The sequence below is a fragment of the Oratosquilla oratoria genome, unplaced genomic scaffold (genome assembly GCF_046742065.1).
Source record: "Oratosquilla oratoria isolate Oo_2021 unplaced genomic scaffold, ASM4674206v1 SCAFFOLD115, whole genome shotgun sequence".
In the NCBI taxonomy this organism is placed as follows: Eukaryota; Metazoa; Arthropoda; class Malacostraca; order Stomatopoda; family Squillidae; genus Oratosquilla; species Oratosquilla oratoria.
The window spans coordinates 94,762-166,850 of NW_027467472.1; the positions used below are offsets into that span (position 1 = coordinate 94,762).

The following is a 72,089-nucleotide window of genomic DNA, read 5'->3' on the forward strand; positions in this document are numbered from 1 at the left end:
CAACTTTTTTAACGACTTTGTTCATTACATGTAAAATTGGAGAACTTGCCTTTCCCATGCCAGGCCAACTCACTTTGCATATAATGGCTGTTTGATGGTGGTGTGGTGATGGGTTTATCTGGCAGTTTCAGGTACATCCACCTTAAACTATGACATCCAATTCCAGCCACTTAGTTCTGTTCCCCACTCTGATATCTCTAGGTAGAGAAAGGAACTAAATGCTTAATTTTCCCCATTTTATTAGAAAGCCCCCTCATCCAAATCTGTATACCAAGATCATGCAAATTCACTTTTCACAGCTTTCTAGGCCTCTGAATGATTTTCTACTCTGGGACTTCATTCTGTATTTTTTATCAGACTTATAGATATCCCTTAGAACAAACATGGATGGCAGAAATGAATCACTATGGTATCAATAGCATATGGAAGCATCCACTATTTAGTGATGTCATTGTGGGGTTACTAACTGTACAAGTTTTATTCAGTCAATATTTTGGGGACTTCTGTGCAATCCACACAGACTTAGTCATACAGCACTGTTTTAAGATTGAAGACTAACCTACGTTCAACAGAATGCTGATCATTTAATTCCTACAAGACTTCCTTCTCTCCCTTTGCCTCTAACTCCACCTCTTGTGATAATCACTGCAGAAAAATGTGTAGCACTGATACTCTACTGCATTTGCAAATAAATCTGATAAAGTATATTAGCAATCCTGTATTTAAGTAAATACACCTTCAGATAGCTTGACACAAAGCTAAATATAAAGGATTTTTTTTGTACAAATAAGGGAATAACTTGTATATTTCACTCACTGGAAACCCAGTGTAGGACAACAATCCTCAGGCATCCTTCAGGACAACATGTTGGACTATTGCAAGAAAGACTTGTCAGCTTGTAGTTGTTGGAGTGATGCAGTTGCCAGTTGTCAGCTTTCCTCATATGAATAGGTGTAGTAAATTATGTCATGATAGATCTTGATCCCAAGCATTACACTCCTTGAAGTAGTATGTAGATGGAGTCAAGTGTTCTGACAGGCTTTGAAGATAAATGGCAGGGAGGTTATTCTCAACAATTCCATCTTGAAGGACCACCATTTGCAGGTATCTGTCATTGGCCCCAGTGAGAGGGGAACAAGATACCACAGCGTCTTGTAGTAACCATGTACTTGAGACCAGTATTTTAGCCACATACTATTAATGTAGCCTATCCATCCCACTTGAAGATAACAGAAATGAAATGCCAGCTATTATGGCAGAACATTTAATAAGAAGAAACCCCTATGAATCCACTCCCCATTGTACAAATCAAATAAATGATTTTAAATAACAACTTTCAAAAATAAACATTTATGTTTATATAAAATCCATCATAAGATGACAATACACTGGACATTTACATAATATAATTAAAATTCCATATATTTACATACACTGTTGGCATATGGGAATTTGCATATAAACTATACATCACTGGTACTGGCAGACCTTCCGGTGCTGATACCAAGAAATGTTTCACAATTTTCAACCCTCATTTCCTTAAATATATGTAAGTAAAATACTTACAACAGCACGAATCAAGATTTTTAATAAAATATGCTATAACTTTCCATAACAAATAATATCTGGTTTTAAAAAGTAAGACAACCATCATTATCAGGAATTGAAAAATATAAAGCCTTCTCTAACACAATTCAACCAACAATCTCAACTTTTCAAATTTGTCCAGCCTAACATGCATGGCATTTGCTGCATAATCCAATATATCTATAACCATGTGGGAGGGTTCGCAAACTAGCGCTCCATTCCAAATTCGAAGGCATCATCTTCCGTAACATCACCGTAGCACCAAATGTTTAGGTGCTTCCTCTTGGCCTCATCCTGTGCTGCTTTGTAGTCAATCAACTGCAAAAAATAGAATAACATACTTAATACCACTGCAAGGCCCTATACCCAATATTCTGACACTTTTTTTTTCTACTCACATATTTCAAGACTTAAAACAGGCCATTAGTACTGGAAACCTAAAGAATTACTATGAAGGAATAAATCTAAAAGAATGATGATTAAGTTCTAAAATAACATGAATAAAAAATAAACATGCATAACATATAAACACCAAAAGGCCTTCTCCCCTTTATATGGGAATGACTGGGTAAAAGCATACACCTACTTAAAACCTATCCAAAAACTATTCACTCTTCCCTCCCATTTTGTCTCCTCATGGATGAAAAGTCATCATCATACATCACAATGGTCAGAGGCAAAGCAAGACCTCCACAAAGCACACACCTCATGGCGCAGTGGTTAGAGTTCCTAGCTGCCACTATGGCACTCTGAATTTGAATCCTGCCCAGGGCTGAAATAATTTCAGTATCGCTGCACTGAGAGTTATTACTCCAACTCTTTTTGTTTGTTTGTGTGTGTGTGTGTCTGTGTGTGTGTGTGTGTGTGTCTGTGTGTGTCTGTCTGTGTGTGTGTCTGTCTGTCTGTGTGTCTGTCTGTGTGTGTCTGTCTGTCTGTCTGTCTGTGTGTCTGTCTGTGTGTGTCTGTCTGTCTGTGTGTCTGTCTGTGTGTGTCTGTCTGTCTGTCTGTGTGTCTGTCTGTCTGTGTGTGTGTGTCTGTCCGTCTGTGTGTGTGTCTGTCTGTCTGTGTGCATGTCTGTCTGTCTGTCTGTGTGTGTGTCTGTGTGTGTGTCTGTCTGTCTGTGTGTGTGTCTGTCTGTCTGTCTGTGTGTGTCTGTCTGTCTGTGTGTGTGTGTCTGTCTGTCTGTCTGTCTGTGTGTGTGTGTGTGTGTGTAAGACCACAGCATTACCCACAGATCAGTCTACATGAGCTCTGAGCTTTCTTCCAGGAGGGAAATAGCTGTTGATCACGAGTCCAACACATGATACAAGACCATGGTGAATCAAAGAAATAACTTGTCCTAATTCATTAGTGACCCCCCTCCCCCCCAAACCAACTTGAAAGACACTGAGCTGGTAAGAAGGAATACCTTTGGGCTGAAAAAGTTACAATAATGTGGGCAAAAGCCAAGAGCTAAACAGCTGAGTGGATGAAAAGTGTAATGTGCTACATCTCCCAAACTAAAAAAAAGTTCACTTTAGCATGAACAAAATACAAAATACCTCATCTCAACAAAGAAATTAACTAAGATACCCAGTTCCTTACCAGAGACTGCAGCTTCTTTTCTCGTCTATTGTCTACCATGATGAAACCTTGGGATAGCAAGGTCCGAGCAACATCTGCTTTGGTGTCTGACTTCTGTATGCTCACATAGTCTACTCCACCAATTCTAAATTCCTTATTGACCTGAACCTCTCGATCCAGCACCTCTCCTGCAAGTGCTTCCAGAGCATCTGTTAAAGTTTCTTCCTGCATTGAAAGATTTTTTCAGTATTAAATTACAATGCATACATGAATTTAGAGTATGGTCCAAAGCATTCATACATTTCCAATTCATTGTACTATTCATGGGCTATTTTTAAATAATGACAAGACTTGATGGAAAAAATATATATATATATCCACATAATAATACATATACCAATTGCTTTTCCCCTTTACAAGGGAAGTAGCAAGTCAAAGGCATAAATCCACTCCCACCCATTTCATCCCCACACACTCCACTCCCATTCACCACCCTCCCTCCCTCCCTCTTTTCTTGGCTCCTCCTGGATGATGGGTCATCAATGTATCTTGCCCACTGCCCTGGGTCAGAAGCTGTGTAACAAAACACAGCATATCCACACACAACAAGGCTGCTTCATTTAATCTACACCAACCCCCCTCGAAGAAGAAGAAGCAGCAGCAGCAGAGGAGGGGAAGACTATTATGATGATGATGATGATGATGATGATGAGAGAGAGAGATATAGACAGACAGGTTAGGTTAGGACTGCATCAAAATATCATTTATACATACTCCCCCACCCCCCCGAATCCCTTCCATGTACATCCACAGCAAGGCCGCTTCATTAAATTGGCAACCACTCCTCTCCTTCCCCTCATAAAAACTCTTGACTGCTCTTAAACTCTTTCCTCTTATCCCATATATCTGTAGTAACTCCCACAGTGCCTTCCTGTCTACCCTGCCATAAGCATTTTCCAAATCCATAAAACGTAAGGCTGCTTTCACATATCTGCCTTACCACATACATCTGATCCACACAACCCCAACCTGTCCTAAACCCACATTGTTCTTCAATTACTCCCTCTGTTACTCTCTTAATCCTCTCAATGAAAACCCTCCCATAAGCCTTCCCAACTACACTTAAACTGATCCCTCTAAAACTACTATGCTCACTTGTCACCTTTTCCCTTGTAAAGTGGAACTATACAGGCTCCTCCAGTCGTCTGACACCTACCCTCTTTTGGACCAACATACCTCACCAGCCAGTCCACCATCACTGTACCTCCCTTTTTTAGACACATGACACCCATCCAACCTAGGTGCCTCACCTGATCATAATTTTAACAACTGCTTTCACCTCATCTTTCCTTATTTCTCCTCCATTTTCCTCATTCATCAATCATTTTCTTAGCACTTCCCACTGCAACTACCTTTCCCTTCCCATCCTCCTTCACATTTAGCAACTCCCTAAAATACTCTGCCCTTTCTCCTACAGCAATCTCCCATTATTATCTCTCCATCTGCACCTTTTACCTTTTCTTCTCTACTTGATTCGCCTCTTCCTCTAGCATATATATATAAAAATAATAAAATATATATATATATATATATAAAATAAACATATCAAATGAACAAAAAATACAAATAAATTCACCAAAACATGATACAATTTCAACTTACATCATCATGGAATTTAATCAAAGCCATCTGCATTTCATGGGCAAATGGTTTCTGTGCAGTGAATCCTCCTGGCAAGGTAGTGCACTTTGTGGCTGACATAACTTCACGATTGCCGTAGTCCACATAGAAGACAGTCACCTGGCCTCCAGTATTCTTTTCAACTTTGGCACGGTACCATACTCCATCAACAAACTGGGCTGCACACAGGTCTCCTACATGAAATGGACCAAGCTTAGCATTACAACCACAAGGTAAGTTTCTTTTTAAGTTAGTAATATCCCTCAGACTAAGCAAATCTTACATCAATGACATATACTCTGGATGCATATCCTTCAATGAACTAATTAGCATACATACATATACCAAGGCTTTTCCCCCTTTACAAGGGAGGTAGCCAAAAAACAAAGGCATAAAAACCATTCCCACCCATTCCATCCCCAATACACTCCACCAAGGCATTTACTTGCTTCTCTCAATCTACACTACCTCCACCCCCACTCCTCCCTTCCCTGCCACATTCACACCCAAGTATCTAAAACTATCCACTGCCTCCAGTCACTCTCCCTTAATGCTCACTTCCAGTCTGCTGCCACTTTCACCCCTTGTACATCTCATCTGTCCTCTCCCATCCTTCCTCAACAGACATTCCCCTCTTCCCTAAAGCCCCTTTTACCCCCATCCATCCACCTCATCCTAGGTCACCCCCTCATGTTCACTCCCCCCACATCTGCCTCCCATACTTCTTTTACTATCTTCACTCATTCTTTCAATGTGTCCAAACCATCCCAATACTCTTTCATCCACCCTATCTCCCAACTCCCTTACCACCCCTGTTCTCCTCCTCACTTCCTCATTTCTCACTCTATCTAGCCTAGTAACCCCCATCATACTTCTGAGACACCTAGGTAAATACATTCAAACTCCTCCTCTTTTCCTCTCTTATGTGTTTCTGCCCCATATAGTGCTGTCAGCACAATCACTCCTTCATACAACTTCTTTTTAGCATCCATTCCCAAATGTCTATTCCTCATTACACTTTTTAGTCCACCAAGGCATTTACTCGCTTCTCTCAATCTACACTACCTCCACCCCCACTCCTCCCTTCCCTGCCACATTCGCACCCAAGTATCTAAAACTATCCACTGCCTCCAGTCACTCTCCCTTAATGCTCACTTCCAGTCTGCTGCCACTTTCACCCCTTGTACATCTCATCATCTTACCATTACCCACTCTTCAACTTTCTTCTTTCACACACACTCACAAACTCTCACTAACTTCCTCAATCCTTCCTCTGATCCTGTCACAAGCGCAGTGTCGTCCGCAAACAACAGCTGGCTCACCTTCCACTTTTCTCCATTTTCTTTAACCACTTCAGTACGGAACTTAAATCTCGCGGGCAGCAGCCAATGCCAGCCGTACGACGTGTCGTAATAATACTCGCATCATAAAATATAGTCACCGCTTATATCGATCGTTCTCTCTTTCACCCGCGAATTTTGAAAACCACAGAGAATGGGATTCAGGGCACATTTGAGAGAATGTAAAAACACAGGGGCGACTACAATAAATATAATCAAGACGCCGATATGGCAGCGTCGCGAATCCACTTGTTCCTCATGACGCCTACGTGTGCGGCACCGTATGGAAGGGGTTAACCATCTCCAATCTCTGACCCACCACCCTTGCATTTACCTCTCCCACCCCATCCATGTAAGAGTTGAACAGCCAGGACGACATAACACATCCCTGACAAAGTCCCACCTTTACTTCGAACCACTCACTCTCTCCATTTCTAATCCTGACACACATAGCAAGATAATAGCAAGTGTTATTGTGCAACATATTGACATCACTTTTTTTTTATGTCTCATGTATGTATGTATGTTAGAGTGATGGCTTTATCAAGAGAATTGCATTAATGATGCAGACTTCTGCTACATATGTGGCTGTTACATGCTAGTTCGTCCAAGGCACCGCAATATATCAAACTTTGGGATCTGCACTTGTAAGGCATATTTTGATGTTCCTCTTGGCAATCAAGATAAGAAGTGGGCTCCACATGCTGTTTGCCATAGTTGTGTGGAACATATTTGCGAGTGGACAAAAGGAAAGAGAAATGGCCTTCCTTCTGGAATCCCCATGGTGTGGCGAGAGCCAAAGGATTATGTATCGGACTGTTATTTGTCTGGTGAATACTAACAGGATTGGCAAGAAAAAATTTGCACAAAACTGACTACCCCAACATTCCCTCAGCAATCCAGTCGGTACCTCATTCTAAGTCTACCAGTTCCAACTTTCAGTGGATATGCTTCCTCCGAGGATGAAAATGATGTACATGATATGAACGTCCATAGAATGGATTCAGAGTCTGCAAATTCATAAGATGCTGAACCTGTCATTAGCTCCTCACTGTTTCAATCAAGAGGATTTGAACTACTTTATATGTGATCTGGTGCTCTCCAATAAAACTGCAGAACTTTTAGCCTCCAGGTTGAGCGAGACATATGCTTGACAGGTCAGTACAGGTACCATATTACCAAGCAAGAAAGAGTACATTTGTTAAGGACAAACAAATTGCATACTGCCACGATGTTCCTGGTTTGTGTACCGAGTTGAGGCTTGGTACTTGTAGCTCTGCTGAGTGGAGACTTTTTTTTTATAGCTCCAAGCATAGCTGTGTGTCCTTTTGCATAATAGCAATGACTTTGGTGCAGTTCGTCTCAGTTGCTCTGTCCACCTGCAAGAAACTCACGATGACATAAGAACGGTCATGGATTTTAAGTACCATGAATTATACGCATAGACCTTAAGATGGTCAACTTCCTCCTTGGCGAGCAGATGGGATATACAAAATTTCCATGCTAATCTGCAAGTGGGACAGTTGAGCCCATGACAAACATTGGACCCAAAAAGATTGGGCAGGAATGCCAAACATTGTTAACCACTTCCATACGGTGATGCCTACGTAGGCGTCATGAGGAGCAAGTGGGTACGCGATGATGCAGACGTCGGCGTCTTGATTATATTTATTGTAGTTGTACCTGCGTGACCCTCATTCTCTCTAAACTGGCTTCATCATATATGGTTATCAAAATTCACGGGTGAAAGAGAACGAGCGATAGAGAAGCAACTTTATTTTTTATAATGTGATTATTATGACGCAACATCGCACGCCTGGCAGCTAATGCTGCCAGACGTGAGATGTGCCCTGGAGTGAAGAGGTTAATGAGCTGATCGTAAGTCGATAGATTGTTTTCCCTCCATTTCATCTCAAACTGCGGTTGATGAAGCAGTACGTTAAGGCGTTGAGCACTGACAACGATTGATTTCAGTACATAGTATCGGCGTTTCCAGTTTTGCCATGTGAAAAAATAAAAGCAGTATTTGATGGTCCCCAAATCTGAAGACTTCCGAGTGATTCCAGATTTGTGAACACCAAGAATGAAAAAGAAAAGACAGTCTGGCTCTCATTTTCTGCTGTTGTTCCTAACTTCTTGGGAAACAAAAAAGTGCATAATTACGAGGATCTGGGAAACAACACGAGTGTGAAGCTGCATTTCCTAATGTCACCTTGACCGATTCCCACAGAATCTGGGAGCAGGAAGTGACAGACAAGGGTAATGCTTACATCAGGATTTGATGATGATGGAAGAGTGCTACCAAGGTCACTGGGATACACACATGATGGCAGATTATTGCTGGACAATTAAAAGAGGTCAGCCAGAAGACACAAGAGAAAGTGTAACAAACACAAATTTTTGCCCAACTGAAATCAAGAAGAGGTCCTCCAGCCTGATGTACGGTCATTAATAAATTAGCATCTATTTGATTACAGTATTTGTAATCCTAATGTGTTATACAAGTTTCTTTTCATATGCAATAAAATGTTTATAAAAAAAAAAGCTTTACCATAAACAATGCAAAAGGGTGATTCAAAATTACTTCAGGGTAGGATAACAGGTGTGATAAAATGAAAATTATGCTATTAGTTATTGACATGAAAAATCTAACATTTAGAGATAATCTGATTTCAGATTTGAATTCGGTATGCTCAAATTAGGTAAGAAAATGTACTTTTGTTAATTCACCAAATACATTGTTCCCCAGTGTAATCATTAAATATCATAAAACTGATTAATATTTTTGAAAAACTAACACATTGTGAATAGAACCACTTTCCCATATAATATCAAGCATGAATAGATTGTTCAAACTATTAGCTATCTATTCATTTGAGAAATGGGGGAATTCCACTAAAACATGGTCTACATTTAAACCACATACTTGTGATTGACAAGGTTTACCAGTACTATTTATGATCTAACCTTTCTTTGGAGTATAAGAACCTCCCAAAGGAGGGTTGGTTGTAAATTCCTGGGCTAAGGAATCCATCATTTTCTCAAGTGCAGAACCTTCTGAACAATACTGGCCAAACAACTTTCCATCCTTCCGTACCTCTGTGATGAGCATAGGTTTATAATCTATTTTTCTTTCTGTTGCAGTATCTTCGATCTGTTGGGAAAGACAAAGTCTTAATATGCTGGAGTGCAAGCAGCTAAACTACTCCTCCACCCAATCTTTCCAACTTGTATAAAGTCACTAGCAAAATAAGGTGGCCAAGCATGAGATGTTGCTACCCCTTTCAGTACTGTCACTCAATTTTTTCATTCATTCCCACTTATAAAATGAAAAAGAATTGCACTTTGGTTCTTTCCCAGCAATACTGTTAGTTCATTCCAAGTGCACCCTCCTCAAGAAACCTATGGTCCTTGTCACCTCCAACTCAACAGTTCTTCTGGCAAAATCATTCAAATTTTGCCTTGAGTTTCACTAAATGGAAAACCTGCAGCCAACAAGAAGATGGCATGAATCCTTGGAACCTCCCACAGATCTATATGGGAAGAATCTTTGAACTCTTGTTTAGGTTGTATCAGTGTGGGACTGTTTCTATGTCACTGGCTCTAGGTGGTAATAAGAGGAGAGCAGTTGCCATTTGTCAGCTCTCCATATATGAAATAATGCAAGACATACAACAGCTGCCATAAGTTTGGACATGATAATGCTGACGTCAATACTTATGCCACAAATTGCAAGTCCTTTGCCCTCCATATCCCGAGCGAGCAAAATATTTTTGTATCTGCTTGGCAGTGAGACCAAGGTTGGCTGCCACCAAGGCATGCAGTGTTTCCAGGCTCGGTGCTGTTTGAGATTAGACAGGGGGAGGGGGGTGGGAGGATTACATTTCTGGAGCTCTGTGCTCTGCCTTCGAATTTATGTAAATTCTCAGTGGTTTGACATCAGTGTTGCCAGCTATGGGTAGTGGGCATGAAATCGAATGTGACAAGATTGCTGCTACAGTGGCCCTGTGTAAGGCAGGGCATTTTGTGAAGGAAATCTCTGAAAACATAGGAGTTACAGTGTGTTCAGTGCACCACTGGTTGTTATGTTTCAAGGATGGTGGGGGCATCACTACCTACCCTATGTCAGCACCGTGGCAGACCCAGGAAACTGGCACCATGCACTTAAATGTTATTAAGCATGAGACAGAGAAGTCTCCTCGTAAATTTGCTAAACAAATTCAGCAGGAAAACCCTAGGTTATTAGGGGGTATGTCTCTGCATAGTGCAACGCTGCTCCCTCTACCATCTTTGAAACGTAACAACCAGAGTTGCACTGTAACTCTTGTATTTTCAGAGATTTCCTTCACACAATGCCCTGCCTTACGGGCCACTATAACAGCAATCTTGTCACATTCAATTTCATGTCCACTACCCATAGCTGGCAACACAGATGCCAAACCACTGAGGATTCACGTAAAATCAAAGGCAAAGTGCGGAGCTCCAGAAACGTAATCCTCTCCCTGTCGAATCTCAAACAGCACCAAACCTGGAAACACTACATGCCCTGGTGGCAGCCAACCTTGGTTTTTCTTCCAGGCATATGAAAAAATATCTGGCTCGCTTGGGATATTGAGGGCGAGGGACTTCCAATTTGTGGCATAAGTACTGATGTCAGCATTATCATGTCCAAACTTATGGTGGCTATGGTAGTTGAAGTTCATACAGAGATCAAACATTGAAACACACATCCCATCTCTGGGTGCATTACAGCATAACACAGCTCTTCATCAACATCCATGCCATTTAACCCCCACTACTACAATATGGCAAACCTCCCCTCCTCATCTACTCAATCATAAAACATTGGTTTTATAAGCCTTTCATTCACTTCCATCTTTTGCACTCTTCAACATTTGTCATACATTACAATTAATGTACAGCTCACTGTTATGTAGTCAGGATTCTGATTAGTAGGTGTGTTCACTAACAAATTGCATTAGAAGTGTAATATACATGCATGTGTGATGACTCAAACCATAGACACCTGCCCCTCCCCCTCTGTGCCACAGAGCAATAGCAATATATATTTGCGTGCGTGTTCCTGGATCATGCATTTGGCTCATTATCAACCACTATTACCTTCCTATATAGATCTCTGAGTTCATATCTAGGGGTAATGTTGTGACCTAAAAGGAAAACAAACATACACACATTTAAAGGTCATACAGGGAAAACTTACCTTTTCTTCTTTCTCTTCTTCAACATAGTTTGCCCACATGTTCAACTTCTTTGACTTAGCATTCTGTTGAGCTTCACTCAACTGCTGTGAGAACTTTGAAGACTCTGCTGTAGCATGCATTGTACTCAAGCCTTCTTCTACAAGCAAAACTGAAAGGTTTTTCCCCTCCACAGTCAACCATCCAATGAAGTTTCCACCCCTATCTATGGTATCTACTTCAATGGTCACTTCTCGCTGAAGGATCAGGTTCTTGGTGAACTTTAATGCATCTTCTCCAAAAGGTTCACCAGGTAATGTACCACCAGCACCCCCAGGAGCCGGTCGAGAACCTCGGGGGCAAGAGATGCCACCTAACAAAAATGTAAGAAGGCGAGTCTCTCTAGGGATGTAAAGCCTCATACGGGAACCAGAGGCCACAAACTCTACAACTGCATCAGTGGATCCAGCACGCTGAAGGAAGGGTAGGAAGTCCTTGGCCTTGTCCTGGTAAAAAATAAAATAATAAGTAATAATAATTTACTATATAAAACAATTAGGGGAGGGGAGGGAAGGCATGTCGAACAAAGCATGGGAAATGGTGTAATGAGGAGGGAGGTATGGACAAACTTAAAAAAATCTCTCATGCAGCAGCAAACATTTAACATCACTGATGAAGGTACTTATACTTCAGCATTAATGATGATGCCATCTACTCACACTTGAAACTTCTGCAACTCTGTGAATAGGGACCTCTTTCTTGTTGTGTAGTCCTTTTCCAGACTTGATTGCCTTGGCTTCAGCTGAGAGAAGGTCATCATAACAACTGGCTCGTTGATCATCATCTTGTCTGTACCTAATAACTGTAGCATACCCTTTGCTTACCATTGCCTCACCTATATTACTGGAAAAACAGATAGGTAGATATTTTACAATTAAAGTTGTATTTATTAACGTCACAAACTCCCACTATCAGGAGGCTAAGACAGTGCCCCTTACAGTGGACTTTGTAGCATGGAATTTAATAAACCATGCCCTTAGTTCAACTCGCCCCGAGAGCAGGATCTGAATTATTATCATCTTGACCTTTGCCGCAAGTAACAACAACCTAGCCCGCTTGGCCAGCAAGCATCCTTACAATTAAAGTACTGCTGCAAATGAGAATATACAACACAAAGCCGAACATGAATTTACAATAAGTATGTATCAAGTACTACAAACACACAATTACTTGCATTTCTGGCTGCTGTGAGAAGTGGTTACTCAGCAAGACTTCCAGAATTACTTATCCTAATGGGAGCAGAGGTGAATATCAATAAGAGAGAAGAGGAGAGGGGGGAGGAGTGGGAGCGAGGAGAAAGAGGGTAGAGAGGGAGGAGAGTGTGGGAGGTGAGATGAGAGGGAGGAGAGAGTGTGTGGGAGTGAGATGAAATAGAGGGGGGGAGTGTGTGGAAGGAGAGATGAGAGGGAGGAGTGTGTGTGTATGGGGTGAGATGAGAGGGAGGAGAGTGTGGGGGTGAGATGACAGGGAGGAGAGAGTGTGTGGGGGTGAGATGACAGGGAGGAGCGAGTGTGGGGGTGAGATGAGAGGGAGGAGAGAGAGTGTGGGGGTGAGATGACAGGGAGGAGAGAGAGTGTGGGGATGAGATGACAGGGAGGAGAGAGAGTGTGGGGGTGAGATGACAGGGAGGAGAGAGAGTGTGGGGGTGAGATGACAGGGAGGAGAGTGTGTGTGGGGATGAGATGACAGGGAGGAGAGAGAGAGAGTGTGGGGGTGAGATGACAGGGAGGAGAGAGAGAGTGTGGGGGTGAGATGACAGGGAGGAGAGAGAGAGTGTGGGGGTGAGATGACAGGGAGGAGAGAGAGAGTGTGGGGGTGAGATGACAGGGAGGAGAGAGAGAGTGTGGGGGTGAGATGACAGGGAGGAGAGAGAGAGTGTGGGGGTGAGATGACAGGGAGGAGAGAGAGAGTGTGGAGGTGAGATGACAGGGAGGAGAGAGAGAGTGTGGGGGTGAGATGACAGGGAGGAGAGAGAGAGTGTGGGGGTGAGATGACAGGGAGGAGAGAGAGTGTGGGGGTGAGATGACAGGGAGGAGAGAGAGTGTGGGGGTGAGATGACAGGGAGGAGAGAGAGTGTGGGGGTGAGATGACAGGGAGGAGAGAGAGTGTAGGGATGAATGGGTGAGATGAAAGGAAGGAGAGAGAGTGTGGGGGCGAGATGACAGGGAGGAGAGAGAGTGTGGGGGTGAGATGACAGGGAGGAGAGAGAGTGTAGGGATGAATGGGTGAGATGAAAGGGAGGAGAGAATGTGTGGGTGTGTGATTGAGGAAAGAATATGAGGAAGGAAGGTAGGTTGAGGGAATATTTTCAATAGGTCTAAATTAATTGCTGTCACACTGATATACATACACATCTCCAAGTTTTACAGTGCAACAAGTCTTCTCTGGGTAATTGTTCTGAGCAGGCTGGATGTAATCAACACTGCAATGCACTTTCTGACCAATCAACTTCTTCCTTAAGAACTCTCTTGCTTCATACAGCCATGGGATTTCATACAGAGGACGGAAGATTTTGCCTTCTGGCTTGGGAGTATCACCTTCAGATCTGTCAAAACAAAATACATGCCTATAATGTGTTCACATAATTGTAGTATGCAAAAAACAAGCAACATTTTGGAGTTGTAATCCTGTCTCTTACTCTCAATTATCATACCCAGCTTATGTGTATGATTACAGTTTGGGCTGTATCACAAGATTATACCAACTGTTTATCTATCTGCATGTAAACCTGTATTTCTTCATATTTTTCAATGGATCCCTTGACCTTATGCCCTCTCCTCTCATCAAGAGATCTTGTCAATGTAATCCAACCCCATTAGTAACCTGTCCACAAATCACTTTTCTCTTCAATATTGGCATTCACTCTCCTCACATGGTTTACCTGCTAGGTTAGAAACCAGTTTCATTGCTGTTCTTTGTACTTACCTAGTTCTAGTATACTGAACACAACTATGCTCACTGGGTCTCACTTGTATTCCCGTCCTTATCTTTTAGCAAAAAGTTCTCAAATATCTATCTAAAAAAAATGTATTCACTCACCCTCCACCATGCTAAACCCACACTTCTCCTCCCCAATAACTCCCTCTATTCCTCTTAATCCTATGATCCCTCTAAAACCACGTCATTCATATTTCTCCCCATCATCTTTGTAAATTGGAACCATACAAACACCTCTCCAGTCATCTGACACACTCCCTTCCCTTTGCCACACATTCAATCTCACTAGTCAATCCAATATAATAGTTCTTCCCTTGTTACACCTTCTATGACACCCATCCTACCCAGGTACTTCATCAGCTTTCAATGCTCTCTGTGCCCTATCTTTTCCTTTAGCCCTGTCATTTTCTTCAACAGTTAATGTCAGCTTCCAAGCTGCTATAATCCCTCCTTATCCTCCACATTCAACAGTTTTTGGTACATGGATATTGATAGAGAAAGCTCATGACAGAGTCAATAGGAAGACATGGGAGGTGTTCCTTATGTATAGTATAGGGAGAAATTTGTTTAAGACAGTCAAAAGCTTTTACATGAGTAGGAAAGCTCATGTTCAACTTGAAAATGGCAAGAGTGAGTGGCCTAGGATGAAGCTGGGGTTGTGCTAGGGTTGTTCCATGTGTACATGGATGGTAATTGTTAGGGTGATGTTCTGGGGATTGTAGATAGTTATTGAGAGGCAGGAAGAAGGAGGCGAGCCAGCTGTTCGTTAATGACAGTTACCTGGGAGATGTGGGTCTCCTGCAAGAGACACTTGGGCCAAGATATTGACCAATTCATCAATTACATTACTAAACCAGTGATTCTTAACCCCTGGGTCGAGATTCGCCAAGGAGTTGTGGATTTATTTTTCCAATATTCCTATCAAAAATATTATTGTAAGTAATGATTGCATCTAAGCACAATATTATAAATAAAGACAATTTAACTGAGATGAGAAATATTCTCAACATCTACTCTTACAATATGTTTGAAGATATGGGTTGCCATGGTTGATCTAGACAGGATTTTGGGTCACTGCCAAGAAAGGTTAGGAACCAGGGTACTAAACTGCAGGCATATTTATTGTGATAAAACAACTATTTCATACCTTACCTTGGAGGTCTAATACTTGCAATGAATATCTTTTTGACTGAGCCATCCTGTCGTTTCACATTTAAGGCATCACCGTTGATCACTTCAACAACTTTACCAGTAAATTCTTTATCCTTGTCTGAAATCTAGCCACATAAAATCACGTTAATATAATGTACCAGTCAAGTCACAACTGCCCAAACACTACACTTTAATAATATATCAGTGTTTACCTGTAGTCCTGTAGGCTTATAATTGGTCCAGACCCGGAGCTTACGTTCCTTGGCCTGTTTCTCTGCCTGACGGTACTTTTCTGGTCCTCCAGTTACTGTTGTCATGGACCAATCAACACACTTTGCAAATCCTTCGCGTAAAAGGGACTCGGCAATATTACCATTCTGTTAGAGAAATGCTTAAATTATATCTTGCTAAGAGATTCATAATGTCAAAGGCTTAAACATATTAAAGCCTAAATCCACATCCTCGGTGAAATAATTATGCAATGTAATGTGTCACATTGTCTAATGATGTTTACATTTTTTCTTAAGTTTTCTGATACTTACGGGATGAAAAATTGTTCCAACAAAGTTATTGTTATTAAAGGTTTCTAAAACTATTTCCACATCCCTCTGCAACAGACGGGACTCAGTGTAGTAGCGAGCTTCTTCTGCAAAGGGTTCACTTAGGTTTTTATCTGGCTTGTTCTCTCCATCTAGTTTGAACATGGGGCACTGTAAGATTAAAATATTTTTAGGTCCCTGATCTATCATTAACTTTGTGGTAAAGAGTATGTTTTGTACTAAAACCTCTACCACAACCTTCCACCTAAACCACACAAAACATCTACACAAACATATTCTATCAATACACCAAGATCATTTTCCACCTTATAAAGGAGGTAGCCAAGGCAAAAGGCACACACCACTCCCATCAACCACCTTTTCCTCCCTCTCATCTTAGCTCCTAGTGGATGAAGGGTCATCCCTGCTTTCTACCCACTGCCCTGGGTTAGAAGCAACGCAGAAGGCAGTACATCCACAGCAAGGCCACTTCACTTAATTGGCAACCCACTATCTCCATTCCCTCATGTGGAAAATAGATAAAACTGTGAGCTTTGGATTGTGTCAAAACGCCATTCACACACAACCACTCCCAATCCACCAACCATCTTTTCCTTGTTTCAAAGAATTTATACATACACATTCTCCACTCACGCATACCCTCTGCCTTCTCCCTTCTTTGCTCAAAAGACATTCCCCTCTTGCTCCAAGCCCCTTTCACCCCATCCATCCATCCATCCATCTCATCCTCAGTTGTTCCCTAAGTTTACTCCATCTGCCTGTCTTCACACCTTTTTTATTACTAATCTTTCTTCCACTTGTTCATTCCATGTGTCCAAACCATCCCAATACTCTTTCATCAGCCCTATCTGCCACCTCCTATTCCACCCCCAACTCTCATTTTTTACTTTATCACACCTTGTAACCCCATCATACTTCTCAGAAGTTTATCCCGTTTACAAATTTTTCTGCCTCTCTAGAATTCCAAGTTTCCACCCAATACATTGCCATTGGCACAATTGCCTTATAATATCTTTGCACCCATACTCATACCCTGATAATTAAACAAACCCTTTTAGAAATGACCACCAAACTCAATATTCAACAATCCCCAGCTAACCCATGGAGAAAACCTTCCTACACAGGAAAAGAACCACAGGACATCCATCATTAAGACAGTACCAACACAGAATAGGTCTGGTCACACTCAAACTGCCTCAGATGCAACCACCATCACAGAAAAAACAAAGAACACCTCAAACTATTATGACTCACACAACACAGTATCTTTTCTCTATGTGATTTATGGTCCTGATTGAAAGCTGTTGCTGGTTTTATGAAGCCACAGGTCTTCTACAAGAGACCAGGGACAAAAGATTGATTGACTGAATGGCTACAGTGGGCATGCGGGTCATTTCCCTAATGTGATCGCACTCATGGCTGGGGCAAGTTGATTCAACCTACCAAGAGTTGTTTGGAATGGGAGGGGTTACTACATGGGAGCATATTCTGAGAAACCATGGGGACTAGCAGCAGTGTAAGAGTGAAGCAACATACCAAAGGCTTTTTCTCCCTTACAAGGGAGGTAGCCAAAAAACAAAGGCATAAAAACCATTCCCATCCATTCCATCCCCAATACACTCCACTCCCCTCCATCCTTCCTCTTATCTTGGCACCTCCTGGATGACAGGTCATCACTGTATCTTGTCCACTACCCTGTGTCAGAAGCAGTGTCACAAGACACAGCAAGGCCACTTCATTAAAATCGGCAACCCCCCCCTGTCTCCTCATGCAGAAAAGGAGGGACAGGGAGAAATCCCTTCAGGCTGCATAATTTTTTTTTCACACACTCTACCCCCCCCCCATTCCACCTCATCATTCATATACAACCATTTTCCATTCACCCATCTTCTGTCCTCTCCCGTCCTTCCTCAACAGACATTCCTCTCTTCCCCAAAGCCCCTTTCACCCCATCCATCCATCTCATCCTAGGTCGCCCCCTCATGTTCACTCCCTCCACATCTGCCTTCCATATCTCTTTTACTAGTCTTTCTTCACTCTTTCTTTCCATGTGTCCAGCTTACAGATTGGGAGGCAAAATTAAATGAAAGACCTGTAGATCAGATGTGGGAAATATTTCAAAATACGCTCACTAAGATGATTCAAACTTACATTCCTTTTAACCCATTAACCCCTTCCATACGGTGCCGCCTACGTAGGCGTCATGAGGAGCAAGTGGATTCGTGACGCTGCCATATCGGCGTCTTGATTATATTTATTGTAGTCGCCCCTGTGTTTTTACATTCTCCCAAATGTGCCCTGAATCCCATTCTCTGTGGTTTTCAAAATTCGCGGGTGAAAGAGAGAACGATCAATATAAGCGGTGACTATATTTTAAGATGCGAGTATTATTACGACACATCGTACGGCTGGCATTGGCTGCTGCCCGCGAGATTTAAGTCCCGTAGTGAAGTGGTTAAACTCCGATGACAAGATTCTTGTCATTTGGTCAAATAAAACAAAAAATCATAAAACACCAAAATGTTTGATCAAACAGCACCAGAAAAATATGATGTCGGTCCTCGCTTCGCGAGCGAAGCGAGGACCGATGTCATATTTTCCTGGTGCTGTTTGATCAAACATTTTGGTGTTTTATGATTTTTTGTTTTATTTGACCAAATGACAAGAATCTTGTCATCGGAGTTTAATGGGTTAAGGACAGACGCCCCCCAAATCAGGCTCGACAAAGAAACTGAAAAAAGTATTGCTAAAAAGAGACAGGCTTATAAGAAATATAAGTGCTCGGGTGCATCTAATGACTATGAAAGTTATGTATCAATACAGAGAGATTTAAAAAAGACAATAAGAAAAAGAAAACGACAATACGAAATGAACATCGCTGATAAATCCAAAGAGAATCCCAAAGAATTCTATAGTTACATTAGAGATAAAAAGGTTGTTAGGAATCACATTGGTCCACTATTATCTGCTGATGGTCAACTTGAATATTCAAATGAAGGAATGTGTAATATCTTAAACAATTATTTTAGCTCGGTATTCATAAACGAAACACCTCAAAGTGAATTCCAAACTGAAACCTGTGAAAAGTCTGGGGTAAACTTACTCACTACGGTAAATATAACAAAAGAAAAAATTAAAAGGTGTATAGACAAACTCAAAGTTAATAAAACACCAGGGCCTGACTGTTGGCATCCAAGAATCTTAAAGGAAATTAAAAATGAGATTGTTGTTCCATTAGAAATTATTTTCAAGAAATCCATCATATCCGGAGATGTCCCAAGAGAATGGAAGCTAGCTAACGTTACTCCCATATTCAAAAAAGGTGACAAAAAGAAACCAAATAACTATGGGCCTATAAGTTTGACTTCAATCGTAGGAAAAATAATGGAAACTATCATCAGAGATGCTATCGAACATCATTAAGAGAGTAACCGTTTGATAAATGATAGCCACCATGGTTTCAGACGGAAACGTTCTTGCGTGACTAACTTACTCGAATTCTACAACACAGTTATCTCGAATTATGACAAAAGAAACAATATAGATTTAATATATCTAGACTTTGCAAAAGCTTTTGATACTGTCCCACATGAAAGACTACTTAATAAATTAGCTTTGCATGGAATAAATGGTAGCCTATTAGGTTGGACTAGTAATTGGTTGAATAGTCGAAAACAGAGTTGTTTTAAATGGAAAAACTTCTGGATGGAAAAGTGTTGCAAGTGGAGTTCCTCAGGGTTCTGTTCTTGGGCCACTTCTATTCATAGTATATATAAATGATATAGACCATGGACTAAAATCTACTGTTTCCAAATTTGCTGATGATACAAAACTGTGTGGAATGGCAAATGATCACTCAAACCAATTAGATATTCAAGAAGATTTAGATAAATTACAGCAATGGTCTGAAAAGTGGCTAATGAAATTTACATACATACATACATATACCAAGGCTTTTTCCCCCTTCCAAGGGAGGTAGCCAAAAAGGGAAAGGCATAAAAACACTCCCACCCATTTCATCCCTAAATACACTCCACACCCCTCCCACCCTTCCTCTCATCTGAGCACCTCCTGGATGACGGGTCATCCCTGCACCCTGCCCACCGCCCTGGGTCAGAAGCAGTGTCGCAAGACACAGTACATCCACAGCAAGGCCGCTTCATTTAATCGGCGACCCCCCCTCTCCGTCCCCCTTTGCATATAAGGAGAGGACGGGGAGAAATCCCTTCGGGCTGCGTCAAAATTTACTCACACATACTACCCCACCCCCCACCCCCCCGCCCATTCCTCCTCATGCAGTCACAACATCATCCATATACAACCATTCTCCACTCACCTCTGTCTTCCGTCCTCTCCCTTCCTTCCTCAACAGACATTCCCCTCTTCCCCAAAGCCCCCTTCACCCCATCCATCCACCTCATCCTAGGACGTCCCCTCATGTTCACTCCCTCCACATCTGCCTTCCATACCTCTTTTACTAGTCTTTCTTCACTCATTCTTTCCATGTGTCCAAACCATCCTAATATTCTTTCATCAACCCTATCTCCCAAATCCTTTTTCACCCCTGTTCTCCTCCTCACCTCCTCATTTCTCACTCTATCTAGCCTAGTAACCCCCACCATACTTCTCAGACACCTCATCTCAAACACATTCAAACTCCTTCTCTCTTCTTCTCTTATGTTCCACGTTTCTGCCCCATACAATGCTGTTGGCACAATCACTCCTTCATACAGTCTCCTCTTCGCATCCATTCCCAAATGTCTATTTCTCATTACACTCTTTAAACCACCAAGGCATTTACTCGCTTCTCTCAATCTACATTCTACCTCCACCTTCACTCCACCTTTTCCTGCTACACTTGCACCCAAGTATCTAAAACTATCCACTTCCTCCAGTCGCTCTCCCTTAATGTTCACTTCCAGTCTACTGCCACTTTCACCCCTTGTACATCTCATCACCTTACTTTTACCCACATTTATCTTTAGCTTTCTTCTATCACATACTCTCCCAAACTCTGCCACCAGCTTCCTCAATCCCTCCTCTGACTCTGCCACAAGCGCAGTGTCGTCTGCAAACAACAGCTGGCTCACCTCCCACTTTTCTCCATTTTCTTTAACCATCTCCAATCCCTGCCTCACTACCCTAGCATTCACCTCTCGCACCACCCCATCCATGTATAAGTTGAACAGCCAGGGCGACATAACACATCCTTGACGAAGTCCCACCTTTACTTCAAACCACTCACTCTCTCCATTTCCAATCCTAACACATGCTCTACTACTCACATAAAAACTCTTGACAGCTCCCAAAAGCTTTCCTCCTATCCCATAAATCTGCATAACCTCCCACAGTGCCTTTCTGTCTACCCTATCATAAGCCTTTTCCAGATCCATAAAAGCCCAAAAAACATCCTTCCCCTTTCCTATAGCTTTCTCACATATCTGTCTTACCACAAAGATCTGATCTACACAACCTCTACCCGTCCTAAATCCACACTGTTCCTCACCAATTACTCCTTCTGTTCCTCTCCTAATCCTCTCAATTAAGATTCTCCCATAAGCCTTCCCTACTACACTCAACAGGCTAATCCCTCTGAAATTACTACATTCACACTTGTCCCCTTTTCCCTTGTAAAGAGGAACTATACAGGCACTACTCCAGTCCTCCGGTACTCTACCCTCTCTCCAGCAAACATTAAATAATCTCACCAACCAGTCCACCATCACTGAACCTCCCTTTTTCAGACATTCTGCATGACATCCATCCAGACCAGGTGCCTTACCTGCTTTCATCATCTTTACAACTGCCTTCACCTCATCCTTCCTTATTTCTCCTCCATTCTCCTCACTCATCACTCTCATTTTCTTCGTATTTCCCACTGCAGCTATCTTTCCCTCCCTATCCTCCTTGAAATTTAACAAAGGTAAATGCAAGGTAATGCACATAGGTAAAAATAACAGTAAGTACGATTACAAGTTATTTGGAAATTCGTTAACAAAAGTGGATAGTGAAAAAGATCTCGGCGTAATTATCAGTAACGACCTCAAATCATCCAAGCAGTGTATTTCAGCCTCTGAGAAAGCAAATAAGATTCTGGGACTTATTGCGCGATCTTTTGATTTCAAAAGTCCATCACTCATTAACAAGCTATATAAATCGTTAGTTCGTCCACATTTGGAATATGCTGTTTCCGTATGGTCACCGAATCTCATTAAAGACATTGACAGACTGGAAAAAGTACAACGGCGAGCCACAAAACTGATTCCAAATATCAAAAATAAATCATACGAAAATCGACTAAAACACATGAATCTGTTTTCCCTAAAAAAGCGTAGACTCAGAGGTGACTTGATACAGGTCTTTAAGATTTTAAAGGGGATTGACAACATCAAAAGTGACAAAATTTTCACATTGAATGAGAATCCGACAAGAAACAATGGTCTCAAACTATACGGAAATAGATTCAATTTGGAAGTAGGTAGAAACAACTTTGCCAACCGTGTAGTTAATGAATGGAATAAACTTTCTGCACAGGTAGTGCAATGTAGTTCAGTTCCAAGCTTTAAGAATCATTTAGATAAATACCTAAGTAAGATGCTGTAATGATTATAATCTATCCTATATTATTTGTTTTTGTTTTGTTATCATTTGTCTGTCTGATTTTCATTTATTATTAGTTATATGTCAATTTATTATTATTTACTATTTACCTGTTTGTTTATTATTTAACTATACCTATGCATTTATTTATGTATTTTATTTGTTATTTACATTATTATAGTTTTTATTTATTATTTTATTATTAATTATTTTTTTTTTTCGTATCAGACCTAGATATGGATCAAAAGGTCTCCTGTCGGCATGCTCCGCCTTTGTAATCCTTATACTCTTTCATCCACCCTACCTCCCAACTCCCTTACCACCCCCGTTCTCCTCCTCATTTCTCACTCTATCCAGCCTAGTAACCCCCTTCATACTTCTCTGACAACTCATCTCAAACACATTCAAACTCCTTCTCTCTTCCTCTCTTATGTTCCATGATTCTGCCCCATTTAGTAGCAACATGCTCCCTGGTATATGCTCCCAACCAGTGACAGTAGAACACACATCACGGTAACTACAAAGATTTTGAAGCTAGGAGCTAAGATGAGATGGAGGAAAAGGTGGTGGATGGGAGTGGATACATGACTGTTGACTTGGTTACTTCCGTAATAAGGGGGGAAAATGCTCTTGGTAAACAGATTTCCTTTCTATCTACCAAGGCTCCACCACCCCATTAACTCATTCAACTCCGATGACAAGATGTCTTGTCATTTAGTCAAATAAAACAAAAAATCATAAAACACCAAAATGTTTGATCAAACACCAGAAAAATATGAGGTCAATCCTCGCTTCGCTCGCAGCGAAGCGAGTACTGACGTCATATTTTTCTGGTGTTTGATCAAACATTTTGGTGTTTTATGATTTTTTGTTTTATTTGACCAAATGACAAGACATCTTGTCATTGGAGTTGAATGGGTTAAGGAAGTAAGCAAGTCAACAGTGCCGACAACATTGTATGGGGGGCAGAAACATGGAACATAAGAGAGGAAGAGTTTAAACATGTTTGAGATGAAATCCCTGAGAAGCATGGTAGGAGTTACTAGGCTGGACAGGAAGTAGGCGAGATCAGGGGTGAATAGGGAGTTGGAAGACGGTTGATGAAAGAGTATTGGGATGGTTTGGACACATGGAAAGAACAGTAATGAAAAATAGTAAAAGAGGTGTGGAAGGAGTGAAGGGAGTGAATATGAGGGGGGTGACAAAGGATGAGATGAATGGATGGGGTAAAAGAGGGATGTCTGTTAAACAAGAAGAAGATAGGGATGAGTGGAGAATAGTTGTGTATGGATGAAGCTCTGATGGATGGGAGTGGGTGGGGGATTGGGATATACGTGATATTTTGAAGTAGCTTGAAGGGATTTCTCCCCGTCTTCTCTTTTTCTGCAGAAGAGGATGGAAAGGAGGTCACTGATTAAATGACATGGCCTTGCTGCATTGCTTCTGACCCAGAGCATTGGGCGAGATGCAGAGACGACCCATCATCTAGGAGCTAATAAGAGAGGGAGGGATGGTGAATAGGAGTGGAATATATGGGTATAAAATGGGTGGGAGTGGATTTATGCCTTTGATTTTGGCTACCTCCAAAGAGAATCCCAAAACATTCCATAGTTACATTAGAGATAAAAAGGTTATTAGGAATCACAGTGGCCCACTATTATCTGGTGATGGTCAACTTGAATATTCAAATGAAGGAATGTATGATATTTTAAGGGGGCCGTCGCGCTCGAAAACGAACTTCGTCAATTATGATTGGAATTTCGCGAATTTTTAATATTTTATATATACATATACTGAGATGTTCACCAATTTTCATATCATTTGGTTGAAAAACAATGAAGTTATTAATAAAAAACTGTTTTTTGACCAATTACAAACTTTCTCATTTATCCATTGACTGAGCATGCTGAAAAAAATACCACAAATGCTCTATAGCAATACCTAAAAAATTGTTGTACAGTTTCTGGAATTTCCTCTTAGTTTAGGAGAAAGAATTTTTTTTTTAAAGTGTCATATTTTTTATTTAACCCCTTCCATACGGTGCCGCACATGTAGGCGTCATGAGGAGCAAGTGGATTCGCGACGCTGCCATATCGGCGTCTTGATTATATTTATTGTAGTCGCCCCTGTGTTTTTACATTCTCTCAAATGTGCCCTGAATCCCATTCTCTGTGGTTTTCAAAATTCGCGGGTGAAAGAGAGAACGATCGATATAAGCGGTGACTATATTTTATGATGCGAGTATTATTACGACACGTCGTACGGCTGGCATTGGCTGCTGCCCGTGAGATTTAAGTTCCGTACTGAAGTGGTTAAAATACAATATATCGACTTCTATCACAAAAAATGAAAAAACCCCACGACAAAAAATTTGCAAATTTATTCATTTTCAAATGATCCAAACCCCATTAAAATCGGCCAAGTAGTTACGGAGGAGATAGAAAAAATGTAGAGAAAAGGGTAGTTTTGAGATATTGAGCTTTGAAGTTCAAAATACATTTCCCTGCATTTTTTTGTATATTTCATTTAGATTTTTTTTTCTCTGCGACAATCTTCATGCATTCTATGTCATTCACATGTTATTATAAAGTGTAGCTGGTACCTGGTCCCCCCTTTTACGAGGTATTAGCAGCTCAGAAGGCGAGGGTTTCAGGAGGCACCACCTCCCTCACTGTCTCCAGGTTCGCTTACTAGAAAGCTCCCGGCTGGAAATCGGAGCTGAACGATAGTTTTCTCTTCCTCTTTCTGGTCTTTGGTGTCCCTTTCCGTTCTGTGTCTTTGTCTTGTTCCTCAAGTGCTTTTGTAATGATGGGATTGACTCCAACCAAGTGAGAGAGAAGATTATGTGTCCTTCCAAAGTTATGATCAATGACAGTCGCTCGTGACGAAAAGCACTCGGAGCATTTCATTTGAAGAGGCACGTGATGGCACGTCACGCATGCTCGATGTTTGCGGTGACGTCATTTGAGAAAGGAGGATATGGAGGGGTAGAGGAGTGCAATAATGCGCGATCAGCGTAACCAAGCCCGGGCGTGCACAGCAGCACTGCTATGAGTCATCTGCAGTAATAACCGAGGCAGAAGTACACTCTTTCTCAATAATTTGATTCGGTCTCTTAGCTTTCATGAAACGCACATTTCCTCTTCGAATGTTTAGGCATTCTTGAAATGATTATAGCTTCAATTAAAAGTAAATAAAAGTTCTCCAAGGAGCGACAATTTGCTTTCTCTGCCTACTCACAATAATTCTCTCAGTTTACTCACGAGTGCAAACTGCGAAGTGCTATCCCCGTGTAGAACAAGTTTCCAGCTAGTCTATATTAGTGAATAACAAAATACATCACATTTGTGCCATTTTTATTGCGATGAAATAACTTAGTCGAACATATATGCAGCGAAGGTGTACTGGGAAGTGGGGGGGGTCAGAAAAATAGCCATAACTCATTTATTTTTTGGTATTTCGCTGAAATATTTCAGGACTGGCTTGCTAAAGGCCACTAGATGACAGGGAATTTTTTCTCTCGAATATTTCATTTTTTTTTTTTTAATTCATCGCGACGGACCCCTTAAACAAAGATTTTAGCTCAGTATTTGTAAACGAAATGCCTCAAAGTGAATTCCAATCTGAAACCTGTGAAAAATCTAGGGTGAATTTACTACAGTAAATATTAAAGAAAAAATTAAAAGGTGTATAGAGAAACTCAAAATTAATAAAACACCTAGGCCTGATGTTGGCATCCAAGAATCATAAAGAAAATGAAAAATGAGATTGTTCCATTAGAAATTTTCAAGATATCCATCATATCCAGAGATGTCCCAAGAGATTGGAAGCTAGCTAACGTTACTCCCATATTAAAAAAAGATGACAAAAAGAAACCAAATAACTACAGGCCTATAAGCTTGACTTCAATTGTAGGAAAAATGATGGGAACTATCATCAGAGATGCTATCGAACATCATTTAGAAAGTAGCTGATAAATGATGGAAATGTTCTTGTGTGACTTACTCAAATTCTACAACACAGCCATCTCGAATTATGACAAAAGAAACAATATGGATTTAATATATCTCGACTTTGCAAAAGTTTTTGATACCATCCCCTACAAAAGGCTGCTTACTAAATTAGCTTCACATGGTTAGTGGTGGCCTATTAAGTAGGACTAGAAATTGGTTGAATGATCAAAAACTGTTGTTTAAAATGGCAAAACTTCTAGATGGAGAAATGTTACAAGTGTTCCTCAGGGTTTCATTCTTGGGCCACTTCTATTTATAGTATATATAAATTATATAGACCAGACTAAAATCTATTTTCTCCAAATTTGCTGATCATACAACTGTGTGGAATGGCAAATGATCACTTAAATCAATTTGATGTTCAAGAACATTTAGATAAATTACAGCAATGGTCTGAAAAGTGGCTAATGAAATTAGTAAATGCAAGGTTGTGCACATAGGTAAAAATAACAGTAAGTACAATTACAAGTTAAAGGGTCATTGGGAAAGAGGGAAATGTCTGTTGAGGAAGGACAGGAGATAGGGGTGAAGGGAGAATGGTTGTGTATGGATGATATTGTGATGCATGAGGGAGAGTGGGTGGGGGATGGGGGGGTGAGGGAGTATGTATGAGAGATAAATTGACACAGCCCAAAGGGATTTCTCTCCATCTTCTCCTTTTCTGCATGAGGGAGTGGAGAGGGGGGTCACCGAATTAATGAAGCGGCCTTACTGTGGATGTGCTGTGTCTTGCGACAGTTTCTGTCCCAGGGCAGTGGACAAGATGCAGGGATGACCCATCATCCAAGAAGTGCCAAAATACGAGGGAAGAGGGTAGGGGGGAGTGGAGTATGTAGGGGATGGAAAGGGTAGGAGTGGTTTCTATGCCTCATCTTTTGGCTACCTCCTGAGTATGGGGGAAAAAAGCCTTTGGTATATGTATGTATGATTACAAGTTATTTGGAAATTTGTTAACAAAACTGGATAGTGAAAAGGATCTCGGCATAATTATCAGTAATGATCTCAAATCATCTAAGTAGTGTACTTCAGCCTCTGAGAAAGTAAACAAGATTCTAGGACTGATTGCACGATTTTTTGACTTAAAAAGTTCATCTTTCATTAACAAGCTATATAAATAGTTAGCTTGTCCACATTTGGAATATGCTTTTTCCGTATGGTCACTGAATCTCATTAAAGACATTGACAGATTGGAAAAAGGACAACAGCAAGCCACAAAATGGATTCCAAATATCAAAAATAAATCATACGAAAATTGACTAAAACATATGAATCTGTTTTCCCTAAAAATTCATTGACTTGGAAGCGACTTGATGCAGGTGTTTAAGATTCTTGAGAGAGTTGACATCAAAAGTGGCAAAATTTTCACACAATCAGAATCAGACAAAAACAATGGTCTCAAACTGTCAAGAAATAGATTTAATTTAGAAGTTGGTAGAAACAACTTTGCCAACTGTGTAATGTAGTTCAGTTCAAAGCTTTAAGATTCGTTTATATACCTAAGCAAGATGCTGTAATAACTACCTTTTATTTTACACATACATATACCAAAGGATTTCCCCCTTACACGGGGGGTATTATTTGCTTGATTTTCATTTATTATTAGTTATCTGTAAATTTACTATTTACCTGTTTATCATTTAACTATACCTATGCATTTACATACATACATACATATACCAAGGCTTTTCCCCCTTACAAGGGAGGTAGCCAAAAAGGAAAAGGCATAAAATCATTATATTATATTTTCTTATTTATTTTTCTTTTATTTATTTACTTATTTATTATATTACAGTACTGTATTCAGGAATGGAATGTATTCAGGAGTGAATTCAGGAGTGTATTCAGGGATGGAATGGGTGGGAATGATTTTATTCCTTTTTCTTTTTGGCTACCCCCTTGTAAGGGGGAAAAAAGCTTTGGTATATGTATGTATTTATCATTACATTTTTTTTTTCTGTATCTGACCTAGTTATGGACCAAAAGGTCTCCTGTCAGCATGTTCTACCTTTGTAATCCTTTGTAAGGGGGAAAAAGCCCTTGGTATATGTTTGTAAATAGATTGCTAAAGACTATTTCACACCTTAAACTTGTTAAGACTCACCCGAATTCCAGAAATCATCAAAGTGATGTGATGATTATCTGGCAAAAGGAAGGCACGAACTGTAGAGCCGTCTCTGACATGCTCAATGACTGCATTCTTGCGGTCACCCTTGGCCTTGTCAACAAATGTGCGAAGGTTGTCGACATTCCACTTTATCTCTCTCTGATGCTGTGCATCCTCACCTGCCCATTTACCCTGTGAAATAGAAAATCAAACATAATAATCTCAGGTTCTGTAGCAAAAAACGAAATAGCTATAGAAATGTTGACGCTATTTCAATATACAGAATGTTTATGCAATGAGGTTGCCATAGGTTGCCAATATTTTATCTATTTTATGCTGTATAAAAAAAATTGAAACAAAATATAGTTGTACAACTTTGTATGAATGTTGCCACCATCATAGAGATTATTTTGAAATGTTTACCTAAAATTCGCTATGTTCCAGAACTTTTTTGAATGATCGCTGGTGACGCTCCCTTAAAAGAGGTAGCCACCTAAGGCACCCACCCCTACTTATCCACTCTCACTTGCCTTTCATCTTCTTGTGGATGAATGATCATCCCTGTCTGCCGCCCACAGCCCGGTTCAGAAAAAAATGTAGCTAAACACAATACTACCACAATGGGGCCAGTTGCTTCACTTACAAGCCTGAAGTTTCACTTAGTGGAAGCCCACAGCCCCACAGTGGCTGTCAATTGAGCTCAGTACCACTGGATAGCAACTTTGAACTGTTGTATTAGTGTGGTATAACTTGTGTCACGTAGCCAATGTCCACACTTTATTTTTTCTTTCTCATGTTGGTCATTAGCTGTCTACCAGCATGTAGCTTAAGCACCCCCACTCCGCCTGCCTATCTGTCATCTGTGCATACCAGTGTCACACCCAGAAAGTCAACATCTGTCAGATCACAGCAGGAGTATTGGTGTCCTGCCCTCAGGTCAAAGGGAAGCTGTGAGGGCAGCACATGTTTATAAATTACCAGTTTGTATTTTTAGTCATGTTTCTTTTCTTATCACTTTACTTCTTTGATATATTGTGACTAAATTAATCTAATTCAACTTGTAACACTGATACCATATGTCAGTACGCTGTGACGTACCTCAATTTCTGTACTCTAAGTTTAGACATATGGTAACAGTTTCCATCACTGGCAGGCTGGACATGCGCATTGTGCACTCCAGTTTCAAGTTATCTTGTTTTGCCTTTCTTTTCTTTTCTGGGTAGTATTAAGTTTTTATAGGATCTGTATTTGTATTGTGTGCATAATTTAAGGTTATTATGTAAGTGGTTAGGCTGTATGCCACTATCCAAAGTGGGACTGGGAAAAACTTCCTTTTGTTGCACCCTTCAGCTCCATTGACATGTCAGGTCAACTGCGAGTATTTCAGGAAGGCTTCAAACCTCCCTCGTGTCATTCTCTTCCTCATCTTGTTCGAGTCTGTAGCCGGCCATCTGTCTCCCTTTTGTGGAGACTTTTCCAACAAGGTATGTAGTCACAGCCTAGGGGTTAAAACACATGTGGGTTTTTATAGGAAATACATCCTGTTTTTTCTTCTTCTTAGGTTCATCTTTATGAATTAGTGTCAAATAGGCCTTTTCCAATTTGTTCTCGTGCGTGACCTTGTTTATCTATTTCCTCCACCTTGTTTACCCACATTTCGGGTAAACTAAGTGTTAGTTAAGGGTTGTTCTTATGTGATCATTTTTGTCTTCAGATTTCCTTTTCCTTTTAATAAATGTACTTACTTCACATATTTCAAAACCTCCAAGAGGTAACACTTGTCACTGGCTGAATGTGGTAGAAGGGGAGCAGTTGCCAATTGTCAGGCCCCCATGTGAGTGAGCAAGTGAGAAATATATATATATATATAAATGTAAGTTGAAGTTGAGAAGAGATCCTGGTCCCAGTCCAGTCCCACCACTCAGGGTTGCACCTCCTGAAGGTGATGGAGTTGACAGGTTTTGAAAATCGTCAACTTCACTGTACATCTTGCAGGACTACCACATGCCAGTACTTGTCACTGGTTCCTCACCTGCTATACATGGGGACCAAACTCTACATTTGTGTTGAGAATCCTTTATGGAGCAGATAAATACATTAAAATAACCATAGATGCACATGTTTAAGGAAACTGATTCACAACAGTCTTGGATCATGTTGGACTCAATATAGAGCTATTACTCTCCCAGATGAGAGCTCAATTGGGCCCAATCTATGGATTATCCTAATCTGGCAATTGGTGAGGTAGGTCACCAGTTCTGGGCTGTGTCAGTTTGTTAATAGACAGGTAGGTCCTGCCACATTAAACTTGTTCAGGACATGTTCACAGTCTATTTGACTGCAAGGACAAAGGTCCAAATCATAGTTTCCACACCTTTTTCATGCTTCGTGCAAAACTCCCAACACCTGTTTAAAGTCTATTCAGCTGTACCCTGGGTTTTCAGTAAAGGTTGTTGCCTAGAGAATGCAATGACCAAACATCTATATATATGACTTCAGCCTCAGTACCACTAGATAGTCTTCTGCTACCAGGTTCTCCATGAACGAGCACAAATGTTTCCTTGGCTTATGCCTGTCTGGGGCTTCTTTCTCAGTGAGACTTTCATGCATGAAGTGGTTTGGCAGACTAGCTTTTTGGTACAACTGTCTACTGATGTCATGATGAGCCTGTGGTGGTTGAGCCCCAGACAGGAATGGTTAGTGAATCAGGGGGTACAGTGGAAGCAGCCTGATACAAGTCTCACTGCATCATAAAACAGTATGTCAATTCTACAAGCATGAGCACCTTGCATCCATATTGGGGTACAGTACTCTGCTGCTGAAAAAGCAAGTCCTAATGCAGAGGTTTTGATGATGTTGAAAGGAGCACCACAGTTGGCACTAGCTAGGTGCTTAACATGCACACCTCCTCAACTATTTGTCCACCATTTTATCTTCCACAGATGGTGTATATCATTCCCTAGCTGTAGATCAACATTCTTTGGGAACTTTGTCTACTATGCACAAAATATCAGGTTCATTTACTATCAAGTAATCTCTAACCATGCCAACAGTAAAGCATCCACATTAGCATAGGCTCTTTTTTAGTTTTCTTGCAGTGTTTCCTGTTATATATTCTCCTCCCACCTTTTTCAATACCTATCTTCACAATGAGAACCCCCCCAGAATTTTTTTTCTGTCCATTAATTTCCCTCATTGGCTTCTAAGTTCCTGTGTCTTTGCATATCCATCCTTAATCACATATTTTTTCATTCAAATGTTTTCAATTTTTTCTTGTGACCTTCTATGACTTATCATTTCACTTGCTATGGCTAACCTAAGCACAACCTGACCTATGTAACAATGACAGTGCAGTGAATAATCATAAACCAAGGCACATAATCATGATGACAGGATGACCAACAAAGTACTACCTAGTTTTCATATCCTAATTATCTTTGAAGGTGGAATTAGAAGACATGGTGTTTAGTTCAGAGTCTTGTCAGCTTCACCACAGAGAAACATTCCTCAAGAATAAACTGAAATAGATCTGTTTTCTTTTTCCACCTTCTTCAACTTAGGCAAAGTCTCTACAACCCTTCTCTTGCATGGATATGTTTAAAGTTCTCAATACCAAGTGGCAATTATTTTGGCTGCTGTGACAAACATCAGGCAGTGATATTGAACCAGTCAACTGCTGCCCAGCTACAACATTCCTCTGAAGTACATTTTTCATTGTGAAAAGCTCAACATCTAAGTTTTCTTCCAAATGTTTACTTTTACTCACAATGCCATTGTACTTCTAATCTTATTTCAAAAATACCTTTCTAAATAATTGCATTTAAGTTGGAAAAACTCACCTTCTTTTGAGTCTTGGCCTGTTCCTCAAGCTCAGTAAGGCGCGACTCTCCCCTAATGCTTTCACGCCGTACACTAACCAAACCTTCACTAACCATTGTTTCTGTCAAGTTTTCTCCTGTTGTGATATCTGAAATAAAATTCAGAATAAGTAAATTGACTTTTGGCTTGGCTACCTCCTTTGCAAGGGGGAAAAAGCCTTTGGTATATAGAAATATATTAAACACACCACACACAAGACCGAGAGCAACTGCTTAGAGTTACGGTCCTGCAAAATGGAAAGCAGAATCTGTCAACCCCCTATCTCCAATGCAGGAGCAGCCCCTAGGAACTAACATTCTTCATCTGACTGGTCCCAAGATCTAAAAAAAAATCAGTTATTCCTATATATTTAAATACAGGAGTCAAACTATTACTACTACTAGTCAACAACAAACTGCTTCACACAAATACAATGTATACACCAAAGGTTCTCTGCAGACATACCAGTGGGAGGGCCCAAGGACAGTTGTCATTTACTGTGGAGTTTGTGTGTGTATTTACCTAGTTGTATCTTACAGGAAGGGGAGCTATGCTCATGGTGTCCCGCCATTGTATCTCACAGTGTTTAGTTTGCTCTTAAATTTGTGTATGGTTTTTGCACACTATTGTTTCATTCAGTCTGTTCAAGTGTCCACCATTCCATGTGGAAAATTCTTTTTTTCAGATCTCTTCTATCTTTTTGAGTTTTTTTTCCCCCATTTCCTCTTGTGTTTCTCTTGTAACAATTTAGTAAGGCCTCTCTATCAAGTATTTTCATGCCTTTTATGATTCTGTATATGGTCAGTATGTCGTCCCTCTCTCTTTTGTTCCAAAGTCAGTAACTTCAATTTAGCCAGTCTTTCTTCATATGACAAGTTTGAAAGTGCTGGGGCCATTTTTGTGGCTGCTCTCTGGATTCTTTCAATTTTCTTTACATTCTTTTTGGTACTGGGTGACCATAATGTCACAGCATACAATTTTGCTTATTTGTTTATCAGAGGACAAGTCATTTGAGATAATGACTACCAGGTCTTTTTCAGAGCCCACTTTCTTTACTTCCTTAGGTAATGGTATATTGTCCTGATATTCTTTTTTTTTTCCCCCTTTTCTAAACTCCATTATGCTACATTTCTTAATGCTTAAGTCCACTTCCCACTTCTGACTCCATTTCCAAACCTTGTTTAGGTCTCTCTGTAGTGACTCACAGTCAGTTTCAGTTTTCACTTTCCTGAATTAGCACTGTCTGTAAAGAAGTTCATGAAATATTCCACATCTTCATCCATGTCATTCTCATAAACAGCGAACATTGGAGGCAATACAGATACCTGCAGAACTCCACTAATCATCTCCTCTCATTTTTCTACCATGCAGGAAATCCTCCATCCAGTTTAGTAGGTTGCCTTATATCCCTACGTATTCCAATATTTTAAATAATTTTTTGTGTGTACTTTGTCTAAGGCTTTTTGTAAGTCTAGGAAAGCACAATCAGCCCATCCATCCCTTTCTTGTATCATATCTATTAGTATTGAGTAGAAATGTTAAATTTGTAGCACATGATCTCCCTTGTCTGAATCCAAATTGTCTCAATTTTATCTTGTTTTCTTCCAGGTGTTTTACCCATCTATTCTTGATAATTTTCTCACAAATTTTGGCTACAGTGCTTGTATGGGAGACCTGTCTGTAATTAGTTAGTTCTTCCTCATTTCCTCCTTTATATATTGGTAGCAGTTTTCCTTCTTTGAGTGAGCAACTTATGTTGTATATTTTGCATTCAGTTTGCAATTCCATCTGGGCTGTGCAATTTCCTAACATCAAAGTTCATTAACTGATCCATTATTTCCTTTTGTGTTATTTCCCTCATGGGGGAGATCGTACTTCACTTCCTTTGTCACAATGCTGTACTTTCTAGTGAAAGCAGACTTGAAGTGATTGTTCATGACTTCAGCCATTTCTAGATCTTCTGTGCATTCTGTATTTCCTTGGTGTAGTTTAACACTTTCATATTTATTAAGTTTACTATTCACATATCTATTGAACAGTTTGGGTTGATCTTTACATTCTTCTATGACATTTTTTGTAGTTTCTCTTTTCCTCTCTACACGCTTTTACATATTCATTTCTATAGTTTACATGTATTTGCCATTTTCCCGGTTTTTTATCTTTTCTTCATCTTTTCCAAGCTTTATCTCTTCTTTCACCTCACTGCATCTTCTGTTGAACCAGCATTTAATGTACACCTCTTGTTTCTGTCTTGGTACATACCTATTTACTCCATTATATATTTCCATCAAGATCACCCATTTCTCTTCCACTTTTGTCTCTTCAATGTAGAATTTTTCCCAATTTGCATTTTGAAAGAATTTCTTAAGTTTTCCAAAGTCAGTTTTGTTGTACATCAATCTTCCTTTTCTGTACTTTTAATTTCTTTCCATATACAGATGCTCCTCAACTTACGTTTTAGTTACATTCCGGACGGCTGAACGTAACGTGAAAATGAACGGAAGTTGTTACTGTACGTTCCAGTAATGTATGACCGTTCATATTGTACTATATATTCATAAATTCTATTACCATATCTTATAAAACACCCCTAAATCATTAATTATGAACACAACGTTATAAAATAATGACATTAATTTCAAATAAATTAAATTCAAGCAACAAAGTGAAATGGTGGAGGAGGAGGAGGGGAGGGGGAGGAGGATAGGGCAAGGCACGTTCAGTCTGTCGTTTGTGCCATGTAAACAATGGATGCAGCATCATGCGTATCATTTGAATGTCTCGTACTACGGAGAGCGCGCTAAACTCAAAAAACTTTTTTTACAACAATTTTTTTACAGTCAGTTCAAACGTAAAATCGAAAAAACGTAAAACGAATGAATGTAAGTAGAGGACCTTCTGTATATATTTCTTACCTTGGTTCAGCCTCTATTAGTATATGGTCACTTTCCAAATGGTGTCTTGTATTCAATTTTATCCACAATTTCAGGGTCTGTTGTAAATATTAAATCCAGTCTCGATGGTTCTTCACTACTTCTGCATCTGGTATTTTCATCAACCCATTGCGTCATTGTATGTTCCATGGTCATGTCCAGTAATACATTTCCCCATAGATCCTCTCTGCCCTTCACTCTCATCTCCCAACAGATCTGCAGTTAAAATTGCCCAAAAGCACCAGGTTACCTCCATCCTTTAGTACCTCGTTTAATGAAAGCCTTGTATCATCTACCATTTTTGAATGCTCCCTCTCTTTCCAAGAGCATGTTTTTGGGGGCACATAAATCACCGCAAACTCTCTCATTTTCATGTCTCTGGCTTTGAATTTTATCATGATAATTTCCACTGTTTTTACCATCAGTAACCTTCATCACATTTAAGTTTTTCTTGGCCAAGAACATGATTCCTCCTCCCTGTTTCTCATTTCTGTTTTTAATCCAATAATTGTACAACACGTGTCCAACACTATTAGGTGGTACTGGACTTCTTAATTTCATCTCTACAATTCCCATTATGTCTGGTTTTTCATCTGACAGGTAATCATTTAGTTCATTCAATCCTGAGATTAACCTGTCAATATTAGTATATGCCACTTTTATTTTTTTCCCATTCCGTTTTGTTTTTCTTTGGCATTTTTTTTTTAGCTTCACCTTTTAGCGTCTTCTCTATTTCCTCAACACTCATTTCTCTTTTTATCCATATATTATAATGTTCACTCCTTGCCAACTTACTTGTTTTTTCTAACGTCTTCTACTACCATTTGCAACCTTAGTTTTATCTTTAGGGGTCTATTTCTTTCCTTATAATATTGTCCCATTCTATACACCTCTATATTTGTGTGTGTGTGTGTGTGTATTTACCTTGTATTTTACGGGACAAGAGCTATGCTCGTAGTGACCCATTTTCGTATCTCTCTACATCAAGTTTATTCTTAAAATCATGTATAGTTTTAGCATTCACTGTTTCTCCGTTCAGTTTGTTCCACACTGTGTGGGAAGCTATTTTTTTCAGGGCTCTTCTGTAACTGTCTTTAGTTTCTTTTCATGTCCTCTTCTCTTCTGTCCCACTTTAATTAGTAGTCTCTATCGAGAATTTCCATCCCTTTCATAATTCTGAAAATGGTCAACAAATCACCTCTTTCTCTTCTCTGTTCTAGTTAACAGAATTTCTCCAATCTTTGTTTGTATGTCAGATTTGACAGTGTAGGTGCAATTTTTGTCGCTGCTCTTAGGATTCTAATTTTCTTGTTCTTCTTTGTGCTAGGTGCCCATAGTGTTGCAGCATATTCTAATTTAGGTCTTATCAGTGTAACGACTTTTTTTTTTAACATCTCTTCATCTATGTAGTCAAAGGCCACTTTCATTGACCTCAAAAGTTATAAGTCTCTCTAAATTATTTATCGACATGTTTATCAGGTGTCAAGTCGCTTGAGATAATTACTCCTAGGTCCCTTTCTGAATCGACTTTTTTGACTTCTTTGTTTCCAATTTTATACTGTCCCAATACTTTGTTTTTACTTTTTCCAAATTACATTATGCTACATTTCTTAATGTTGAAGTTCATCTCACACCTCCGATTCCATTCCCATATTTTGTCTAGGTCATCTTGCAGCGATCTTAAATCTTCTTCTGTTCTTACTCTCTTGAGTAATTTGGTATCGTCAGCAAAGAAGTTCATGTAACAATTTACTCCCTCATCCATATCATTTATATATATGGCAAACATTAATGGAGCCAATACAGAGCCTTGCAGGACGCCACTTTTCACATCTTCCCAGCTCGAATTTTTGTCTCTAAGTACCACTAATTTTTCTCCCAGTTAAGAAATCCTTCATCCATTCCAGCAGTTTACCTTGTATTCCTCCTATTGTTTCAATTTTTCTTATTAATTTTTTATGTGGTACTTTGTCGAATGCCTTCTGCAAATCCAAGAAGGCACAATCTACCCAGCCATCTCTTTCTTGTATTATTTCAATTAATCTCGAGTAAAAGCAGATTAGGTTTGTGGTGCACGTCTGCCACTTCTAAACCCAAATTGTTTGGGGTTTATTTTTCACATTTTTGCTACTGCGCTTGTAATGGATACCAGCCTTTATATATTGGTAATATGTTTGCATCTTTCCAATCTTGTGGCACCTTTCCCTCTTTGAGTGAAAAATAAATTATCTTGTATAGTTTATCTGTCAGTTCGTCTATACACTCTTTCATTATCCAATTTGCGATTCCATCTGGTCCATGAGATTTCCTGACATCTAGGTTTTTTATCTGATATCTCATTTCTTTGTGTGTTACCTTTATTCATTTCATCATGGGTGATCTTTCTTGTTGTCCATCTTCCCAAGATTGTGAGCTCTCGAGTGTAAAAACAGACCTAAAATGTCTGATCATAACTTCTGCCATCTCTGTGTCATTATATAATCTTTATCTCCTTCACGCAATTTCACCATTTCACATTTATCCTTTAGTTTTTCATTTATATATCTATACAAGAGTTTAGGTTGATCCTTACATTTGTGTGTGTGTGGTGTGGTTTGTGTATGTATTTATCTAGTTGTACCTAGTGGTATTTTATGGGAAGAGAGCCTTGCTTGTAATGATCCGCTTTTGTATCTTTCAGCATACAGTTTGATCTTAAATTCTAGTATAGTTTTTGCAGTTTCCTAATTCAGTTTGTTCCAGATATCTATCACTCTGTGTGGGAAACTATCCCTTTTCAGATCTCTTCTGTTACTATCCTTTTTAAGTTTCTTTTTGTGTCCTCTTGTTTTTCTCCTATCCCACTTTAGTATGTCATCTCTATCAAGAACTTCCATCCCTTTCATAATTCTGTAGATGGTTAGTAGGTCTCCTCTTTCTTTTCTTTGTTCCAGGGTTGGTAGTTCAAATTTGGACAATCTTTGTATGTCAATTTGGAATGTTGGTGCCATCTGTCATTGCTCTTTGAATTCTTTCTAGTTTATGTTCTTTTTAGTACTCAGTGTCCATAGTGTCACAGTGTACTCCAATCTTGGCCTTATCAATGTAACTAATATTTTCTTTACATTTCTTCATCCATGTAATCAAAGGCCACTTTCATTGATCTTAATAAACTGAAAGTTTCTCCAACTAATTTGTTGATATGTTTGTCTGGTGCCATGTCATTGGTGATAGTTATTTCTAGGTCCCTTTCCGAGTTTACTTTTTTAACTTCCTTTGTATCAATTTTATATTGTCACAATATTCTGTTTTGCTTTTCCAAATTCCGTTATACATTTCTTGATGTTGAAATTCACTTCACACTTCTGACTCCATTTCCAGACTTTGTCCAGGTCTTCTTGTAGCGATTTGCAATCTTCCTCTATACTCTTCTTTAGTAGTTTAGCATCACCTGTAAAGTTCATGTAATATTCCACACCTTCATCCATTTCATTTATATATATGGCAAACATTATCAGAGCCAACACAGAGCCTTGTGGGACTCCACTTATCATTTCTTCCAAATTTGAGTTCTTGTCTCCGAGTACCACCCTTATTTTTCTCCCGTTCAAGAAATCTTTCATCCATTCCAATAACTTTCCTTGTATTCCATCTATTGTTTAAAATTTTCTTAGTAGTTTTTTGTGTGGTACCTTGTCAAGTGCTATTTGTAAATCTAAGAAGGCACAATCTTCTCATCTGTCCCTTTCTTGAATTATTTCTATTAGCCTGGAGTAAAAGTACATCAAGTTTGTGGCACATGATCTTCCATTTACTTCTGACAACTTTTTCGCTTACTTTTGCTACTGTATTTGTAAGGGAGACTGGTCTGTAGTTGGATGGATTTTCTTTGTCCCCTCCTTTGTACATTGGTATAATATTTGTGGTGTGTGTGTGTGTAAGGCAGATCTACAAGCTATTTATGGCCTTTAAGGATTTGGAAATGATTTATGACAAGGTAGGCAGGAAGGCACTATAGGAGATAGAGATAGTGGGGATCTGAGGAGGGTCTAAGGCAGTGATAGTTTGAGAAGGTATGCAATGGGAAGTTGAAAGTATAGATAAAAGTAAGATGATGAAATATACAAGGGGAAAGGGTGGCAGCAATTTGGAAGAAAGTTTTAGAAGAAAGACTGGATTAAAGTATTCTAAGTACTTGGGGTCACATGCGACTGGAAATTGGGGTCAACTGTAGAGTGAGGGAAGCAAGTAAATGTCTTGGGGAGGAATGAAAAGTGTCACTAGACATAGGCATCTGGGAATGGATGCAGAGAAGCCTATATGATAGGGTGATTGTACCTACAACACTGTATGGGGCAGAGTTTTGGAATCGAGACAGACAGGCAAAATTAAAATTCGATTGATATGTGTCCGAGAACTATGGTGGGTGTTACAAAAGCATTACTGACCACTTCCAATATAAACTGCTCCATATTCCCTTCCTGTTGGGGTTTTAGTTTCAATAACAAAAAGCACTTCTTTGCCGATAACCTTTTTCCTCAAAAATTCCCTACTCTCCCATGCATATGGCTCATCTTGGGATTCAGGTGCACTGAAAAACAAAAAACAAAAATCTTTAGGTAAGACCATTCATATATACAGTTGGGATAAAGTTCTTGGTATGTAGCATATTAGTATGAAAAGGCTTTCACATTGCCCATATTAAAAAACTTACATTGGCGATTGTCATTTATCAGACTTCTGAGATTTAGTAATCACCTCTCCAGAATCTCTGGCGTGACCTACAAGTTACCCTGCTGTCTATGGCTTGATTACCAGTTTTCAACAAACCCAGGACAATGTTCAACACATTTGAGTGAAACTGCCTGGCTTATGGGCCTAGCTGGTGGCAATGCTTTAATCTACAAGCCTCATTGAAATGGGACTACTTTAGTAGCTGCTAGTGCTATAGACTCGTAAACTACCCCTCTACTTGCTCAATGTCAACTTGCCTCCAAACTATCTAGTATCAACACTTACTTCCCTGGTAAGTTAACTTGCAGCTTGCACTAGCAGCTACTAAACTAACCACATGTCAATGAGGCTTTAGCAATACACATGGTTGGCTTTAAGGATCCACAATGAAAATATAGGTTAGTGATATTGACTTACTTGGCAGTTGCCCTTCTAGCAAGGCGTGGGGCCACAACATTGGAAAAGTTTATCTGCCTTTCTGGTGGTGGTCCACCTTTAGGTTGCCCTCGCACAATGATGGCATCACCAGACAGCACCTGTGGAGAAGAGAATAAAATAACCAAAATTATACTTCAAGACAAATTTATATTCACAAAGTCTGTGGGTCACTGCCAACTTGCATTTTATATATTTCATTGTGGGAGGTGAACAATCTGCAGATATGAAAACAAATCAAAAGTAATTCCCATTCATGCAGAGAAAAATGTACATTTATTTGCAGTGTGACACAAAGTTACTACAATAGCTTTATATTTCAGACATAACAAGCGACCTTCGGTGGTGACTAACGTCACCGCTTTGGCCTGCAGCGCTAGGAGCTCGCTTCGCTCGCAGTTTAGCTGGTAAACTAAGATACTCTTCCCTTGAGCCAGAATATTTGTAATCAGGATTGTCCTTTAATAGCTCACCAAACTTTCAAACTATACGTTGGAAATCATTTATCATAGCTATTCTAGGTTTTAACCTTTTTATGTTTTTGTACAATTTTGGAAATAATTCCATATGTTCATCTTTAAGGCCCCGGGACAATATCTTATACGCCCATTCTTCAAAATGTCGGGAAACATAGTACCTCGATCAATTCTGTTGGCTCGGCCGGGGGCTTGGCTGTGCAAACAGTGGCCTACGGCCGCAGCTTTCCGCGCTCAAATCCCTCGTTTTCCCCTTCGGCCTCGGGGCGAAACCCCAACACGGGATCCCCAGCACGAAGAAGAACGCGAAGAACACGAAGTAGAATGAGAAGAAGAATGCGAAGAACATGAGGAAGAACATGAAGAAGAGCGCAAAGAAGAATGCGAAGACAATACCTTATACGCCCCATTCTTCAAAATGTCGGGAAACATAGTACCTCGATCAATTCTGTTGGCTCGGCCAAAAACTGACAAAAGTTCCCCAGCACGAAGAAGAACGCGAAGAACACGAAGTAGAATGCGAAGAAGAACGCAAAGACAATATCTTATACGCCCATTCTTCAAAATGTCGGGAAACATAGTACCTTGATCAATTCTGGCTCGGCCAAAAACTGACAAGAGTTTCAAATTGAGTGAAGTTTATTTTTAATTATATATAAATATTCAAGGGTTGGTTTCAAAACACCTGGCTTGACCAATACATGTTGCACCATACTAAAATCGTCCCTTTCATTTTCATGGAATTTATAAGTCCTTGTGTTTACAAACACATGGATATCTACAACTTGGCTGATAAAATATGTTCTAGAAAGACATGATGATAACCCAGTATAGCAAATACAAAATAGCTGAGAACACCCTAACATACTTTAGTAAACTAGAACAGCTTAGAAATAATAAAGTGAAGCCCCGCACCCCCCTCAAATTAACCAATAACCTTATTTACTCTAGACAGCCATTGACCAAAGAAAAATACCCAAGATTTTTCCACCGATAAACAACTAAAAAATCCTCGAGCTTGCTTTTGATACTTGCACAACCTTCAGCTAACATGAAATCTCTACCAGTATATATGTATATACACATAGGCAAAATATTATGGTCATACATTAAACCATGCAGCAAGAAGGGCGGAGAAAAAAAAGAAAAAGAAAAAAGAAAAAGAAAAAGGAGGAAAAAAAAAATATATATATATATATATATAAAAAATAAACATAATAGTAAAAAACGAAAAAAAAAAAAATAATAAATGCATAAAGAAAAAAATATACTTATGCATATACAGGTAAACGTCGACTTACGATGGCATTTGGTTTCGATAGAGCCATCGTAAGACGATTTCATCGTAAGTCGATCCCCAATTTGTGTATCACTCTGTTCCGTGGTCACTGTACCTAGCCTACCTGTATATTAACCACCAGAGATACTGAATATAGCCTATTAAACATGTACAGTAGTTTATTTAATCATTTTTATCCTTTTTACCATATTCAAACACTATAATATGTATTTTCAGTACGGAACTTAAATCTCGCGGGCAGCAGCCAATGCCAGCCGTACGACGTGACGTAATAATACTCGCATCATAAAATATAGTCACCGCTTATATCGATCGTTCTCTCTTTCACCCGCGAATTTTGAAAACCACAGAGAATGGGATTCAGGGCACATTTGAGAGAATGTAAAAACACAGGGGCGACTACAATAAATATAATCAAGACGCCGATATGGCAGCGTCGCTAATCCACTTGCTCCTCATGACGCCTACGTGTGCGGCACCGTATGGAAGGGGTTAAATATATCATGTCGTCGTCGTCGTCATCGTAAAGTCGAACAATCGTAAGTCGCGGCCATCGTAAGTCGACGTTTACCTGTATATGTATGTGTGTGTGTATATATTAAATAATAATAAATAACTGGATCAGAAAATGCAGGAGAGGGAGACATAATTGCGAGCATGTACATGAATTTGAAACCAAGCGAGTTAACTTGGAGAGTACGAGGACCCCACCAGCATTCCTTTCCCATATACTACAATTAGATAAACAAAAGGAGAAAATATGGCAATTTATTTTGTTGAGGTCCACCACACCCCTTCCAAAGTTTTAAATAGTACAATTCATGCAAATCTTGTATCTATTTCGACCAAACAATTTTTTAACCCCCCCCCCTCCAGGTTGGTGCAAAAATGAACACCATTATGGTGTTTGTGATTTACTTTAAAGTGTTTAATACCAGTAGGGCCAAAAAAATTGATGTCATAACTTGTGTAAACATGTGAAATGCATGACCTAACAGCATTCTTTATCAACCAGGCGTGAAAATATCAACTGAGTGACATTAACATTATACATTAAGAGGAAACACAGCCAAACAAGAACAAAGTAAATTCAGCTCTGCAAGGCCAGATGGAGTTCCAGCCACCATCCTCTTCAAGTGCAGTCATTGGCTGGGCCTTTGTTACTCTGGTGTTGTTTGTTAGCCACAGGAAATGTACCAACTTCATCCAAATACACCATAAATCCAATCTACAAGAGAGAATCCATGAGCTTACCCAAAAACTAAAGACCAATTGGTCTCATCACGTTTATTCGAGATCTTTGTAAACTTAAGAAAATTATATATTTTGGCAGAAACAGTCTACTTAACCCAAGTAGCATGTATATATAATAGGAAGAGTATGCCTACCTAACCTTGCATACTATGACTGGCTAATGGGAAACCTACTGCAAAGGCTAAAGGCAATTGCTGTGGATGGTTAAACATCACTCCTCTTCTTGCTATATAAACGACAGACAATGGACTAAATGGTGTTGTCCTTTCCTCTTATGCTGATGATACAAACATAAGCCTAGCAAGAGATACTGTAAAACAAGTCAGTCAACTCCAAGATGAATTTGACAAGACCTACACCTGGGCTTCAAAATCCAATTTACAATTCAGAGATGTGGTACAAAAAAGGTGACATATGCAGAGGATGGCCAGGAAATTCAACCAGGATGGGTAACAGACTTATCCCAAAAGGTGGTAATGCTAATACTCTGGAAAGCCCTACTTAAGAGCATAATGAACTACTGCAACCAACTCTGTCTCCACATAAAATGGGGGATATCCAATAAATAGAGTATGAACAAAGAGCCTTCACTTGACAAATCACATGGATGAATGAGCTCAGCTCCTGGAATTGCCAGTTAAATCTGGGCCTCCATTCCAGAAACTGGATAGATATAAGGCAATAAACATCTGGGAAATCTTAAAAACCTCGTGCATTCTTTGCACTCACCTATTTGCTTGTGAAAACAAAACCAGAAGGAAATTTAGCACAAGCACATAGCCAGCATTAGCATCAGAGCAGATCAAGACCTTAATACCTTCAAGGGTATTTTTTTGAGAAGTGCACACCTACACAGTATAGCATTAGAAAATTACATATTTTTGTATAATACATCAATGTAATATTTTTCTTGAAAAAAGCTATGGAGAAATTGATGAAGTTGTGTAGACTCCTTTAGACAATTTTTTTTTTTTTATAGATTCAGAGGTCGGAGATGACAACGACAGCCTCATGACCTCTAGAATTACTGGTACTGTATTACTAAATGCAGGTTAGGTTAGGTAGGTGGATAGGTTAGGTTGGGTTAGAATAGACAAATTTAGCATACTTTAACATCTCCGACTTCTGCCTCTACCAAAACAAATATGGCATCTCAAGTAAAGTGGCCATGTTTTATTTATAGCTTTTAGCAATAGTTTCCATTATCAATTTCTGCCAAAAATAACATATTACATTGATATTATAATTTACAAAATTCTTCTTCTTGTATATCATGTAGATGTGCTCTTTAAAAATTTACCCTTTCAAGCTTCATCTATGAGCAGCCAAGGACTTTCATCATCCTCCCTAAACAAAGTAATTTAGCTTCACAAGGAAGCTGGGGAATTGTCTTAGAAAAACAAACAAGGTGGCAATGGCTGGAGACACTACCAGGTGTCATCAAATTTGACACCTGAACAATTATCAAGAGACATCAGGGATAGTATCAGTGGTGGATTACCATGTAAGTAAATAAGAGACTCTTTTGTCTCCATCACTGTTTATACATATAGATGTCCATAGGGCACATTAGTACATTTCATTACACATCCAAAGCATCCTAACGACCACACGTGTGGGTGAAAAATCTTCATGAATTGTTATGTAGAGGGAAGTGAAGGGCAGCAGTGATAAACAATGATGGCAGCAGGACAAGGTAGGAATGTCACAGTACTTTGGAAATTACCTTTGGTGATTTTGCATTAAGAAATGTCAAAACTAATCTTGGAGAGAAATGAAAATATTATATATATATATATATATATATATACACATATGTAGGACCTCAGCAATGTATGTATATGGCTTCTAGGCAGATTTCTGCCAGTGTCCAAAACATCAGCAGTTAAGCCAAGTGCATGGGCATTGATAGTATACCTCTATTTCACATCTTGGTAACACATGGTCAGATCAGAAGTGGTAGTTGATGAAAGGTAACTATGGAGGCATTTGCACAATTTAGTATACAGAAAAGGGGGAGTGTTCTTTGGGTCCAGTCTACTATTCTCTAATTTTTTTTTACCATAGTCCATACCTAGCCTCAAGTTCATGTACAGCTCAAAATTTATATCCTTGACTTACAATTCTCATTTAGATTTGAACTCGTGTATTGTTTGGTAATGTGTAATAGTAGAGGTAATATTTTCCCACACTAACATTTTACAAATTTACAAAGTTAAAAAAAATCATAAGTAAATAGTACAATATATAAAAAGAAAACTAGAAAAAAAAATATAGTAGTCTTGTGGGCTTGTAGCCTACACAATTTCAATGAATTATAGAATAGTGATACTGTGTAGTTGCTTGCTTAGGCTTTACCTTGCATATTGATATTACATCTTTACAAAAAAAAAATCCAATATATAACAAATTAATTTCCTGATGTCCATAAATTCTTGTTCTAGTATATCCACCGGGACCTTAGACTGTAACTGAAGCAAATATTTGTTCTAATTAAGAGGTTATGCACCAAATACAGTCATTATAATTTTCCTTTTGCAGTTCTAGAATGAAGTCACCATTCTGGATTGTATTAAAGTGCAAAAAACAGTCTGTGAAAGTTAGTTCCCTTTATCTAAATAATGCATTACAATTTCTAAAGGACATCGGCATCACAAAATTCCAGCACATTGACTTATGAAAAACGGACCGACCGCTGTATTAAATACATTGCTAACTTAGTTTTTCTGTAAAAACGAGCTCCTCACATATGTTCATTTGAAAAATCATTACAGCTGGTTCCATTATTAACATGCCACAATTACAACACAATTATTATGACTGTCCCATCAAGACGACTTAAATAGTATGACCTGTTCAACGTCAGAAATTAGGCATTCCATATCCATAAACATAAATATCCATAGACCTTTCATCCTAAACAAAATAACAATTGGTGGCTCCATGTGGTTCGATGGTCACTGCCCTCTTCTTTGATATTCTCAAGATTTTCTGAGTTCACAAATCATGTAATACCTCATATATACTTACAAATACATATTAATCCATCTGTAACTTACGAAATCCACTAATAATGTTTACCTGTTTGGCAATACCACGCAAAACTTGTGGAGGCTGTGCAGAAGTCATATCGTCAACTTGTGGCTGACGGAAGGGCTGGTCACGTGACCACGCCGGCTGACAGATAGCCCGTTCAACTTACTCCCTAAAAATGTAACAAATTGTAACACTTCTTTATATCCTTAAAATCCCTCATAATGACTACAAAATTAACTAATTGTTAAAATACATTTATTACGTATTAATATTCATACAGTTATATTTAGATTACGTAATGCATAATACTACAATAAATTTTCTTAGGTGAGTACTTGAATTTAGGAACGATGAGTTTTCATTGGAACTTGCAAAATAAAACATTTTCTTATAGTAAACTGGTGGTTTTAGTTAGGTAGATGAGTTTGATGTAAGAATACGAAAATAAACCAAAAGTAAACAAAAAAACATTTCAATAACTAAAATAACGGAAGTAAATTATGGTGATGTGGCACACTTTCTCTTTTGTCACTAATGCCATCTTCTGTCTCTCTCGGGTGTCATGAGAACCGGGGTCTTTAAAACTTCCAGATAAAAAGATCTTGATCTTTCTTGTTACTGTTATCGTTAATCTTATGAATGTTATTATCATATCATTAATATTAGTAGTATTAGTGTTATCATTATTGTAATTATTACTATTACTATTATTATTATTATTATTATTATTATTATTATTATTATCATTATCACTATTGTTGTTATTATTATTATTATTATTATTATTATTATTATTATTATTATTATTATTATTATTATTATTATTATTATTATTATTATTATTATCATTATTGTTATTACTACTACTACTACTACTACTACTACTACTACTACTACTACTACTACTACTACTACTACTACTACTACTACTACTACTACTACTTTTTTTTTTTAATACGACCTCCATCCTATTGGAACTGTGTGGTGGAAGCAGCAGGGTCTGTCTTCCACAGACACAGTTCATTGGCCCCTCTCCCGCCAATGACTGTGGTCGACGACCCTTTTATTTGTTTATTTATTTATTTATTTTTAATAATGCCTAGTACAAAAGTTCATTTATCCTACTGTCAACCACCGTCTGCTCAAAATCCAGGTTTTGTATATGTGTTGATTTGGGCGGTGGGGACCTGGTACCTCTCAGGCACAAGAGGGCTGATCTTAGGAGTGAGAATGATAGTCTACATCTCATCCATGAAACAATGCTGCTTTTTGGTTGTTGTTTCTTTTCAGCCATTACCTCAGCCAGCCGAGCGTAGAATGCCTTTGCTCTAGGACACATCCCACCTGAAGTCGTAAAGGTTATAGGAGTGAATGAGCCCTGGTCTACATTCTGTATGCGCTCCTCGTACATCCTGATCTTCTCATGCTCGTTCCGAGAGTGGGATGCCTCAATAGTTAGGTTGCTGTAACAGGGGGCCATCGGATCAAATATTCGCATGTCAAAGAAAGCCAATTGTCCCCGTGTCCAGAAACCTCTTGCGCTGACATCCACTCTTGCTTCATCTGATGTGTTGGACGTGCGGTATCTGAAGTTCTCCCCTCCTAGTGGGAGTAATGTTGGTTCGATAGTCACATCCTTGCACACCTCCTGAAGCATTTGGGCAGTGAGATCTCTTACTACTACTACTACTACTAGTATTACTGACTACTACTGACTGGTATTAGTCATGATTGCCTCTGGTCCCTTTAACCCCCTACGTATATTGTCAGTGTGACTTAGTGTAGAATAACAATCGGATGAGGACCAAAATGGAAATAAGCGTACATGCTTTTTGTGTTATCCTCGGCAATTTGCTTTTATTTATTCTGAACTATGTGTTCTTGTCATTATTTGCACTTCATGTACATTAATTCATTGCCAAATAAAGTCTATCTATCTATCTGTCTATCTACTACTACTACGTTACCCGCGCTAAAATGACGTGACGTCATGTGTTCATCCAATGCAATAATAACGTTTTCGTGAATATAAATAATCTACTCGCGTTCAAACGCTCTGTCATTTCTTTTATATCTATAAGGCCATCACCTGTGAATTTGAAACATTTTATTCAACGTGTTTGAAATAGTTACAGATTTCATTTTCTTAATTTATTATTATTATTTTTCCGCATCCAACCTAGATATTCGCGTGCATTGTTATCAAGAACATCTGTGTGTACTGAGTTTTGGAAGGCTTTGGACAGATAGCTCTCTTATTATAATGAGATTCTTATTATCATTATTATTATTGTTATCATCAATAATATTATCACTATTATTATTATTATCATGATAATTATTACCATCAACTGTTATTATTATTACTTCTATTATTATCATCATCATTATCATTGTCATTACTTCTATTATTATCTTCATCATTATTATCATTATCATTTAAATTGTAGACAAACAACAAGTCGTTTAAAGCCGGGTCCACACTTGTTGCATTTCCACGTATCGTATCATCTCTGTGTACCACCTAGTGATACGATACGGTGCAACAGAGTATTGTACCCACTTGTTGCGTATCCGTATACAGCAGGCGGATACGCAACAAGTGATTACAATACCCTGTTGCACCTTATCGTATCACTAGGTGGTACACAAAGATGATACGATACGTGGAAATGCAACAAGTGTGGACCTGGCTTAATATTTTTTTCTAAAAGTGATGCAATTTTTTGCACTGATTAATTTCTTGCAGATGGTTTCTTTGGTTCCAACTATTCGCCCTTGTGGAGGGTCTAATCTCTGTAAAACTTGTCCGTAGGCGCCTTATTCAGTGAGTGTTGCTGGTACCTGCGATGGTCGTTATTTAACGGTTGGCATCCAAGAATCTTAAAGGAAATGAAAAATGAGATTGTTGTTCCATTTGAAATTATTTTCAAGAAATCCATCATATCCGGAGATGTCCCAAGAGAATGGAAGCTAGCTAACGTTACTCCCATATTCAAAAAAGGTGACAAAAAGAAACCAAATAAATATAGGCCTATAAGTTTGACTTCAATCGTAGGAAAAATAATGGAGGCTATCATCAGAGATGCTATCGAACATCATTTAGAAAGTAACCGTTTGGTAAATGATAGCCAGCATGGTTTCAGACGGAAACGTTCTTGCGTGACTAACTTACTCGAATTCTACAACACAGTTATCTCGAATTATGACAAAAGAAACAACATAGATTTAATATATCTAGACTTTGCAAAAACTTTTGATACCGTCCCACACGAAAGACTATTTACTAAATTAGCTTTACACGGAATAAGTGGTAGCCTATTAAGTTGGACTAGTAATTGGTTGAATGGTCGAAAACAGAGAGTTGTTTTAAATGGAAAAATGTTACAAGTGGAGTTCCTCAGGGTTCCGTTCTTGGGCCACTTCTATTCATAGTATATATAAATGATATAGACCATGGACTAAAATCTACTGTTTCCAAATTTGCTGATGATACAAAACTGTGCGGAGTGGCAAATGATCACTCAAACCAATTAGATATTCAAGAAGATTTAGATAAATTACAGCAATGGTCTGAAAAGTGGCTAATGAAATTTAACACAAGTAAATGCAAGGTAATGCACATAGGTAAAAATAACAGTAAGTACGATTACAAGTTATTTGGAAATTCGTTAACAAAAGTGGATAGTGAAAAAGATCTCGGCGTAATTATCAGTAACGACCTCAAATCATCCAAGCAGTATATTTCAGCCTCTGAGAAAGCAAATAAGATTCTGGGACTTATTGCGCGATCTTTTGATTTCAAAAGTCCATCACTCATTAACAAGCTATATAAATCGTTAGTTCGTCCACATTTGGAATATGCTGTTTCCGTATGGTCACCGAATCTCATTAAAGACATTGACAGACTGGAAAAAGTACAACGGCGAGCCACAAAACTGATTCCAAATATCAAAAATAAATCATACGAAAATCGACTAAAACACATGAATCTGTTTTCCCTAAAAAAGCGTAGACTCAGAGGTGACTTGATACAGGTCTTTAAGATTTTAAAGGGAATTGACAACATCAAAAGTGACAAAATTTTCACATTGAATGAGAATCAGACAAGAAACAATGGTCTCAAACTGTCCGGAAATAGATTCAATTTGAAAGTGGGTAGAAACAACTTTGCCAACCGAGGAGTTAATGAATGGAATAAACTTCCTGCACAGGTAGTGCAATGTAGTTCAGTTCGAAGCTTTAAGAATCATTTAGATAAATACCTAAGTAAAATGCTGTAATGATTATAATATATCTTATATTATTTGTTTTTGTTTTGTTATCATTTGTCTGTCTGATTTTCATTTATTATTAGTTATATGTCAATTTATTATTATTTACTATTTACCTGTTTGTTTATTATTTAACTATACCTATGCATTTATTCATGTATTTTATTTATTTACATTATTATAGTTTTTATTTATAATTTTATTATTAATATGATTTTTTTTTTCGCATCCGACCTAGATATGGATCAAAAGGTCTCCTGTCGGCATGCTCCGCCTTTGTAATCTTTGATTAAGCAGTAACTGGAGAAGTTCGCCAGTAGGCTTGAAAAGGTTCTTTATAATTTCTGGCAAATGTTCTCCCCAACTCACCATCCATTTTTATTGCTTATCTTGCACAAATCCCGTAATCATCAAAGATGGAGTCAGAAGTTTACTTAAATATATATATTACATTCATTGTATTTAGACTCGGATTTGCTTACAGGCCAGGTTGTCATGGTCTTTAAGGTCTCAAGACGTAATGCGCACCAATGGCATAGCTGGCCACAAGGCGATGTCTCCAGGAGTGACTGGGAATATCTTGGCTGATTCTGAACTATTCGCAGAGCTTGTAATCACTAGGTTAGGCTAGAAATAAACATTCAAATTAAATTTTCTATATTCTCAACATGTTTATCCTAAATATGCCTCTTTTTACAGAAAGGAATTAATGAATCAACAAAGGGAAGAACCTTCACTTGATTCATTTGTTTGAAAAAGCTCCTACAGACAGCCAGGTGTGAATTAATTGAGTTTGACAATCAGTTACAGAATATGAGTCCCTGAAAATAGTCTCCGATACTCCACTAGGAAACCATCTTAGAATGTGGAAAACATTAAATGGGGTTATATGGTATTACCATACCCTCCCTCGGGCAAAAAAGTACCATGTGAGGACGGAGCCTTTAATTGTACGACGTTTCGCTTAATACAGCTTTTTCAAGTACTTGAAAAAGCTGTGATAAGCAAACCGTCGTGCAAATAAAGTTCCCGTCCTTACCTGGTGTTTAACTTGTCAGTCTTGTCGCCAACTGCTACTTTCATAAAAAAGTAACATGATAAACTATGTCGTATAAACAGTAATGCTGCAGCAGCCAGTATAGGATACAATTCCTGTGTCCTTGGAAATGACTATGAGGTGTTAGCATCTACCACCGAATATATATATATATAATGACTCAGTTGGTTGCATATACAGGATCCCTTGCAGAGATTGTGAAATGTATTATCTTGGACAAACAGGCAAAGAACTCGCAGCTAGGGTCAAGCAACACAAGTACAGTGTAAAAACAGCACAAGAGTCTAGTGCGCTGTTTATCCATATGAGATATTTCGATCATCGTATCGATTGGACCAATGCCTCTTCTATAATAAATTGTGATTCATTTGCCAAAAGAAATATCATTGAAAGTTGCATGATAAAAAATTCTGAAGGATCTAATATTAATATTAGCTATGGTATGTTTAAATTAGATAATTTTATCATTGACAAAATTTGCAATCAAATTAAACCATTACAAAAATGATTTAATTGTAAGTGTTCAATGTTTGTGACATTTTCTCCATGTGTTATGTCCGTTCCTTTCCCAGTTTATTGTATTACCTCTTATATACCTGTGACAATTTTCTTTGTTGTAATCCCCTGAAGATGTGAAATATCACGAAAGCGCTTGGGAATTCTAGTTTTCTTTTCCGTTTTTTCCCTGTGGTTATCAGCAATAGATTATATATATATATATATATATATATATATATATATATATATATATACATATATATATATACTTATATATATACATATATATATATATGTATATATGTATAATATGTATATGTATATATATGTATATATATATATTGGAGTAACGCGGCAAAATATTTTCTTTGAGGCATATTGAATTGTATGCAACAGCAAATTGAGCTCTGATGAGTTTCCGATGAAGAGTTTCATGTCTTCTAAAGATCTCTCTAGCATGGAGAGGTAAAGAAAAAACCAAGTTGCCGCCTTGCCCTCCTTGAGGCCCTCCACATTAAATACAGCCAACCTACACTGAACACCCAACAGGAAGCCCCCACCATCCTCAAGCCATTCAGAATCCGCCAAACCAGACAACCCAGCTACGAGACAAATCAGCCCTCCCATGAGCAGTCACTCCGTCCGCGATGGACACCCAGGCCACAGTAACGGTCATCTGAGTGTCCTTTCCCGGTGGCCACAGTTCCCCTTCCCGATAGAATAACGGTCATTCTTTGTAATCTTTCCTAGTGTTTACCTTCTGTATTTACAATCACCCATTTCTTTGCTATTGTCACAATTGAAAATGCTAACTGTGATTAGCGAAACGTCTTGTATCCTGTTCTACCCATTAGATGGCTTCTATCGGCAACTTGGTTTTTTCTTTACCTCTCCATGCTAGAGAGATCTTTAGAAGACTTGAAACTCATCAGAGCTCAATTTGCTGTTGCATACAATTCAATATGCCCCAAAGAGAATTTATATATATATATATGTCTTGTTAAAGACCAATGCTAATTCAGTTTCAACTATCTTCTTAGTTGTTTTTTCCATTCTTCTTATATGTTTCTTATAGTCCAAGGGTAGACTAAACACAAGTCTACCGAGATCCATGGTATATTGACACTAATTATATCAATACAATCGCAAGGTTTCGGTTGTTACATACAACCATCTTCAGGCAGATAAAATGACAGGAAAAGGTCCATGTCAATTATGCTAAGGAGTTACAAAATGACAAGGCTTTATGGTTCCAGTGAGGTGGAATTAGGAGAGGTTCGGGTCAGATCATAATGACTGCGGGGGTGGGAAGCTGGACGGTGAGGTGGAATTGGGAGAGGTTCGAGTCAGATTATAATGACTGGGGGGGGGGGAACTGGACAAGATGTCCGTTGATGTTGTATGTCATATGGTCGAGGGAAATTTTGTCCTGGTGTGACGGATTCTTTGTTTAAGAGTAAGGTGCCTAATGTGTTTGTTTGTATGTTGATGATTGGTGTGTGTTGTGAAATGTAGACTTTCTCCAGGATGTGTAGTTTTTTGTGATTGTTACAGTGTTTGAGTATTTTGGTATTGTTAACTAGGTCTTGTCTTGTTGGATTTCTGTTGTGATATTGAGTCATATGTTTCCGTATGCTACCATCGCGGGCATGCATTGTGAGCCTTCGGCTAAGTGAAGTAGTGGTAACACCAATATAATTCATGTTAGGCAGAAGTTTGCAACCTTCTTCGGAGCAGGAGTATTGGTATACCACATTCGCTTGCTTTAGGGTGTTGTTATCTTTTGTCTGGTTATTCTTCATGAACAGGCTAGAGACGGTTGTGTTTTTGTAGTATATAATTGTGGCTAATTTTTCTTGTGGGTTGATACATGTGACATTCCTTGTGATGATTTCTTTTAAGACCCGTTCGTCAGTTTTATATGCGGGTGTCATTTGATTCTTAAAGAAAATTTTGTGTATAGTCTGTGTGGGTTTTTGTTCCTGTTGAGTTTGGGTACGTGTCAGAAAGAGGTTGATTTCTTTGTCTATGATAGTGTTTGAGTAAACCTAGTAAAGGTTTATATAAAAACAATCAAGAGTTTATGCAGGCCTTAGAAACTGATACTCTACTCTAGACCATTTCCAGACGATGAATCATCTGTTCGAGAAAATGACAGAATGTAATGAACCTCTTTGTTTAGCTTTCGTAAATTACGAAAAAGCATTTGACTCAGTAGATTACATGACAATACTAGATTCTACAATCAAAGAATAGAACACATTGTAACGTTTATAGAGAACATTTATGCGAAAGATACCGCTGTAATTCGATTACTTAAAAATGTAAAAATACAATTTCACCCAAGCTATTTATTGCCTGAAAGATATTTTCGGAGGGATGAGTTGGAAAAGGAAAGGTTTGACGAATAATAGGAATGTTTTAATCATCTTAATCTGTGGATGATATTATTCTCATTTCAGAAATAACAAAAGACTTTCAATATATACTGAGTGAGTTGAATAAGGAAAATATCACATAAGGTGAATAAGATTAAAACCCAAAATAATGTTGAACTCGAAAGTTCAAAACCAATGCTAATTGACGGCGAGAGTCTTGAAGAAGTTGTAGTGTAATAATTCAGGCCAAATACTAGAAGTGACTAAATATCATGGAAATGAATTGCGTGTTACATTTAGTTGGGAGTCTGTCTACGTGTCTGAAATGCAAAATTTATAATCTGTGTATAATGACAGCTACAATCTAAAAATGTCAAACTTAGAAACTGACGAAGGCGACAGAGACAAAGCAGTGCACAGAGAAGAATGGAGAGATCAGTGATGGGAATTGAGCTGAAAGAGAGGAAGAGTGCAAGTTGGGTGAGAGAGCAGACTGAGAGTTAAATATATTGTGGAAGCGGTGACAGATAGTAGATGTATTTGAGTTGGGAAATTAACGTGAAAGAATGGCGAGATGGGAAGCGTGTAAAGGTACTCTCACACTGGGCTTCCACGGGGTTAACCAGTGCAGACTTTTCAAAGTTCGTTTGAGTGAAAACAACTTTGGTTACAATAATTCATCTTCCAAATCTCCAAACGTAAAAAATTCCGCCACATAGAGCCAGTATAGGACAAAATATAATTTTAGGATATAATGTCGGTAGAGGACGAAATATTACATTAGGATGTAATGTCAAAGGACAAAATATCATGATGGGATGTAATGACAGTGGAGGACAAAAGATCACGTTGGGATGTAATGATAGTGAAGGATAAAATGTCACGATGGGATGTAATTATAGTGGAGGACAAAATATCACAGTAGGATATAATGTCATTGGAGGACAAAATATAATTTTAGGAAGGAATGCCGGGCAGAATGTCAATGAAGGAAAAATATCACGATGGGATGTAATGGCAGTGGAGGACAAAAGATCACGATGGGATGTAATGATAGTGGAGGACAAAATATCACGGTAGGATATAATGTCAGGGGAGGACTAAATATAATTTTAGGAAGGGATGCCGGACAGAATGTCAATGAACGGCGGGAGGCTGATGTGGAACGCGGTGACGTAGGGGGGCAAAGTGTACAAAAGAGATCGGATGACCGTGAGCGTCCAGATGTCCGTGATGCCCCGGGGATATGTTAATAAGGCATTAAATGTCAATGAAATCACGAGTTTCTTAAGACCATGTACTTTAATGCTCGTAGTATTAGGAACAAATTTCAAGAAAGACAGGCGTATGTCAAAAGCGAAAAATCTCGATATGATAGGAATAACCGAGACATGGTTAAATGGTAAAGATTTTGAGGCCACAAGAAAGGTGGGGGTGTTCTGTTGTACGTTAAAAGCAATGTCTATGCTTGTGTTTTAGAGAAAGTGAAACAGGATGCATATGACAGTTTGTGGGTAGAATTAACCCAAACAAATGGACAAAAAATGAATGTAGGTGTAATATATAGGCCAAAGACATTATCATTGGCAGACGACAAACTGTTGTTTCAAGAACTGTCTAGCTTCTGCAACCGGGACTTATTGATAATGGGTGATTTCAATTTTACTGACATTGATTGGATGACCCTTGAACATGGCCATATAGGTAGTCGCTTGATTGATTTTCTTGGTGACAGTTACTTAGTTCAGCATGTAAAAGAGCCCATAAGACATGGAAACTTATTCGATCTATTGATCATTAGCCCCGAAAGCATAATAACCGATGTAGAAGTCGGTGAAACTGTTGCAAATAGCGATCACAACTTAGTTAGATTCAAACAACAATTTTTTTTTAGAATAGATACTTGTGTTTCTAAAATACCCGATTTCAGTAAAGCTCAGTTCATAGGACTACGTCAGGAGCTTCAGCTTACAGATTGGGAGGCAAAATTAAGCGAAAGACCTGTAGATCAGATGTGGGAAATATTTCAAAATACGCTTACTAAGATGATTCATACTTACATCCCATTTAAGGACAGACGTTCCCCAAATCAGGCTCGCCCAAAATGGCTTGACAAAGAAACTGAAAAAAATATTGCTAAAAAGAGACAGGCTTATAAGAAATACAAGTGCTCGGGTGCATCTAATGACTATCAAAGTTATGTATTAATACAGAGAGATTTAAAAAAAGAAAAAAAAGAAAACAACAATACGAAATTAATATCGTTGATAAATTCAAAGAGAATTCCAAAGAATTCTATATTAGAGAATTTTTTTTTTTTGTCAGGAATCACATTGGTCCACTATTATCTACTGACGGTCAACTTGAATATTCAAATGAAGGAGTGTGATATTTTAAACAACTATTTTAGCTCAGTATTCTTAAACGAAACACCTCAAAGCGAACTCCAAACTGAAACCTGTTCATAGTCTAAGGTAAACTTACTCACTACGGTAAATATAACAAAATAGAAAATTAAAAGTTGTATAGAGAAACTCAAAGTTGATAAAACACCAGGGCCTGACGGTTGGCATCCAAGAATCTTAAATGAAATGAAAGTTGTGATTGTTGTTCCATCGGAAATTATTTTCAAGAAATCTATCATATCCGGAGATGTTCCAAAGAGAATGGAAGCTAGCTAACGTTATTACCATACTAAAAATGTGACAAAAAGAACCCAAATAACTACAGACCTATAAATTTGACTTCAATCGTAGGAAAGTTTATGGAAAGTATCATCAGAGTTGCTATCGAACATCATTTAGAAAGTAACTGTTTGATAAATGATAACCAGCATGGTTTCAGACGGAAACGTTCTTGCGTGACTAACTTACTCGAATTCTACAACACAGTTATCTCGAATGATGACAAAAGAAACAATATAGATTTGATATATCTAGGCTTTGCAAAAGCTTTTGATCCCGTCCTCCATGAAAGACTACTTACTAAATTAGCTTCACACGGAGTAATTGGTAGCATATTAAGCTGGACTAGTAATTGATTGAATAATCGAAAACAGAGAGTTGTTTTGAATGGTAAAACTTCTGGATGGAAAAATGTTATGACTGGAGATGCTCAGGGTTCCGTTCTTGGACCACTTCTATTCATAGTATATATAAGTGATATAGACCACGGACTAAAATCTATTGTCTCCAAATTTTGCTGATGATACAAAACTGTGCGGAAGAAGATTTAGATAAACTACAACAATGGTCTGAAAAGTGGCTAATGAAATTTAACACAAGCAAATGCAAGGTTGTGCACATAGGTCAAAATAACAGTAAGTACGATTACAAGTTATTTGGAAATTCGTTAAGAAAAGTGGATAGTGGAAAGGATCTTGGCGTGATTACCAGTAACGATCTCTAATCATCTAAGCAGTGTATTTCAACCTGTGAGAAAGCAAATAAGATTCTAGGACTGATTGCGCAATTCTTTGACTTCAAATGTCCATCTCCCATTGCCAAGCTATATAAATCGTTAGCTCTTCCACATTTGAAATATGCTGTCACGTATGGTCACCGAATCTCATTGAAGATATTGACAGATTGGAAAAAGTACAACAGCGAGCCACAAAACTGATTCCATATATCAAAACTAAATCATACGAAAATCGACTAAAACACATGAATCTTTTTTTCCCTAAAAATCGTAGACTCAGAATTGACAACATCAAAAGTGACCAAATTTTTACACTAAATGAGAATCCACCCGACAAATGATAATGGTCTCAAACTGTCAGGAAATAGATTTAATTTGGAAGTGGGTAGAAACAACTTGGTTAATGAATGGAATAGACTTCCTGCAGAGGCAGTGCAATGTAGTTCGGTTCGAAGTTTTAAGATTCGTTTAGATGAACATCTAAGCAAGATGCTGTAGTGACTGTCATTTATTCTATATTATTTGTTTGGTATTATTTGTCTGTTTATTATCATTGGCTTGATTTCCATTTATTATTAGTTATCTGTCAATTTATTGTTATTTACTATTTACCTGTTTGTTCATTATTTAACTATACCTATGCATTTATTGACTTTATTTATCATTATCTATATCATTATAATTCTATCTATTTTTATTTATCTATCATTATTATAGTTTCTTCTCCGCATCCGACCTAGTTATGGACCAAAAGGTCTCCTGTCGGCATGCTCCGCCTTTGTAATTCTTTGTAAGATGTAATGTGACATATATTTTGTGTCATGGGTCTGTTGTCGGTGAAAAAGCTGTATGTGGTATTGTGACTAGGGAATTGCATGAACATATTAATTGTATAAGTAATGAAGAGCGATATTCCAAAAGAATAGAAGGTAGCACTGCAGCAGAAGTACATGCAAGACATGAAAGTTTAAAACTAACGTCCAACAGAGGAAGATCATTATATTTATTTGTAGATAGTGAGAGTGCATTACTTGCACTTGATTCAAAATTCCATAGTGATGATAACCGCCTTGTTTTTAAGTGTAAATAAAAAGTTAATGAAGGACATGCAATCAATGTAACTATTGTATAGATAGCAGCATTACACTGTGGAATATATGTGAATGATGTAGCTGATGATTTAGCTAAACCAGGAAGAGATATTAGGCATGGTTGATATGATGAGTGTAGCAAGGAAGAAATAAAAGTGAAAAGGAGAAAAGAAAGAGACGACACTTGGGACGTAGATAATAAAAGACAATTGGTGGTAATACTATGGTGTAAAAAATGAGGTGAAGTAAGGTTGTGATAGTGTAGAAGTAGGCAGGAAATGTTGTTTAGTTAGAGAAAAGATATGAATATAGGAGTCAACGGCCATACCACTCTGCGGAAGACACACACCGGTTCTCGTCCGATCAGCCAAGTCCCCTTCCATACGGTGCCGCATACGTAGGCGGCACGAGGAGCAAGTGGATACGCGAGGCTGCCATATCGACGTCTTGATTATATTTATTGTAGTTGCCCCTGCGTAATGACATACTCAGTCTAAACTGTCTTCATCACATTTTCTATGGTTATCAATATTCACGGGTGAAAGAGAGAACGATCAATATAAGCGGTGACTATATTTTATGATGCGAGTATTATTACGACACATCGTACGTCTAACAGGTAATGCCAAGTTAAATAACCTAAGATGGTAGATGATCTGCAGGAGGCAGTGAATAGTTGAATTTGCCCCCATATTAAATTGACTGAGCTTTCTAGTACGAGTACTGATGAGAATCACAATACAGAGGTATTGAAAGACATTCCCATTATTGATACAATGATTTCACAGATTGGCAACCTTGTGATTGATTTTCCAAATGAGAAGCATACTGGTAGTGACATGCTTATATGCTTATGCATGCCTAAACATGTGTAGTGAAGTAATAAGATCAAATTGATAACTGATTAAACTGTAATAAGATACTGGTTCTATTCTAGTAGCACACTAATAAAAAAAATTCATTAGTATTTATTTATTTATCTATTTTTTTGAAAGATTATTTTTTCTATGGATTTTCTTTTCAATATGATATTACCAATTATATATAATAATGATGCCATTTTATTCTAAAAATAGGTTAGGTTAAATATCTGCACTTGTGTGTTTCTGAAATTTTTGCAGCACATCCCTAGCAGAGCCACTTTTTTACATGGCAACCCCTCCCCTCCCTCCCTGTCCCCTCATGCAGAAAATAGAGAAAACAGGGAGAAATCCCTTTAGGTTGCATAAAAAAAATCATTCATACACAACCATCCTCCAGTCACCCATTTACTTGCCTCCATCCTCCCTTGCTCAACAGCCATTCCTATCTTGCTCAAAGACCCTTTCATCCCATCCATTGATCTCATCCTTGGATGGGGTGAAAGGGTCATGAATGAAAAGATGATGACATTAAAGATGATGTGATTTTAGGTATTTGTGGTAGCAACAAAATATTTCTTTGTCGCGGCTCGTGCCGCTTAAATTGTTCTTATCGGCTTAAGAAACCTGCACAGCGAAGCACCAACATTCCTGGCCAGGAACGGCCGAGCGGACGACATGATCGGCCCTCTCAGAATACAATCCTTCCTGGAGGGAGGACGCCCACATCCACTGCGCCCGGTCCGTGCGTTCGAAGACTACGTGGACCACACGGAAGAGATTTCTGACCTTGGCATTACCTGTTAGACGTACGATGTGTCGTAATAATACTCGCATCATAAAATATAGTCACCGCTTATATTGATCGTTCTCTCTTTCACCCGTGAATATTGATAACCATAGAAAATGTGATGAAGACAGTTTAGACTGAGTATGTCATTACGCAGGGGCAACTACAATAAATATAATCAAGACGTCGATATGGCAGCCTCGCGTATCCACTTGCTCCTCGTGCCGCCTACGTATGCGGCACCGTATGGAAGGGGACTTGGCTGATCGGACGAGAACCGGTGTGTGTCTTCCGCAGAGTGGTATGGCCGTTGACTCCTATATTCATATCTTTTCTCTAACTAAACAACATTTCCTGCCTACTTCTACACTATCACAACCTTACTTCACCTCATTTTTTACACCATAGCATTACCACCAATTGTCTTTTATTATCTACGTCCCAAGTGTCGTCTCTTTCTTTTCTCCTTTTCACTTTTATTTCTTCCTTGCTACACTCATCATATCAACCATGCCTAATATCTCTTCCTGGTTTAGCTAAATCATCAGCTACATCATTCACATATATTCCACAGTGTAATGCTGCTATCTATACAATAGTTACATTGATTGCATGTCCTTCATTAACTTTTTATTTACACTTAAAAACAAGGCGGTTATCATCACTATGGAATTTTGAATCAAGTGCAAGTAATGCACTCTCACTATCTACAAATAAATATAATGATCTTCCTCTGTTGGACGTTAGTTTTAAACTTTCATGTCTTGCATGTACTTCTGCTGCAGTGCTACCTTCTATTCTTTTGGAATATCGCTCTTCATTACTTATACAATTAATATGTTCATGCAATTCCCTAGTCACAATACCACATACAGCTTTTTCACCGACAACAGACCCATGACACAAAATATATGTCACATTACATCTTACAAAGGATTACAAAGGTGGAGCATGCCGACAGGAGACATCTTGGTCCATAACTAGGTCGGATGCGGAGAAAAATTTATAATAATGATAAATGAATAAAAATAGATAGAATTATAATGATATAGATAATAATGAATAAAGTAAATAAATGCATAGGTATAGTTAAATAATGAACAAACAGGTAAATAGTAAATAACAATAAATTGACAGATAACTAATAATAAATGGAAATCAAGCCAATGATAATAAACAGACAAATAATACCAAACAAATAATATAGAATAAATGACAGTCACTACAGCATCTTGCTTAGATGTTCATCTAAACGAATCTTAAAACTTCGAACCGAACTACATTGCACTGCCTCTGCAGGAAGTCTATTCCATTCATTAACCAAGTTGTTTCTACCCACTTCCAAATTAAATCTATTTCCTGACAGTTTGAGACCATTATCATTTGTCGGGTGGATTCTCATTTAGTGTAAAAATTTGGTCACTTTTGATGTTGTCAATTCTGAGTCTACGATTTTTAGGGAAAAAAAGATTCATGTGTTTTAGTCGATTTTCGTATGATTTAGTTTTGATATATGGAATCAGTTTTGTGGCTCGCCGTTGTACTTTTTCCAATCTGTCAATATCTTTAATGAGATTCGGTGACCATGCGGAAACAGCATATTCCAAATGTGGACGAACTAACGATTTATATAGCTTGTTAATGAGAGATGGACTTTTGAAGTCAAAAGATCGCGCAATCAGTCCTAGAATCTTATTTGCTTTCTCACAGGTTGAAATACACTGCTTAGATGATTAGAGATCGTTACTGGTAATCACGCCAAGATCCTTTCCACTATCCACTTTTCTTAACGAATTTCCAAATAACTTGTAATCGTACTTACTGTTATTTTGACCTATGTGCACAACCTTGCATTTGCTTGTGTTAAATTTCATTAGCCACTTTTCAGACCATTGTTGTAGTTTATCTAAATCTTCTTCCGCACAGTTTTGTATCATCAGCAAAATTTGGAGACAATAGATTTTAGTCCGTGGTCTATATCACTTATATATACTATGAATAGAAGTGGTCCAAGAACGGAACCCTGAGCATCTCCAGTCATAACATTTTTCCATCCAGAAGATTTACCATTCAAAACAACTCTCTGTTTTCGATTATTCAATCAATTACTAGTCCAACTTAATAGGTTACCAATTACTCCGTGTGAAGCTAATTTAGTAAGTAGTCTTTCGTGGGGGACGGTATGAAAAGCTTTTGCAAAGCCTAGATATATCAAATCTATATTGTTTCTTTTGTTATAATTCGAGATGACTGTGTTGTAGAATTCGAGTAAGTTAGTCACGCAAGAACGTTTCCGTCTGAAACCATGTTGGTTATCATTTATCAAACAGTTACTTTCTAAATGATGTTCGATAGCAACTCTGATGATACTTTCCATAAACTTTCCTACGATTGAAGTCAAATTTATAGGTCTGTAGTTATTTGGGTTCTTTTTGTCACATTTTTAGTATGGTAATAACGTTAGCTAGCTTCCATTCTCTTTGGGACATCTCCGGATATGATAGATTTCTTGAAAATAATTTCCGATGGAACAACAATCACAACTTTCATTTCCTTTAAGATTCTTGGATGCCAACCGTCAGGCCCTGGTGTTTTATCAACTTTGAGTTTCTCTATACAACTTTTAATTTTTTATTTTGTTATATTTACCGTAGTGAGTAAGTTTACCTTAGACTACGAACAGGTTTCAGTTTGGAGTTCGCTTTGAGGTGTTTCGTTTAAGAATACTGAGCTAAAATAGTTGTTTAAAATATCACACTCCTTCATTTGAATATTCAAGTTGACCGTCAGTAGATAATAGTGGACCAATGTGATTCCTGACAAAAAAAAATTCTCTAATATAGAATTCTTTGGAATTCTCTTTGAATTTATCAACGATATTAATTTCGTATTGTTGTTTTCTTTTTTTTTCTTTTTTTAAATCTCTCTGTATTAATACATAACTTTGATAGTCATTAGATGCACCCGAGCACTTGTATTTCTTATAAGCCTGTCTCTTTTTAGCAATATTTTTTCAGTTTCTTTGTCAAGCCATTTTGGGCGAGCCTGATTTGGGGAACGTCTGTCCTTAAATGGGATGTAAGTATGAATCATCTTAGTAAGCGTATTTTGAAATATTTCCCACATCTGATCTACAGGTCTTTCGCTTAATTTTGCCTTCCAATCTGTAAGCTGAAGCTCCTGACGTAGCCCTATGAACTGAGCTTTACTGAAATCGGGTATTTTAGAAACACAAGTATCTATTCTAAAAAAAAAATTGTAGTTTGAATCTAACTAAGTTGTGATCGCTATTTGCAACAGTTTCACCGACTTCTACATCGGTTATTATGCTTTCGGGGCTAATGATCAATAGATCGAATAAGTTTCCATGTCTTATGGGCTCTTTTACATGCTGAACTAAGTAACTGTCACCAAGAAAATCAATCAAGCGACTACCTATATGGCCATGTTCAAGGGTCATCCAATCAATGTCAGTAAAATTGAAATCACCCATTATCAATAAGTCCCGGTTGCAGAAGCTAGACAGTTCTTGAAACAACAGTTTGTCGTCTGCCAATGATAATGTCTTTGGCCTATATATTACACCTACATTCATTTTTTGTCCATTTGTTTGGGTTAATTCTACCCACAAACTGTCATATGCATCCTGTTTCACTTTCTCTAAAACACAAGCATAGACATTGCTTTTAACGTACAACAGAACACCCCCACCTTTCTTGTGGCCTCAAAATCTTTACCATTTAACCATGTCTCGAAATTAGTTTTGACATGGTAAAGTTCTTAACCATCATGACTATAGGTTAGCTTATGTTGAATAGGAAAAGTCATGTCCTTTTCGACCTGAGTCACAGTGAGCGTCGAAATTAATTTAACATGGTAAAATTCTCGACCATCATGACTGTAGATTAGCTTAAGTTGAATAGGAAAAGTCATGTTCATTTCGACCTGAGTCACAGTGAGCGTCGAAATTAATTTTAACATGGTAAAATTCTCGACCATCATGACTGTAGATTAGCTTAGGTTGAATAGGAAAAGTCATGTCCATTTCGACCTGAGTCACAGTGAGCGTCGAAATTAATTTTAACAATTTTAAAAGTCTCGACCATCATGACTGTAGATTAGCTCAAGTTGAATAGGAAAAGTCATGGTCCTTTCGACCCGAGTCCCAGTGAGCGTTGAAATTGATTTTATCATGGTAAAATTCTTGACCATCATGATTATAGATTAGCTTAAGTTAAATAAAAAAAGTCATATCCATTTCGACCTGAGTCACAGTGAGCGTCGAAATTGATTTTAACATGGTAAAATTCTCGACCATTATGACTGTAAATTAGCTTAAGTTGAATAGGAAAAGTCATGTCCATTTCGACCTGAGTCACAGTAAGTGTCGAAATTAATTTTAACATGGTAAAATTCTCGACCATCATGACTGTAGATTAGCTCAAGTTAAATAGGAAAAGTCATGGTACTTTCGACGCGAGTCCCAGTGAGCGTTGAAATTGAGTTTAACATGGTAAAATTCTTGACCATCATGATTATAGATTAGCTTAAGTTGAATAGGAAAAGTCATGTCCATTTCGACCTGAGTCACAGTGAGCGTCGAAATTAATTTCAACATGATAAAATTCTCGACCATCATGACTGTAGATTAGCTCAAGTTAAATAGGAAAAGTCATGTCCATTTCGACCTGAGTCACACTTTTTTTTTTTTTTTTAAGGTCGAAGGCATTTTATCTATACAATACCTAGCACTTTGCGTCAACTTAAACTGTACTATTTAAATAATTTTCCTCTTCTCATTACGCTAAATGTTTATAGATTATCTTTGAACTGATTTATACTAATTCTAACACTAGACTCCCTAAGCCTAAAGTTCTTTTGTGTTTTACTTGGGGGTGGAACATCAGGCAAGTCATCTTTAAACTCAAGCCAGGTGAAGTTGATAAGAGGTTGGCTGTGGCTCAAGAGAAGAGCTGTGTGGTAACATGGTATGTATGTATGTATGTATTTGTGTATTTGTGTATTTGTGCGTTTGTGCGTTTGTGTGTGTTTGTTTGTATGTATGTATTTATGTATGTATTTATGTATGTATGTATTTATGTATGTATGTATTTATGTATTTATGTATTTATGTATGTATTTATGTATGTATTTATGTATGTATTTATGTATGTATTTATGTATGTATTTATGTATGTATTTATGTATGTATTTATGTATGTATTTATGTATGTATTTATGTATGTATTTATGTATGTATTTATGTATGTATTTATGTATGTATGTATTTATGTATGTATGTATTTATGTATGTATGTATTTATGTATGTATGTATTTATGTATGTATGTATTTATGTATGTATTTATGTATGTATGTATTTATGTATGTATGTATTTATGTATGTATGTATTTATGTATGTATGTATTTATGTATGTATGTATTTATGTATGTATGTATTTATGTATGTATGTATTTATGTATGTATGTATTTATGTATGTATGTATTTATGTATGTATGTATTTATGTATGTATGTATTTATGTATGTATGTATTTATGTATTTATGTATGTATGTATGTATGTATGTATGTATGTATGTATTTATGTATGTATTTATGTATTTATTTATGTATTTATTTATGTATTTATTTATGTATTTATTTTATTTATGTATTTTTTTTTATTTTTATGTATTTTTTATGTATTTTTTATGTATTTTTTATGTATTTTTATGTATTTATGTATTTTTAGTCTTTATGTATTTTTTTATGTATTTTTTTATGTATTTTTTTTTTTTTTTTTTTTTTTATTCATTTATTTATTATTTATTTATTTATTTATTTATTTATTATTTATTATTTATTATTTATTATTACTATTTATTATTTATTCATTTATTTATTTTTTTATTTATTTATATTATTTTTTTTTTTTTTTGCTTAAGAAACATGGAAGGAGGGTGGTGCCGTGAGGCGTTAGACCATTGAAGGTCGGAGGTATGGTGCTGCCGAGGCCTGATGACCCTCGGGGGGCCACCCTCCGTATCATAAGACACGTCCCCTTGTCCTCCGGGAAGCCCGGGTTCTTACCACGGACGGCTCGAAGACCTATGGGGAACGGATTACGAGTGGAAATGTCAGTCTACGCCTAGGGCCTGACAAAGCAAGCCATAAGGCGTTAGAGGGCCATTACTGGTCGGAGGTATGGGGCTGCCGAGAGGCCTGATGATCCTCGGGAGCACCCCCCTCCGTACCATAGGACACGTTCCCCTATCCTCCGAGAGGCCCGGATTCTAACCGCGGACGACCCGAAGACGTATGGGGAACGGATTACGGGACGCCTATGGCCTGACGGAACAAGCTGTGAGGCGTGAGAGGACCATTGATGACCGGAGGTATGGGGCTGCCGAGAGGCCTGATGACCCTGGGGGGCGCCACCCTCCGCACCATAAGACACGTTCCCACGTCTTCCGAGAGGCCCGGGTTCTTACCACGGACGGCCTGAAGACAGGGACGGATTGCGATCGTATATGGTCAAAGTCTACGCCTAGGGCTTGATACAAACCGTGAGGCAATAGAGGACCGATGATGGTCGGAGGTATGGGGCTGCCGAGAGGCCTGAGGACCCTGGGGGGCGCCACCCTCCGTACCATAAGACACGTTCCCACGTCTTCCGAGAGGCTCGGGTTCTTGCCACGGACGGCCTGAAGACGGGGACGGATTGCGATCGTATATGGTCAAAGTCTACGCCTAGGGCTTGATACAAACCGTGAGGCAATAGAGGACCGATGATGGTCGGATGTATGGGGCTGCCGAGAGGCCTGATGACCCTGGGGGGCGCCACCCTCCGTACCATAAGACACGTTCCCAGGTCTTCCGAGAGGCCCGGGTTCTTACCACGGACGGCTCGAAGACGGGAACGGATTGTGCTCGTATAATATCAAAGTCTACGCCTAGGTCCTGACAATCCAAGCTGTGGGACCATAGAACTTAGGTAAGGGGCCGCCGACACCAGAAGCCCCCCTCCGCACTACCAGACTCGCAGCAACGGGCACAAACCGGAGCACAAGATATAAGAAGGTAACATTTGGATCACTAAAAGGGTAGTCGAAGAATGGGACAAACCAGCAGCCAAGCGGAAAGCGATAAAACTAACAGACGATTAACCAGCAGGAAACGGGACCGCCTGCTCCCATGTGGGCAGCAAGTTGACCACTCTGTCCCGTTTCCGCGATGTAAGTGAGCTCCGCAACTCCGCAAGCCGGGCAGCCGGGTAAGAAGGGAGGGGTAGGGAGGGGGAGGTGGGGTCGACAATGCGCATGCCTGCACAGAGCCGGGAATTTTAAATTTCCGATGATTTTGGCGGAAAATTCAACCACACTCAACCTTCGGGAATTGGCCATATGACCAGGAGTGTGGTATAGGATTATCGCTATAGCTTCGCTGTGCAGGTTTCTTTCAGCCGATAATGTTTCATGTGATTCCAGTGATGTTGATATTCATTAAGATTGCCAACCATTTATCTGGACACTCCTCTTCCCATAACCCAAACATGTCTGTTCTTTGGAGTCTACCCCAGCCTCTGTGGAGGTGTGTGTGTGTGTGTGGGGGGGGGGAACATAAGGGAGAGTCTTGTATTTATTTAATTGTAGTATACAGGAAAGGAGCAACGCTCATTGGGTCCCATCTCCTATTTTCTAATTTTCTAACATCCCTAGACTCAAATTCATGTACAGTTCCAACTTAATCTATATCTTTGATTTCCAATTATATTTAACTTTGAATTCATGTACTGTTTGAGCTTGGGCTATATCACCTTCTAAGCTATTCCACATATATATACATCTCTCTTCACATCCTTTATCAATTTACTTCCATGACCTCTTAAAGCCCTCTCATCTTTAATCAGATCTCTTATATCAATGCAATCTATCCCCTTTAATGACCTGAACACTATAATCATGTCATCTCTTTCTCTTTGATCTTTCAAAGTTGGTAGGCCCAGTACTTTAAGTCATTCCTCATGGCTTATCTACCAGACTGAGGACCAGTTTGGTTGCTGGTTGAGTTGCCTTCTCTTTGTCTTTCACTACCATTTTGATGATATGTCTCATAAGTGTACTTTATGTGAATCTTATTTTTTCAATCTGAAGAACTGAATTGTCATACAAGAATTCACATGGGTGGTAAGTTTTTATTATGTTCTTAAGTCTCCAGTTATAGTACTTGGCCCCCAACTTTGAAGAGAACTTGCACAAATGATCTTCATTGGTTTTCCCTAAGAATATGAAGATGCATACAAGAGATCACATTGGTTATAAGTCTCATAAATACATCTCATGTGACTTCATTTTCTCAAGATGGTGATCTGAATCTTCATATGAAAAAGTCACACTAGTGAAAAACCTCACAAATACACTTGTGCATCTTCATTTTTTCGATTTGGAGATTTGAATTGCCATGTGAGTACCCACTCAGGTGATAATATTTCTTTGTCGCGGCTCGTGCCGCTTAAATTCTTCTTATCGGCTTAAGAAACCTGCACAGCGAAGCTATAGCGATAATCCTATACCACACTCCTGGTCATATGGCCAATTCCCGAAGGTTGAGTGTGGTTGAATTTTCCGCCAAAATCATCGGAAATTTAAAATTCCCGGCTCTGTGCAGGCATGCGCATTGTCGACCCCACCTCCCCCTCCCTTCTTACCCGGCTACCCGGCTTGCAGAGCTCACTTCAATGAGAAATGAAGGCTTCGCCTGTGGGAGGAGGGAGGGACCCTAAATCTGTGCAGGTTTCTTAAGCCGATAAGAACAATTTAAGCGGCACGAGCCGCGACAAAGAAATATTATCGGCTGAAAGAAACCTGCACAGCGAAGCTATGCATGAGACGAGGACAGGCGAGAGGAGAGGTGAAGCCTGATTCAAACCGTTATTACGTGTGTCTTTCCTATGGGAGACTTATTCATTTTATCACTCAGTAGAGGGGAGAAAGAAACGTCAAGTACCCACGCCGAAGAATGTGACATGCACAACATTGCACTGTTCACACGATGCGTAAATTATACGAAATTCGTATCCTGTTCAGCGGTTTCTGGCCCCTCCCCACTCCTCTATCGCCCTTTGCCCCCTCCACCTTTTTTTTTTTTTTTTTTTTTTTTTTTTTTTTATTATATTATAGGGGTGGAGCCGTTTCCATGGCGACACATGGGCCAGGGGTGACCGAGTGGTAGAGACACCGTGTCCCCAAGGGAGTCGTCGATGTTCAGCCCCTAGGTCCCGCACCCGCTCCACCGAGTGGGTGCGGAGAAACGCCAGCGATGCCACAAAGTCCCTGATGCTGTGGGCGTGCGGGGCATGGCCCGGGTCGGCTCTCTCCCACAGAGCGGAAAGGCAGGTGTGCCCGGGACCTCGGGGTTAGGGGAATCCTAAATTTCGAGTTATAGAAGAGATGATCCTCAAAAATCTCTTCCGTGTGGTCCACGTAGTCTTCGAACGCACGGACCGGGCGCAGTGGATGTGGGCGTCCTCCCTCCCGGAAGGATTGTATTCTGAGAGGGCCAATCATGTCGTCCGCTCGGCCGTTCCTGGCCAGAAATGTTGGTGATGGAGAGAGGGTTAGGGCCGAGCTGTCCTCCTCCAGTTTGGAGACGGACGGGTGGCGGTTGATTGCCACCAGCTGTGAAGCCCTGTAGTCCGTAGTCAAGGCGAGCAGAAAGACGACACGTTGAGGGAAGTGATCTTCCTCCATAATGGCCCTTTCGAACGCCAGGTACTGCAGAACACAAAATCCGAAGGTGACCGATTTGGTCCAAACTTGCCTCACAGGTACAGTGTCGGACAAAGTACAAAGGAACATGAACAGCCTTAGCCGAAGGGCGTGGTGGTGGCACCCCTCCAAACTTGGGCCTTTTCACCCAGTATTCAATTATGGGCCTGTGACACCCATACCGTATCCCTGAGTGTTGTCAAATTGGACTCCACGGCAGCCGTGGACGCCCTCGACCTGTGGGTGATATAACGGGTAAATCTGAGGAGGTGACCAAACTGACACAAAATCCAAAAAATCTCAAAGGAGAAACCATACGAATTTTGCCCGAAATCCGAAGGTGAATGATTTGGTCCAAACTTGCGTCAGAGGTAAAGAGTCGGACAACGTACAAAGAAAGGTAGGTATGAACAGCCTTAGCCCAAGGGCGTGGTGGTGGCACCCCTCCAAACTTGGGCCTTTTCACCCAGTATTCACTTTTGGGCCTGAGTGGTGTCAAATTGGACTCCACGGCAGCCGTGGATGCCTTGGACATGTGGGTGATATGACGGGTAAATTTGAGCAGGTTACCAATATGACCCAAAATCCAAAAAATCTCAAAGGAGAAACCATACGAATTTTGACCAAAATCCGAAGGTGACCGATTTGGTCCAAACCTGCGACACTGGTAAAGAGTTGGACAAAGTACAAAGGAAGGTAGACATCAACAGCCTTAGCTCAAGGGCGTGGCGGTGGCACCCCTCCAAACTTGGGCCTTTTCATCCAGTATTCACTTCTGGGCCTGTGGCACCCATACCGTATCCCTTAGTGGTGTCAAACTGGACTCCACGGCAGCCGTGGACGCCGTCGACCTGTGGGTGATATGGCGGGTAAATCTAAGCAGGTGACCAAAATGACCCAAAGTCCAAAAAATCTAAAAGGAGAAACCATATGAATTTTGCCCAAAATCCGAAGGTGAACAATTTGGTCCAAACTTGTCTCACAGGTAGAGAGTCGGACAAAGTACAAAGGAAGGTAGATATGAACAGCCTTAGCCCAATGGCGTGGCTGTTGCACCCCTCCAAACTTGGGCCTTTTCAACCAGTATTCAAAGGAGAAACCACACAGATATAATAAAAGAGGTCAAACCGCACTATAATTTTAGTTATACCAA

General features: G+C 38.9%; 1 protein-coding gene across 1 annotated transcript; it reads right to left on the minus strand.

The window, feature by feature from the left end:
• Window positions 1-705: 705 nt before the first annotated feature.
• On the minus strand, window positions 706-46,968 carry Tudor-SN (Staphylococcal nuclease domain-containing protein 1). The gene is made up of 15 exons (XM_076180817.1): window positions 46,845-46,968; window positions 40,716-40,834; window positions 40,013-40,155; window positions 32,634-32,761; window positions 28,792-28,986; window positions 16,060-16,227; window positions 15,730-15,894; window positions 15,518-15,642; window positions 13,779-13,973; window positions 12,088-12,271; window positions 11,392-11,874; window positions 9,138-9,324; window positions 4,813-5,024; window positions 3,172-3,375; window positions 706-1,905 (listed from the first exon to the last, which is right to left on the minus strand). Exons 1-15 carry the CDS (start codon window positions 46,890-46,892, stop codon window positions 1,795-1,797), a joined length of 2,667 nt encoding a protein of 888 aa, XP_076036932.1. The 5' UTR covers window positions 46,893-46,968; the 3' UTR covers window positions 706-1,794.
• Between the last annotated feature and the right edge of the window lie 25,121 nt (window positions 46,969-72,089).

Excerpts from the sequence above, each read along its gene's own strand:
- Tudor-SN (XM_076180817.1), bottom strand. The coding sequence starts at position 46,892 with ATGACTTCTGCACAGCCTCCACAAGTTTTGCGTGGTATTGCCAAACAG. Across the intron at positions 13,974-15,517 it reads GCAAGTATTAGACCTCCAAG|ATCTGAAGGTGATACTCCCA; the intron begins GTAAGGTATGAA and ends TTGTTTTGACAG. Across the intron at positions 5,025-9,137 it reads TTCTTATACTCCAAAGAAAG|GAGACCTGTGTGCAGCCCAG; the intron begins GTTAGATCATAA and ends CATTTCATGTAG.